Source organism: Cydia strobilella, chromosome 9 (assembly GCF_947568885.1).
Source record: "Cydia strobilella chromosome 9, ilCydStro3.1, whole genome shotgun sequence".
NCBI lineage: Eukaryota > Metazoa > Arthropoda > Insecta > Lepidoptera > Tortricidae > Cydia > Cydia strobilella.
The window spans coordinates 7,679,175-7,735,953 of NC_086049.1; the positions used below are offsets into that span (position 1 = coordinate 7,679,175).

Here is a 56,779-nt window from a genome sequence, read left to right on the forward strand (position 1 = left end):
GATATATTGAAATTGGATTAACATGGTACATAAAAGGAGATTATTTATGTTGGGAATCACCCCTATGGGGAATAAAGGCTGGTACGGATTTAGTAGCGCAGGGAAGGGCCGATTTAATAACATTTAACTTAATTTAAGAAGAGGATAAAATATATAAAGTATCGGGATTCTCGGGCAGAGCAAAGTACCTACCTAAAAAAAAAAATTCAGCTAAGGTCATCCTTCTTTTGACACAATACTTGATTTGTGTGAAAGGTTACACAATGTTATCGCACAGTAAATTGTCCAGCAAGATAAACACAACTTAACTTACATTATGATGATACTTACATCATTCTACCTACTGCTTTTATTCACTTGTGACTTGTCCGAACAGCCTGTTAATATTTTATTTTCGAGTGATGGATACATTTAAGGAAAAGAGGATTCTTGTGACTGGAGGTTCTCAAGGTAGAGTTCTGTACTTTAGAATGTTGCTGTTAGAACTAAGTATAACTGATGCTGATTAATTTGTAACAAGCAGACACGTCTGTGAACGATGCGATTAAGCTTAGAATAGATTTAAAAGTGGAAAAATCCTTGTGTGAGACTTGCCTCTGGATCAATACTCCAGCGCTCTGCCAACTAAGCCACCAAGACCTCATCCATAGTCAACAAATCTTCCCACTATATGGGTCTAGGGGACCCTAGCGTCATCTACCGTAAGAGCGTTACACTTCTTAAACGGCCACCCCGAGGCAATAATTTTTCCACTTTTAAACTTATTCTAAGCAGTGGTTTTATAAAATTTTATTGGGTTCTATAGACTATACATAGAAAGAAAAAAAAGTGTTAAGAAAGTGAGTGATAGGGAAAGTGTACTTTATTTCTTGCGCAGCAGGTTCGGTTTCTGCAATGTACAAGATAGAAGGGATTTCTGCCATCTACTCCTTATAACTTATATTTACCAACATGTTTTGTTTAGATACGAGACTGTCTTGGCAATCGTGTACCTTTTCGTATATCTAGATGGCAATCGTAGTATGGTTTGACCTCTAGTACGAGTACATACCTAAAATCCTATCCCACGCAGGACTTCCAGCATAAACATTTAAAGTTCTGGATTTACTCCCCATATTTTCTAGGAATTGGAAAAGGCATTGTCATTGAACTATGGAGACTTGGCGCCAACGTAGTGACAATTTCAAATCAGCCCGACGAACTACAAAAGCTCAAGTCATTATACCCCACAATTGAAACGGCATGCGTCGATCTATGCGACTGGGTCGCGACAAGGAAAGCCGTGGAGTCGCTCGGCGTGTTCGACGGCTTGGTCAATAATGCTGGTGTCGCTATTATAGAGCCATTTCTCGAATGCACAGCAACTAGCTTCGATAGGTATACCTCATTATATTTTTTATCAATGCGTAAAAGAAAGTCAATAATAAACCGTCACTTCTTCCATTAATTTTCAGAACGATGTCAATAAACGTTCGGGCCATTCTAAACGTTAGTCAAGTTGTAGCACAGAAAATGATACAACACAAAATAAAGGGCTCAATTGTTAACATATCATCGAAGGCTTCAATGGTATGTATATACCTACCTAATATTTAATTCAAGTTTATTAGTTGTTAAAGTTATTAAAATAAGGATTCTCTGACAATACTTTTGTTGGTAGCCGTGTTAGAAAACCTTACTTACTAGTAAAGCCTGACCAGTAATATATGATCATTGTCAAGGGGGCGCTGTTCATTCTCATGTATAGGGTGACAGTCAGGTGACATTTCATATAGTATGAAAAATTTAGTTCCAGTGAAATTCCGCAACATGGCGCGTGATCATATATTCCTGGTCAGGCTTTAACTGCATGGTAGGCAAAAGGTTGCTCTTGAGGGGCGATTGCGATGGAAAGGTATTGCCAAGGGCCCCCAAAATAGTGTTGTGGATTTAAGCTTTGAGGCGTAAACTACAAGACTTGAGTCGCGACTGCTGAGCCTTGAAGCCTCGAACCTTAACGACTCGAACTAAGAGTACGTGTTGCTGCTTACGAGCAAAGAATCCTCGAGTCTTTTGGCCTCAAGCTTTAAAGCCTTCTAAGCTTTACAGGTTTTAAGTCTGTAAGGTTTTTAGCAGTAAAGGTTTGGAGCAAAAAGTAAAACCTTTTAACAAATAAGATCAACCTATGCTATAGGGTAGGGTGAAATTTAATACGTTGTTGTGAAATAGGGAAAAACAGAAAAAGATAATTATGACATCGCGTTTTTAGAGTTCCGTATAGTCAACTAGGAACCCTTATAGTTTCGCCATGTCTGTCCGTTCGTCTGTCTGTCAGTCCATAAATGTATGCCGCGGCATTTTTACAGTTCTGCAGAAACCGTTTTGTTTTTTTGTCTCTTAGTTGTTTAGTTTGCATTCATGAATTAGTCAATAGCGGAGGCGGTTAAAAGTTAAAACGTTTAAGCGGTTCAAGTAATCACCCAGTCTTAATTAAGTAATAAATATTTTTTTAAATACTTTTATTTTTATTTCTTATGACTCACTCATATAGGACGGAACGGAACGGGAAAATTTTAAAATATAGTTTCATAGAAAATGTATCTGTATGTACATACGCAACCGAGTCACGGTTCTAAATGGTCCAACCTGTATACGTTGCAGGCAGTAAATGCGTTAACTGATGTTAAGTTACTCCTCAGATATAGATAGGTATATTATAATATTCGTAAATTCTCTACACAAAAATAATTTCTGCAAAGAGAGCTCAACGTATGAGCTCTAAGCTTGACACAAGCTTTTAAGGTTCGGGGGCTTGAGCTTAAGCTAAAAAGCTAGTTCCCTATGAGGCCCGAGTCTTAGACTTCATTTTGACAAGTCATAAAAAGTTTGAGTCGTTAAGGTTCTAAACCGCTTTGTGAGCAAACCTTTAACGCTCTAGCTTTCAAAGGTTGAGCCTTAAAGGATCGCGAGTCGTTAAGGTTCAAAAGTCTTAAAGACTAGTCTTTTAACAACACTACCCCGAAATAATAATATAAGATACCTACTTACTAATTTATTATTTATTTATTTAAACTTTATTGCACATAAAATTATAAGTACAAATGGCGGACTTAATGCCATAAGGCATTCTCTACCAGTCAACCACTAAACTAATTGTTGTTTCATTATAAATAATTTATTTGTAAAACACAGGCAGCCCTACCAAATCACGTCGCCTACTGCGCTTCAAAGAGCGCCGTCGACTCAATGACGCGTGTGATGTCCCTGGAACTGGGTCAGCACGGGATCCGCGTGAGCACCGTCAACCCTACCGCGGTGATGTCGGAGCTGGGGCGCCGCGTGTGGGCCGACCCCGTCAAGGCGGGCAACTTGCTCGCTAAAATACCATTGGGAAGGTAATTTATAGTGTGTAAAACTGCTAGCATAAGATACCTATATTTTGACTAATTTATGAAAAAGATTTTGTAGTATCGTGCTAACTTTTTTAACGAGAATAAAGAATCTAATGCCGTTATTAACAAAGGTATGCTGTTTCATCACAAAAAAAGTAGTGCAAAATATTGTAGACGCCAATTAAACAGCTAAACTAGATGGCGTTATACCGCGCCATGTGGTAAATGAATATTCAAACGCACTTGTACTGCTATTTACTACATAATTAACGAGACCGTACAGTGCCACCTACTTCAGCGGACATCTTTGCGACTACAATAATTTGCACTAGTTAAGGGCCGGTACGGTAGCTGGGACGAGGACATCATAAAAATAGCTGGACCAAACTGGCATCAAACGCACTAGACCGATCAAAATGGCAAACTTTGGAAGAGGCCTTCACCTGAGAGGGGTTCCTGTTACATACAAATTATTTAGTAAATATTTATAAATAACTAACAACCCAAAAATTAGTATTTAGGCAAAAAACAATTATTTTTTTACTAAGCATCATAAAGAAAGAAATCGTTAATTATGTATCTGTAATAATTTAGCGGGAATTAGAAGGCTTTTTATTTTATTTATTAAGGGCCGGTATAGACGGGCTGCAACCTGCAACTTGTATGGGAGCTGCGCATCGACGTTGCAGTTCCCATACAAGTTGCAGTCCGTCTGTACCGGCCCTTAGGCACGTCGTAAATTGTAGTTGCAATGACAAAGTGTGGGAGTTGTAGCTATGAACGTCACATTTCTATGAAAACGACGTTTCTTATATGGTACAAAGTTAGCTTGGTCCAACTATGTAGTAGCTTTACTGTATATTCAGAATGGTTTTATGAATATGATGGGAGTTAGTTTTTGTTCTATCCATAGGTTTGGCGAGGTGGAGGAGGTGGTGAATACAGTGCTATTCCTGCTCAGCAGCCGAGCCACTATGATCACCGGCGTTCAGTTGCCGGTGGATGGAGGATTCTTAGCGACATAAACTCATTTGCATTTTAAATCCAATTTAATTGTAGGAGCCTATAGATAGCTACCTTGTTTTCGTAACGTAGTGGCACCAATGACCGACAGGGAACCAGTAACACACTTCTGTTCTTTATCTATGAAAATAATAAATGGACACCGATCTCCCAATACGGCAACACTGTGCAGCTATTGCAGTGTTGCCACATTAAGAAATCGGATTCCTATCCTTATTTTGTCGGTTACTGGTTCCCCAGTTCAGTGGTTAATAAAATAAGCAGTTTGTTTTGATTACAGTCCAAGTCACTATTGAACGAGGTTTAATGATATGGCTACCATTATTTCTAATTGTACCTACTATAAATAAATGGATACATGTATGATGTTGCTAAATAAAAGAGTATTATTATTTACTGTTTATTGTGCCAAAGGAATTAAATACATACTGGACATTGGAAACAATGCAAGCATAACAATTTATATAGGTATATGTAATGCATATGCTAAGCTATACAGGCTAGCATAATTTATGTATTTATAAAGAACAAAATACACGACATCATACATATCATATATAAATTAAAGAAACACTCTGGTATACTCGAAGAAATATAATTGTTGTTACTAGTTTTAGATAGTGAATATTCAGTTCGAATAATTTGTTAGGAAGTTTGTGTTTATATTTTGTTATCTAAATGCGTCAGTACTAGATAAATCGAGCCGTATCAAGTCGTCGTTACATAATGTAGGTAATATGATTGCACAGTACTTCACATGTCGTTCAATCGTCACCCATGCGAAGGTTTACATGAGTACATGAGACACATATAAACAGTTAAGCCATTATATATAAACGTATTGCATGTACGTTGCAAGAAGACTTGTTTTCTCAGTTGGGCCATTCTCAAAAAATATGTCTGCGGTCTAATTGCCGCGATCCATACAAAATGTATGGAAAGAGTCGTGACAATTAGAGGCAACCGCAGACATATTCTCAGAGAATGACCCTGTTACAATTATATTGATTTAGCGGCGGTTTATTTTGTCTGAGCGCAGCAATTCGCGGGCGTAAAAAATCGACAGATCATTACCATAACGAATATAAATCAATAATATTTACACGCAGCACGCAACAGGCTACTACACAGAATTAGACGCAATCAAAGGTATGTGTACAATAACAGCAAAATAATTTGGAAGGCATTAATTATCGCTACAACAGTTATGTATTTACCACTATTACCTAAGATATTGTAAAAAACAGTGTGTCAGCTTATCTAAGTTTCTTATATTATTATATACAAAATTAAGTCCAAATCTTTCGTCTGTTGGAACGCACTCTTACATAATGCGGGTGCAGCGGCGCCGTGATGTCACTGGAAATATACTTCTCTTATCTCACCAAAGACGTCACGCTTTAACAAAATAACAGTTTAGCGTCATAAATGTCATAATAATAAACGTTAGGGTCAACGTCTTGGTGAAATACAAGAACTACGAGTTTTCGGCATTGCCCTTGTTATAAATGTTATAATAAAATGGACAACAGATATCATGAACTACTATATTAACATAAGAATTAGTAACACAATATCATAAAACTTATTTGGATATTTTATTCACGCACTTCTCGACTACAAAATATCTACGAAAAACATTGAGTTATGTTAAACTTTGATACCGTCCGAAAACAGTGAGAGATGGGTACCAAAGAATTAGCGCCAGGAATACATTCAATTTATATGATTACACAATGGCTGACAAAAATATTTCATCAGCCCCGACAATAATTACGAGTACTGGAGTTTTTATTTGGCAGTGACAGATAGGTACCTCGTCAATGTGTCTCCCATTCACCGACTGTTTACCTAAATCAAAAATGCCAATACATACCCTGTTGTGTCAACTAAAATATACATGCAGCCAAAACGTGCCAGACTACTGTTCAAACTAAAACCATTGGAGGGGTTAGGACCCGAAGTGCTCGTCATTACGATATCCACTATATATAATGATTTAAAAACTAAACGCTTAATATCTTGAAACTTTTTTTTAACCCAACACAAGTCTAATTATAATATTTACACAAAATTGAACCTAATTCTCAGTCACATAAAAAAGTGTGGTCCATTCCGGTTTACTCGTCTTTTCAGTATGATTAAATGATACATCCATCGCATGAACATACTGAGAGCGCACAATATCGTTTACACGCGGTTCTTATGATATATTTACAAATTTCGTTCTATATATTGGTGGTGAGCGGAATCTCTTGCTTGATGAAAATCTACCAAAAACCGTATTAATATTGCACAACTTACTTTATATTAAAATTCTGCATATAAATTCTGTTCAAACTGCCTTCCAGTAGTTAATTGAAGAAGATTATCGTAAAGAAAGGAAGTTTTGGATTATGAAAGTAAGATGCAGTGAGACGAATGTTGACTAAAGTAACTATTTGCTCGCCAGCGACGCCAAGAGACCAGGCCAGTTGTACCTATCCCAATAACAACCATGACATTGCGTTAAAAATGTACAAGATCAAAGCTATACTCTGTCAAGCAATTTCCGTCAATAAAAAAGAGGGGCATATTTAAAAAATGTAGGCGCGAAGGGTTATCGTCCCATAAAAAATTTGAATTTCGCACCTTTTTCTACTGACTAACTTGTTTGACCGGCTATATCATTTTAATTGATTTATCTTGTCCTATACAATTCTTCAATTCTTGGCATTTACAATTTTTGGCGAGTGTCATTAAATGTCAAAGATAAAAACCGCGCAAGATTGTAAGGGAATTAGAATTAAAAAAACTAATTAGTGTAACCACTTTTAAGGACCAATTATTTATACGTAAATACAACGCGTTTAAGCATATTGTACGTTCATTAATTGTCTAGTTTAAAGATAGATTTGGTAACCAGTTCACGAGTCAGAACAAATCGTCAATTTGGTAATCAAGATGAGATCATGAAGTTTTTGTTCAGTAACTAGAAACACTGTGGTTACTTAAATTCATCATGTTGTAGGTAAGTGTAGTACACATACTACGGAATACAAAACATAAATCCAACCCACATTTAATTTAGAAAAACATGTTGTTTGAAAGAAAATAGATTTGCACTTTATTAGCACAACTTTGGGAACAAATCAAATTATTTTATTAAATATTTTTGATTTGTGTTTTAAGTATGTAGTCACACTACTATATATAAAGTATAAACTGAAATAGATGTCATATATTAAAGAAAAAGTGACGAAGCCCTGCAGTTTATTCTTTGTTAGATGTTTTTTTTTTCAAATACCTCAAAGCATTTTTTTATAGTTGGCCAGAAAAACGGTACAATAGAATGTTAAGTTCATGCGAAGATTTTAGCAAAGGACACGAATAAATAAACATGGAAGACTGTTTCTTAACAGCAAAATAAATTTCAACCGCTTCAAATCATTCTCAAGATAACCACATAACTCTCGGCCAGTTCTCGGGCGTGCTACAAGTAATTTCAATCGAAACTTTCGGTTCACATTTGCCCTCGGATCATTAAATAAAATAAAATGAAATTGTCATTCGGGGGCGCGACAGACCTATCATATTGCAATATAACACTTTAAACTCTCGCGTTTTGTACACATAATTAATGTCATTAACGGGTCCAACGCGACGGTAAAATAATGAAATTTAATCGCGTTAGACCCGTTAATGACATTAATTATATCTATTATATTGCACTTTAATACTTTCGGGACGCGGTCCTTCTACAGGGGATATTCAATCTGGCGGGAGATGATCCACATCCTCGGGCGGCGCAAGAGGAGCAGGTGTCGCAACACACGCACACTCGCGCTTCGCCACCCGCCATCCCGCGAAGCGATCCGACCGCCTCTACTACATTACATTACAACTGAGCATAAAATAACGTCTAAAAGTATGAAATTGTCGTTTCAGAAAACTGTGTCTCCGTACAATTTAATCAAATTGAGATCGTTTTCAATTTAAAAACGCCGGACAATCACGCATAATTTAAAATTCTTAAATAAGGAAAAAACGTAAAACAACACTTTTCCCTTCATCTTCACTCTGATCCGATAACCAAATTAAGATATTTTATACTCTTCATTATATACAAAAAGCAAATCCACTCCACTTATCAAACAATAAGCATTTTCGAACGTAACGTAATCCGCAGTCCGCAGCCGAAGGACAAAAAGAAAAAAATCGTCAATTTCATACTCAAAGACCCGGGAGGTCCCGCGATTGAAAAAATGAACATTACAACGTGAACGCATAGAAAATGTTAGTCTAACACGTGATCCACTATGTGCACGTGTACGTACTGGGCGCCGGGCGCCGGACGCCGGGCCGCCACCCCTCACCGCCACTCCGAGATGGCCGCCACCGTCGTGCTCGGCTGCCCCGCTGCGCCCGCCGCTGCCGACAAACACAGACACACAACACGTTAAAGCGCAAGGTTATTTTACGTGATAAACGCAGCGTTAAACGCAATGCGTTTGCCGCACACCTATTTTACACCAGACAATTTAATGACAGTACATTGTTTTACGCGGTAAACGCAGCGGTAAGCGCATTCTCGTTTTTCCTACGTTCCGTTGACGCATGCGTTTAACGCTGCGTCTATCGCATAAAACCACCGCGCGCTTAACTTTACTCTGCAATCGGTTACATAGAATTTTAGCTTCGGAGGAATTCGAAGTTCAAAGGGCGACCCGAGATGTAAAGAAATCTTTCTTCGTTTCCATTATTGTTCAGATCCAAAACCCCTCACCGACTTTTAAGATGTTTGGCGAGTACTGGTATCCCAAAACTGTCGAGACCCAACAACACTCTAAGTTGGTACAGGTTAAGGAATCTAACTATTCCCAACGAAATATGAATATTTATGAATAAACCTAAAAGCAAATGAGGGCTAAATTCTATATCCAAATGAACCCTTTGAGTCAAAATTGACTTACTTGTTTCTTGTTCTTGATTTGGTTCATGACGACGAAGCGTGCGGTCATTGGCTGCAGCCTGGTAGTTGCCGCGTTGGCCTCCTATAGTCAAAATAAGTTAAATACAAGTTCGTATTGGTAATCAAACAGCTATACAGATAATATGGTTGCGCTTTATCGTCTATCGTATCCTACGTCACTTTTGTACTTATGAGGAAAAAAGCGCAACCATGTTAGGTCATCTGGAAGTATTGTAGAAGTATGTAAATACTTAGTCAGGTCATAACTTCTGTCACAAAGGTTTTGACTGATAAAATGTAATACAAAGCTTTTAATAAAAAAGTTAGCCATGATTTGAAAGCTTGTTTTATACTGACTGATCAAAACGTATTATAATAAGTAATTTAAAATTTTGATCACGCCTTTATTTACTACTTGTTTAGTTTGGGATTGTCGTTAAGACGCGAATACGCGGCTGGATTGTGAAAAATAATGGTTTACAAAAGGGAGTAAAAATCAGTGTCACATTAATAAACAACACAATTGTTTATTTGTATGAATCTACTATATTAGAACCAATTAGAACGTGATTTTATCACCAGCATTTAGTTCTCCGGCAAGTCTGTACTTCAGCTAGTACCCTTCAAACTTAGGGTACTTTTCAGCAACACGATGATTTTTAACTGCCATCCAACGAGTAGGTTTGGTCAAACATGTACATTTGCAATTTTGGCAGTTTAATACACATCAATTATACATATATATATATCTAAAGAAAAAAAAATACGGATCAAAATCACCTTGAAGAGGCCGCGTATTTTGGCATGTTTTTGCTTTTTTCGAATATTACATAGAATTATGCAAAACTGAGACAGCAAATTACGTTAAATTATATTGTAAGTAATTCAGCATGAAATAAGCTTAAAACCCATATATATGAAAAATAAGGGATCTGTACCTATAACTTTTTAACCAGTAAAAATCTTTTGTGACAGAACTTATTACCCAACTACGTATGTAGATAAAAATCCTGTAGCATTACCGTTCCCGCAGTAACGTGGACCCTAGTGAAGGTATACACAATTACACATATACATAGTTTCAAATTCAATTATTCATGAACTACAGTTTTTAAAAGGCAAGATTCCTTTAAAAGTGATTGCTTTATGTTATGGTTGCTTTGCTTCGTACAAAATAAATATAATCAGCAACCGTTTTTTGGCATCTTGATTTTTGAGTCAGTAAAACCTCTCATAAAGAATGACTGATGATTACAAGTTGTGGAGCCATAGTTTAGGTACGTTTTGCTACCTTAGTAAACAATAGCTATCAACGAACTGTTCTTTAGGTATACATTAGGCTTCCAGTCAAACACATAGTCGTAGGTGAAGCCCTGCCGGTGGAACAGCGTGCGGGACAGCTGCCGCAGGTGGCTGTAGTCGGGCCGCTCCTCGAAGCGCAGCCGTCGGCTGTACTTTATGTATAGTCGGTACTTACCGAACTTGAGCATATTCCAGTCGAACACATAGTCGTAGGTGAAGCCCTGCCGGTGGAACAGCGTGCGGGACAGCTGCCGCAGGTGGCTGTAGTCGGGCCGCTCCTCGAAGCGCAGCCGTCGGCTGTACTTTATGTATAGTCGGTACTTACCGAACTTGAGCATATTCCAGTCGAACACATAGTCGTAGGTAAAGCCCTGCCGGTGGAACAGCGTGCGGAACAGCTGCCGCAGGTGACTGTAGTCGGGCCGCTCTTCGAAGCGCAGCCGTCGGCAGTACTTCAGGTATAGTTGGAACTCGATCGGGTGGTTCTGAAAATAGATGTTATAAGGTCAAATTGGATGCCTTTTTTATTTAATTAATCGATTGTTTGTATTGAACAACAAAGACCAATAAATAACAAAACATTATATGCCTTCCAAAGCATGAGGCCGCCCGTAATCATTAGTAACCACACCTAGCGGTGACACGCTACCCTGTGCCTGACCATAACTTTCCTGTCTTAACCTGTTACTGCATGACGTATAGAATTTTGTTTAAATTTGAACTTGAATAACTGTCAATAGAGTAAATTTAAAAGGTAAAACAAAACTAGTGGGGATCAGTTTAATTAAGGGTATGTTTCGGTATCGTGTTCTGACTAGGAAAGGGTAGAAGAAAAAAAAAACCTTCCACACAAAGGCCAAAAATTTTGTTCTACGCTTTCCTAATGAGAAAACGATAGCGAATATGCCCTTAAACGGATCCCCACTAGTTTTTTTACACCCGTATATGGAACAACATGCGGTAAGGGGTTCAAGCCAATTCACTTCTTCATTACTACACTTACTTTACATAGCTCGTCAAAGGGCGTGGACAGTTTCTTCTCGGATATTCTCTCATACTTCTGGCGCTTAGTGGCGGCCTTAAGCCCCTGCCAGGGCAGACTGCCGCGGTTGAAGTACATGAGCACATAGCCCAGCGACTCCAGGTCGTCGCGGCGCGACTGCTCGATGCCCAGGTGAGTGTTGATGGATGCATACCTTGCGGTACCTGGCAGGCGGGAGAATGATATATTAGCAGACACTAGTTAAGGATCAAGTGAATGTGTTACCCTTCAGGAGTTTAAATATAGGTATTTATCTATAAAAACACCCAAACTGAATTAGATTGCATTGTTTCCTTAATGATTTGATTACCTTAACATTGAATAGTCAATAAAATATGTAAGTGTATGCGTTATTAGAAACTGGGAATAAATAAATAAATATTAAAGAACATTCTTACACAGATTGACTAAGTCCCACGGTAAGCCCAAGGAGGCTTGTGTTATAGGTACTCAGACAATGATATATGTCTTATTGTGTATGTACTTATAAAAACATGCTACATAGGGGTTAATTACCACATCTATACATACCTGTTAAGTTCTTGTTTTCTCTGTATGGAATATGCTGCAGAGTGCGTGGGTCTTTGTACTTCTTTGCTAAGCCGAAATCTATTATATACACTAAATTCCCTTTTTTACCTAATCCCATCAAAAAGTTATCTGGTTTGATATCTCTGTAAAGAAAAAAATAAATACCTATGTAATTATTGTTTTGAATCAACATACAAAGCGCATTTTCTAAAACTTTTTTTTAAAGATTACTATGGCAGGCTCATCTTCAAATTAAGACCTTAACCAGTGCCTATGTTCCCTTTAAGTTTATTACCTAAAATGTCCATTAGCCATTACTGCTGCATAGGTATGTCAAGTCATTATCATATGAAATGAGACCCGTAAATTCATAAATAATAATTTGATTAGTATCTATATATGTATTACCATGTAGCTATTGTACCTATACAAGAAATGCAGTGATACCACTAATGTGTCATGACTTATTATTGTGCGTAAGAAAACCAAGTTATCAATAACCCTAGTTGACCTGCAATGCAGACAAATGTATTGCCATTACCAGAGATAACATAAAGTGTACCTTTAGGTAGTCTATTTTTTGTAACAGTGTTTTACCAGCGATAAACACTATATTTTTTTACTAATAACCTACTATTGAAGTAATCTAAACCATTTTTTATTAGAACAGAGTTGCATATCTTATGTTTTGTTCTATTTCAAAACCAAAGAATATTAACCATAATTTCAACACTGTTGTGTTTAAATTTAACTGCCAGTTTTCTTGTATGTTGGACCTTATTATACACTAAGGTGTATTCCATTAACCAACATGGCATATTACAAAATAGAAAATATTTTTATAATACAAACCTATGAATGAAATTCCTGTAATGTATGTCTTCAATACGAGTAATCAGCTGATCAGCTAGGAGGAGAACAGTCTTGAGGGAGAAGCGGCGAGAGCAGAAGTTAAACAAGTCTTCTAAGGATGGGCCTAACAGCTCCATTACCATAACGTTGTAGTCACCTTCTGATCCACACCATTTGATAGCAGGTATACCAACTGAGAAAAAATAATTATTAAAAGGTGCCATCATATGTATGTTGTTAAAAAAATACTACATACTGGTATTACATATTGGTATTGGTGGTATAATATAATACATACTATTAAGGGATTTATATTTTGGCAGATTGTTAATACTTGTACCTATAAGCTGTTACACTGTTTTCGTATTTGTAAGACTAGTTAAATGATTTGCCAATTAACAATAATAACTTAGGTGATCACATTAAACACGCTCACTGTGGTACCGGGCTAAATGACCTGATACAAAGTATGGTTAAATGCGAGTTACACTAATTGCCACAACGAACATGTAAAAAAAACACTTAGTTTTTAAATCATAATCAAAGCAATATTGGATGCATACAAGCATAGTAGGCATTTGGTCCCGCAATTTGATAATACGAAAAAATATGTTAATGTATTTTATGTATTGCAGGGGTTGGTAATATGCAGCCAGTGGCTTGTTTTTTAGGGTTTATATTATATTTAACAAAAATTAACAGAAGTGTGAAGTTATCTATTTAGTCATTTTAATACACCTAAACTACAGTACTATTAAGACTGGTCATATTATATGGTCTGATGCAGAATAAATAAATCATGGCAAGCAATTACATTCTATGAAATTAAGTATTTATGAATATAAATAGTATCTAAGTTAGCACATAATAAAGTACACCAATCAGTTTTACTCACTTCCTCCTTGCATTAGTTTGTAAAATTTGCTTTCTATGTGTAGTTGTGGATGCCTTGTCTTGATGCATTCTAATTTGATAGCTACCTCTTCTCTAGTTACAATATTGGTGCCTGTAAGTAGAAATGTGTATGCTTAGTAGCCGTAAACCTGCATTGAAGTTTAAGTTTCATCTCAAAGTTAATGTAAATTTGAAGCTGAATGAGTAGATTAGATTAAGCTGGGAAAAGATTTGCATTATCAAGCTCATCATGGTTAAACAGATACCCATTTGAATTCTAATATTCTTAAGCAAGGAATTAAGATGACCTCAAGATTACACAGTATCTAACACAAAATGAAATAACTAGTTAATTCGAAACAAAAAAATCGCAGCTGGCCCACTATCATCAGTTTTTCTTTGTTTACAATAATCTCAGCTCACACTTACCAAGGTATATATCTCCAAAAGACCCCGAACCGATCTTACGACCCAGTCGGTATTTGTTACCGACTCGCAGTTCCATGTTGATTGTTCGTAGGAGATGAAATCACAATAATATCACTGACCACCGAATCATTACAGGACGGCCATATTGCGATAGACGCAGATCTGTATTTAGGTGAACTCAGTAATCTTGGGTGGAATTTGTTGCAGACTGTATTTCTTCGCAATCCTTAGATACCAAAAAATATATAGAATAACGCATCAACAAAGTTAAATCTTTCTTTATAATACAAATTACTTATAAAATTTAGATTGAACCTATTCTACCTACACACGCACATGAGGAATTTAATTTTTATCTACGCTCTCTCTCTCAGATGGCCAGCTGTGGCAACATTGAAAGTAATAAATAATCCAAGATAACTTTAGCGTCTTTAAGCGTAAAATAAGTGATAACTATTCTAGTAATTATATTTTACGAATTCAAATATTAAGTAGCAAATTATATAATAATATGAGATATTGATATAAACATGAAAAAAAGTTTATGGTTTATGGCTGTTTGGGCTACTTCCCTTGTTGAGAACAATTATGAACTAAAAGAAATATCTCTGGCTTAACTAGGCGCGAAATTTGGAATAAGTCTGTACAGGGCCCTCCACACTCATGCGCGAATCACGGCGCGAAGCCGCGAACGCGAATGTGGAGTCGATTTCGCTGAATAGCGAACTAGACTCCACACTCGCGTTCGCGGCTTCGCGCCGTGATTCGTGCATGAGTGTGGAGGGCCCATATATTGGTCTGTACTCAGTGGTTATATACTATTAAATCACTTTACGGTTTAGACTCACTTGTTTTAGTCACTCGCGCGACATGTTGCGATTGGACGCCTATTACGCCGGAGGTTTAGCATTAGGACAATTTTCCGTCCTCATGTAAAGATTAGAAATGTGCTGCGTTCTCCAAGATCCGCTGGGTCACAGACCTAAAATTTATGCATATGTCATCCTAGTTCTGTGCTTTTCGTTTATAGTATGGAGACTATATAAAGGAGCCAAATACACATAACATAGAGATGTATGAAAAGTGTCCATAAAAAAACAGTAATTAGGCGGCGCCACCATACACCGAAATACTACCAAAAACAACCTACGTAATTTGGTCGGGTTATTTGTTGCCTTATATGGTTCATGTTATACTCATGTCCCAGAGCCTAACTAGTGCCATCAAGAGATTAGGAACTATTATTTAAAGCTGAAAGCGGTCACTTTTGCAACAATTCTGCCATAAGAGATTGGCATCCTTTCTATACCATCCATAGTTTATAGATTTCTAAGTTGTCTAATTAATATAAATTCTCGTGACAAATCCGGTGAGTCGGTTAAGCATCTAAAAATTTAGATCTCGAACATATCTCGAAAGACTCGAAACTTTGTTTAGGATGGTATTCCAGTATTCCATCTGTCCAATATCTTGCTCCAATGTGTATTTGCGTCTCACATTTTGCTTAATGAGAGAGTGAGACGCAATGCACATTGGACAGATGGAATAGCACCCCTCAGAATAATAACTATTATTCTGAGTAGCAGCCTTACTTCTTTAGTCTCCTAGTCTGTCAAGCCATTTCCGTCAGTAGAAATAAGCGGCAAATTTAAAAAAAAATGTAGGTGCGACGCGGGTTATCGTGCCATAGAAAATTTGAATTTCGCGCCTTTTTTACTGCCAAAGTTGTTTGACAGACTATAAGACAATTTTATTCGCAATTTCGCTTTCGCGAACCCAATTGCGCTCCGCATTCGCACACTTAGGTACATCTTAAGGCCCACGGCCGCCACCGCTATCATCGAACATCGTTATCTGACTTTCAATCGCTCTTGCCGAGACAGGCAGATAACGATTATCGTTGGCGGTAGGCCCTTTGACTCCTCATATGCACGCAATCTTTACCTCAATGTACAAAATATCTGTACTTAGAGTCTACAAATGTTTACGGTCTTGGCAATAACAACACATTTGGCGACTCGGATTTTGAATTTAATATCATCTAAATATTGTGTATCATCCACTCCTTCGGCCTGAGAACCCATAGATATTTCGGAACGGCTTGACTCCTTGGCGCTGCGTAGAGAGAGATGTAGCCTCGCTTTGCATTTTCTATCGCATGTATAACGGGGAGTGCTCCGAGGAATTGTTCGGATTACTGCCACAGCGCGCCATTTCTTTTCGCCATCGTCCTACGTGACAACATTACCATCCTCAATTCCTCACCACTTAGATGGTTGGCAGTCTTCAACTGTGCGTTTCTCCAGAAACTTCCTGCCTCGCACAGCTAAACTGTGGAATGAACTGTCGCCTGCGGTATTTTTTTTTATACCACGTCGGTGGCAATCAACAATCAAGCATACGGCCCGCCTGATGGTAAGCAGTTACCGTAGCCTATGGACGCCTGCAACACCGGAGATATTACACGCGCGTTGCCGACCCTTTAAAAACCTGTACACTCCTTTTTTCCGGACCGATACGACCTTCAAACCTTCAAGAAAAGAGCGTACTCCCATCTTAAAGGCCAGCAACGCACTTACAACCCCTCTGGTGTTGCGGGTGTCCATGGGCGGCGCTTATCATCAGGTGATCCGTCTGCTCGTTTGCCTCCTATATCATAAAAAAAAAGTTATTATTATCCATTAACTTCAAGACTAGCTACAACCAGCCAAATTGGTTAACCTTCATGGAAGGAGAAAAAGAAATTAAACAAGGGTAAGTGCACGTTTGCATTTCATCTGAAATATGTATATTTTCCTTTATATATTATTTTTTTTAAATTTTGCCTCATCACATAATAAAAATAAATATAAAATTTAATACATAGCATTCTTAGTATGTAGGTAACATTTATGTTTTTAAAATTAAAAGTAAATATATATTAGGTGTAGATTCCGAAAATAACATTTTTATTTTTTAGCACTTTTAAAGAGGAATTTTGTTTTTAAAACTATATATAAACGTTCATAATAATAAACATTAGAAAATATTTAGTCCTCTACCTTTGTAAATAGGCTTCATAGAGGTATCGTAGTTTCTACTAGAACTCCACAATTAATAATTTTGTATGTCTGGCAAAAAAGAGTAGAAATGAAAACGTGGCAACACTGTAGTGTCGTCCCTTTCAAATCAATCTAAGAAAAACGGGACGACACTACAGTATTGCCACTTTTTAATTTCTACTCTTTTTTGTCAGGCAGGTAGATACCGTCTTATTTGAATACGGCAACACCATTGTCATAAACATATATTCACAAAAAACTTTCAACGTAAAATTCAATTATTAAAAATGACTAAAAATGCAGTAACTCTTATCCTAAATCAATTAAATAACTTAGGTACCTACTAAAGTTAACGAAGTGGTAACTATCAAATGAGATTGAACAACATTACGAATTTAATAATCACAAAATTTACATAAACTTAAGGCGCTAATCTCTACCTAGATTTAATTCAGAGCCCGTGAGACTAAAATTGTTGCCATTACATGTATCAAATATAGTCTGAAATGTTTTTAAACCAATCTATACTCGTCTTCTAAAATACAGATGAAATTAAATATTATGCAATTGACTGTTTTTTTTTTGATACCTACCTATTTCTACTTGAGAAAAGTTCCGTAGAGGCCTCTCCATACGTTACCAGTAATTTGCAACACATTGCGGCATTTGGTCGAACGATTGAATTCGTTGCTCCTACATTAGGTTGACTCCATCTGTCCAATATCTTGGTCCAATTTGCGTGCGTTGCGTCTCACTCTCTCACTAAGCAAAATGTGAGATGCAAATACACATTGGACGGGTTGTAATACCACCCTTAGTCAGAAATTATGTAAAATCGCATGCCACTTTTTGCAACATCTGTAGAAGCCTAAGTTAATATTCTACGTTTGTTGGCACTGTCAGGGAGAATTATAAGTATACTTATAGGTGTCCAATAAATGCTTAATTAAGTCTAGATTCAGAATGAATCTTCAGAGTAGGTTAGATAGACAATAGAGATGACCTAGGTACATATATACTTACTGAATACTCTGAACAGGAATATAAATATATATGTCTTTGAGAATTTGATTTTTATATTTTATTGGTATGATTAATATGTAAATAATACCTACTCGAAACGGGAAAGAACCGATTTTCTGGAATAGTAGAAATAATTACCTATATATATTACCTGTAATAAATTTTACTATTTGCACATATGTATCACTTTGTTCCGAATAGTTGTAGAACTTCGCGTTTCTTCCTTTGCGTGGTTATGCTACTTGCTACCTTGAATTAGCATTTACCGAGTTAATTTGTTCAAATCCGCTTTTCCGTTTAGTCTAACTCTAAGCATTGTTCGTAAAATTGAATTTTTAAATTACGGCCAAGCAATAAAGGATAAGCAATTGCAATTGCATCTCTTGCATTTTTCTACATACTTAAGAAGGCAACGAATATAGATAGATTAATTAACTAAAATTAAATCGAGAGTATAGTAGCAACGTTTGACTGAGCGGTGAGGATTAGTGGGCTGGTCAGGCCGCGGGGTCAGAGAGGCCGGACGCTCGACGCCGTCTCTTGGGCTTCGTCCGTTGGCTCGTTGTTGTTGTGCTCGTCGCGGCTCAACACGAATACTGGCTCCACGTTTTCATCTGCACTGTCGAAACTGGAATTTTAAAAAGTTCACATTAATCCTGTATTCAATGATCAAGTTGGAGCTGGAAAGTGGCCATAGAAATTCGGTAAATAAATAACAACACAATCCCTCTCAGTGTAATCCAGTTAAAATTATATCTTTAATACAAAATGATTTGAACTTACTTGTACCGAGGCACCTCGCCTCTCATAGAGCAAATGGCGTTTGTGAGAGCCTTAACGTAATTTTTGGCAAGAGTCAAGGTTTCTATTTTGGATAGGCTTCTGTTGTCTTTCTTCACGTGCGGAATTACCCGCCGCAGGTCCTGAAAAAAAAAACTGATTTGATTATGACGTCCATTTTTATTATCACGCAAATACAAAACTTACTAGCTGAGCTACCTTGCTGTGACACTCATCATTATCATCATATCAGCATTTTATCCCACACTGCTGAGCATTGTTGGCCTATTGTGACAGCGGTTTTTGACGTTTTAGCTAGTCGTAATGAATGCCCAAGGTACAAACTTTGCATTAGTCTCAGCTCGTTACTACATAATTATCTAAACGAAATAACCATCCGCACTCTTCTAATCATATGCCTTTATCTACTTGCCTCGAAAGCTCGGTTGAGTGAATGCATGCGCATGCGTTCCCGTTCATTGCTCTCCAACCGGCGTAGATTCCGTTCCCGGGCGGAGATGCCGCATCGCCGGCGGCGGCCGGTGCCGGAGCCAGCAGAAGTGCCTGATGAGGAGGAGCCGGCCGCCGCCCGCCGCGTGCGGCAGCCCCGACGGACCACCACCTCGTCACTGCCGCTCCCGCTGTCATAAAACTCTGAAATGAAAAACGTATTTGTCACCCACCCAAGATACCATATATAAAGTAAGCTGCATGTGCATACAAATTTTTTTTCACCTCAGAAGCTCAAACAAGCCAAGTGCGAATTTCCTCACTCCAGGGAGTGAAACAAAGTATAGCTTTTTAATTTGATGTGAACGCCATGAACTGCCACTTCATACTTCTATTACAAATTCGTTTTTTCCAAATAAACACTCGCAAGAAAAACCAACTTTCCTCTCTTGTTGCACAAATAACTATTGTGCTACAACGCTAAATATACTTAAAGGAATTTTAGGGGTGTTTTAGGGCACTCTATTTTTGGTTAACAACAGTAGTCCAATTCACAATTTCCGTCTTCATTTGAATCTCGAAAGGTCTTATAATTATAACCTACCGAATAATGCAAGAGTTAATCAAGCACATTTACCTATATAATCCTCCTTCTATTAGTGACAAAAATGCGGGTGATTTACTGATTTAAAATGCAATACATATGTAATGTAGGTACTCAGTGTAGGAGTTTTACTTAGTGTTTACCTTTACATACCAACTAAGAAGTGAAGCGATAAGTTCGCTTTTGTACACATTTAAATAAATAAAAATAATAGGAGATAGGAGTTTTACTTAGTGTTTACCTTTACATACCAACTAACGTGAAGAGATAGGTTCTCTTTTATACACATGTATTGTAACCTTTATTGTAACCTTCTATGTTTTAGCTCAGGTGGTATGTACTTTGTTTGCAACTACTTTGTTTACAACTGACCAAAACGTATATATTGTATTGGCAATACCTTATCTTGTTAATATGTTATTTTTAGTTAGGAAACTGGGCCGGCCGTTACAGAGGATCTGAATTACTTTTTTCATGCCAAACTTTTTGGTTCGTATTCTAAGTGACAAATAAAAAAAAACAGTAAATCCAGTAAAATGCCATAATAACTCTCACTAAACCTTCGTTATCGCTTTATGAGAAGTGTGATGAAGTTGATATAATTTTCGTCGTAACGAATCGATAAAATATCTGCCTCTACATAGTATATCAGTGTTTAATTGTTCGAACGCACGCCACCGTACAAAAAAACGGAACGTACTTAATCGTTGCATACAAATATGTAATGACTTAATTAGCAACAAACGTGGTAATGCATTTGACCTAAAATAATGTACACAGACAGTTCAGATACAGTAGAGAGAGTTCAGTTATACAGTTCAGATTATGATAAGAGCCCACGGTATTTTTTACTACCGATGTACTTAGGTGCACTCTGTGCCTACTCTTTTGTTGCAATGCAATGTAAGCACCAAGGCATATATATAAAATATCGCATTTTTTAATCGGCTTCTACCTACTGAGAATACTGGAACGTATTAATACTCACCAACCTACACCTTTACAACATTTTATTTAAAAGCATCATTGTGTGTTTCCTACACACATATTATGTATCTTATCTATCAGCCTATCTTTTTCACATTTTTTTTTTAATTCTGCAAGCTCAGAGCAAGTGTAACTTAACCGCGGGATATTTAACAGCTCTATGTAACCGCAGACCAGAATTATACTGGTTCTACTCTGACCAAATGGCAGATAAGTGATGCGTAAACTAATCGGGCTGTCGTCATAAAACCCTTTTCTAAGTCACGACGTCCTCACTAGATACAAAAATGACGTCTTTATATTAATGACGTCATTTTTGTATCTAGTGAGGACGTCAACATACTATGTTGATAATAAGAAGTACCTAGATTAATTGATAGGATAGTGTTTATTAGTAGTACTTTATTCCGACACCATAGCGAAACAGTAATAACATATTCACTAATCTATGGCGAAAACACTATCTCTATTTATTACTACCAATAATGCCTTCTGAAATGCCTTCCAATGTAAAACCTTTATAAAAATGTTGGCCACTACAGGTGCTACAGGAGATTCCACTGCTGTGAACCCTAAATATGAAGATAACACCAAAAGAATTGACCACTAGTTAATAAGAACAACAGCTATAAACAGGGTAGACCGAGGCGAATCGGGTCAGACTAAAAAAAAATTTGATATTGAAAATATTGCTTATGACTGGCGCCGCAGACTAACAGAAGACATGTACAGTACAGTGCAATTTTTATTTTATTTTATTGGGAAACAAACAGCTTACAATAATACAGGATATAGATATTATGACTAATACATGAGCCAAAATAGTTTCCACTAATGGGATGAAACATAATTGCTCAAAGGGAACTTTGAAGAGTGAAAATACATTATCACTTATCATTTCAATCATTCTAGGAAACGGAGAGAAAAAAAAAGAAAGAGTACATTTTAGTGCATTAATGTCAATGAAATATTTCAAATTTCATCATGATCCGCTTCACCCTGTGATCCGATTCTCCTCGGTCTACCTAGGTATCCTCAACTCAGTAGAGGTACATTAACAAGTATTAATAATATTGTGCTGTATTGTTGCTCAACGGTGTAAAGTCCTACACCTTATATTAATCTCAGTCTCAGGTTAGTTAGAATCAATTTTAATAACTTCCTCTATAACTATCGCGTTTCGTATAGGTATCGGTGACGTCAGGGGCAATTATTTTTGCTCTACATTAGGCTTTAAAAGATCTAAGCACGCCAAGAAGTGTTCATCCGTGTTCAAGGAAGCACGAAGCAGTCTGGCAATCACGGCATTCAGCAGAACACTTTCTTAAGCAACTCGTGCAACGAGCAAGATGTTCTACAAAACTTTGCATTACGTGACACGACTGCACGCTTGATAAACCTTTTGCGTAAGAGCACGAGTGCAGACTAATCGATTTAGTACGCACTGCTATGGGTGGTTTTCGTAATATCCTTATCTACTTCGTGCCGTTCGATTCCTATAGAGATATTAAAATGTTGATTTTAAACATTTATTAACTTTACTGGCAACTATTTATATACGAATTGCTCAAGTGCGCGAAACTCGAGTCTTACGTAAGTATATAGAGTGAGCTACGAAAAAATCACAAACTGGATGTAAAATAAAATTCCACTGACTTTGCCAGTTTACAATTTTGTTATCTACCTACCTATTTAAAACAAACACTGTGTTTGACAAAAAAGTAAAGAAGCAGAACATGATGAATTTGATGATTTAAATGACAAATGTCTGTTACTGTTACCCTTCTGAAAAACAAGAATGATATTTAATACCCGTTGAAAACTAAATAATAGTTATTTGTTATACAAGGGTGCAAAGTTGTATTTTACCCGCGAGTGTTTTAACACACGAGTAAAATACATTTGCACCCGTGTGTAACACAAAACTTTTCCCCTCACTATTATAGCGAGGAAAGTGCAACATCCGCAGGCGTTAGATCATCTTCATCAACTGGAATCACTCATTTTTTTACGATATTATAACAAAAAACTCTGGAAATTCTGTACTTTTACGTGAGAAGTTTTTAAGTAAAATTTTTGTTGACAATGTTGACATTTCAGACGTATGAAATGTCAATGATGAGTTTTGAAATGAGGGCTATCGTTTTGTTGCTCACCAGTTGGCGCCTCTGTTGATGGTGGTCCAAGAGACTAAAGAACAGCTGCCAGTCATTGAAGTGACAAGTGACATTTGACATTTCGAACTATGGAAAAGACCACCAGATCTACACTAGCGCCCCTAGCGGCGAATTCATACGCGTTAGCCCTCATTGCATCGACTTAACTTGTGCGTTCAGAATTATATTTAACATATAGGTAATTATTAAAAAACAAACGTTTATTATTGAATTTTAAGGTTTATGACTTAAAATCATTAAATAAAGCTAAATCTGGTATTTTTAACCGACTTCAATTTCATAGAAGGAGGAGGTTCTGTATTCGGTTGTGGCTATGTTTTTTTTTTTATTTTTTTTTTTATGTATGTTCACCGATTATTCCGAGACCCGTGGTCCGATTTGAGTAATTCTTTTTTTGTTCGAAAGGAGCTACTTCCAAGTTGGTCCCATATTAATCTGGTTCTGATCTGATGATGGGATCCCTGAGGAATTGAGGGAACTCCTCAATTTTTAAAGGCACATGTATGGTGATTTGGGTGTTGTCATAAGCAACTTTAGCATTTTCTCTCGAAAACGACCAATTTGATGAATTGCACCTGATGATGATGATTGTTTTGAAGATAGTGATGATGATTTTTTTATTGTAGGATGTTCAGCGAATACTCCGAGACCCGTGGTCCGACTTGAACAATTCTTTTTTTGTTTGAAAGGAACTACCTCCAAGGTGGTCCCACATTAATCTGGTGCTGTTCTGATGATGGGATCCATGAGGAATTGAGGGAACTCCTCAATTTTTAAAGGCACATGTATGGTGATTTGGTCGTTTTCTTAAGCAAATTGAGCATTTTTTCTCGAAAACCACCAATTTGATGAAGTGGAGCTGATGATGATGATTGTTTTGATGATAATGATTTCAGCGATTACTCCGGCACCCATGATCCGATTTGAGTTATTCTTTTTCTGTTTGAAAGAAGTTACCTCTCCAAGGTGTTTTCGTAATATTTTTGGTTTTGATCTGATGATGGAATCCGTGAGGAATTGAGGGAACTCCTCAATTTTTAAAGGCACGTGTGTGGTAATTTCGGTGTTTTCTAAAGTAACTCAAGAATTTCCTCCCCAAAACCACCAATTTGATGTAGTGCAACTGTAGCCTAACCACGAGTTTGACACTAAATATTCTTCGTAACTTACTTTGTACACTAATATGCTAGTACGAGCGAGATGCATAAACAGTAAGTTACGCACACTATAGCGAATATATCAATGTCAAACTCGTGGTAAGGCTACTGATAACTTGCCTCGTATGTGTATTATGATTTTTGATGTAGGTAGTGTTGGAAACAACCAAAGAGACTGAGAGGTGAAGGTAGAGGGTATTAGTGTTTGGGGGGTTTGAGGTTGGGGGTTGAGGGGAGGTGAGTTGATGGGTCGGGGACTGTGGGGTTGGGAGTTAAGGGATCGGGGGTTAGGGTTAGAAGTTAAGGGGTCTGGGGTTAGGGGTCGGGGAATGGCGGTTGAAGGGATGGTGGTTTAGGGTCGAGGGGTTCAGTGATCAGGGGTTGATGTGCTGTGAGGTTGAGTGATCACCGGGTTTGAGGGATTGGGTCAGTGGCGGGGCGGAGAATGGATTTAGTGACAGGAATGATTTCCCAGACGGACTCGAGGAAAATTCTGATTATTTAATAAAGTTTACGAATTTACAGTTAAACATCATTATGTTTTTCATTCATGCGTCACGCTCTTAACAATGTTTTAAAACTAAAAATTGAAAAATAAAAACTTTTATAAAAAAAAAGATAAACCGACTTCAAAAAGGATGAAATAAAATATTATCCTTTTTAGGGTTCCGTGTTTAAGTATATGCGTTACCAACTGATATTTTTGAAGTCGGTGCCAAGCCAAGTACTCCAAGTAGTAACAATACCAGTCAAAAATAATCAGCTTTATGTCTATAAATCCCATTACAACTGTACAAATATTATAAACGTGAAAGCAATTATGTCTGCCTCTTTGTTACCTTTTCATGGCTAAACAACTGAACCGCTTTAGCTGAAATTTTGCATGAAGGTTCCTTGAATTGTTTTATATTTTGAAATGTAGTCCTCTGGATAAGCGACAGTCCCAATCCCACACTTGCGTGCTATGACTGTTCAAGAATTAGTAAGAAATGCTCTTTAAAAAAATACGACGACAAAACGTATTAGATTTACACTAACGTGCCGACAAGCATGGTACGAACTGCGCCAAGAAGGTTCAACCGTGTGTTCTGTTCTGAGGTGTACAGAAAGTTCGTTTATTGTCGTCGTGTACGCTGCGTCTTACATAGGCGAACACTCGCGAACGCGAAGCGAAGCGACGCGGCACGGCGCGGCCGGCCCAAGGCGTTCGCGTTCGCAACGAGATCGCCCTCGTAGGACACTTCTATATCTATGTATCTTTATCGAATTGCACCAAAATCATTATGAATATATGATTTAAAATTTGGCTTGGCACCGACTTCAAAAATATCAGTTGGTAACGCATATACTTAAACACGGAACCCTAAAAAGGATAATATTTTATTTCATCCTTTTTGAAGTCGGTTTATCTTTTTTTTTATAAAAGTTTTTATTTATTAAATTCTCAAACCATTTATTTAATGATAATTAATATCGAATGAACCATTATTATGAGCGTTTTACGTTTTGTTATCTGTCAAGCTACTTAAACACGCTCCATCCAAGGTCAAATTACTTTCCCCACTAGTGGATAAAATGCGTTTTTCCCCGCTTGTTTTAAAGGATAAAAGACGGCTTTCCGAGCTAGTGAGGGGAAAAATATATATATATTGACATATCTTTTTATATATAAGTACAATTAATTTAAGCCAATCGAATTTATTTGTTAATTATTGGTAATGTATTATTTCTAGATTTCTTTTTATTTGTTTTTTGTTATCTACTGTTTTTTATGCTGTTTTTATTGTTGAATGTGGAATTCGGTATTAATGTGATATTTTATTATTGTATTTGCATGGATTTTGTCTGTATTATTAGCAAATAAAGAACTGAATACTGAAAACTCTAAATGTAACAATTACCTAGAAAAAGTATACAACATTTTTATTACAGTGTTGCTAAGCTGTCAGTTGACGAGGTGCATATTAGGCACCCTATGGGCAAAGGGTCCATACAGTTATTGAAAGAATTTACACTGAATACCTACGTACTCACCACCAGCTTGTTCTATCTTCATGTCAGCTATGTCGGGTTTGTTCTCATCATACTCGGAGGTTTCGTCTTCATAACACGTCATCTGCACCGGCGACTCGGCCTCGGAACCGCCGCCCTCCGCGCTAGCCCATTGGGGCATTTTGAGATCTGGAAAGATAATATGAAACTAATTAGTTAAGATTCGTAATGTAAATATGACAGTACTGACCACTTCGATAAGATACAGTTTATAGATCATACTCAAATCTTGTGCTTTCATTTGTCTTATGCTAAAAGTAATGAACGTAATTTAAGGGGATGATACAAATGCAGACAAATTTTACACACACGAATACTAGCGATGTAAGTTATAAGTTATAACCATAACCAGAAATAAGGATTCAATATCCTTAAACGTCGGGCATAAATAGAAGAGACAGTTTTTTTATGCTTGTATAATTGTGTACCTATGTCCTATATAAACAGAGATTAACAGCCTCAAAGCTACTTAAATCAAATAATATAAATATAGTGCAACGAAATTCACATTAAACATAAGTACCTAATTGAAAAACTTTGTTTCACCATTATTGTTTCAAGATTATATTATATATACCTACAAACAGTTAAATGAACAATTCGATAACCATTTGCGTGACCAATCCAATACATACTCGTAAATAAATAACTAGCGCATTTAATCAACTTTAATTTTGTGATTTATTCCATAGCAACTAAAATGCAGGTTTTACTTTTATTACGAATTTAATATACTTTTATTATATTTTACGTTAAGTTACCAAGGTGCAATATTACTCGTATTTAATTGATTATCGTTTCGCGCGTTCACATGCCACTTTAAAGAGTTAGAGGAGAGAGACATTGTTACACAATAGTTATTTTCACCTCAGCAGCTCGAAGAAGCCTTCTTCCGTTACTCCAGGGAGTGCAGAAAGTTCGACTTTCCTCACTCCAGGGAGTGAAACAAAGTAGCTTTTTAATTTAGTAAAGGCCACGAATTGCCACTTCTTACTTTTATTCAATTTTTTTTGTTTCTCTGTATTATTCTGTGTAATTCGAACAACATTTTAACCTTTAATATGTTCTCACTACTGAGGTGAAAAATTATGTGTGCAACACGAGAGCAGTTATTTTACGTCTCGTGTTTTTGAGTCCCTCGCTACGCTCAAGATTCTAACTTAGAATCTTTCGCTTTCTCGGGACACAAAATAAACACTCGCAAGAAAAACCAACTTTCCTCTCTTGTTGCACAAATAACTATTGTTTTACAAGGGGGTAAAGTTGTTGTTTAACCCCTCGTGCTAATACTTTACACGAGGGTTAAATAAACTTTGCTCCCGAGTGAAACACGAAATTTTTCACCACACCAACGCGATAAAAATACTACCAAACTGTAAAACATTACAAATCAAATTCAAATGAACGTTATTAAATATTTATTATTCAAAATCATCACTTTAAAGTCAACTCTAAGAGCACAAAATTCAAAAGTTGCATCAGATTATACTTGACCACACACATGGACAAAATGCAACTTTCTTATCAGTTTTTAAAGTACAAAGAGAGCTTTTACGAGCTGGTGTGGTGAAAAAATAGTTACTACTTATACTTATGTACGGCATAAAAAGCTAACTTCGATAGGTACACCTAAAACCTGTGGATCTACTTTTGTAAGAAATGCCCTTGGACTAAAGTAAGTATGTTGAAAACTGGCAAGAACCACCTGTGTAAAACCTGCTCAACATGACAATAAAATAAAATTGGCACGAGCCAAAAAGTTTACATTTTCTTGGATGTAAGAACGCAGACAGTCAGAGTTCTAAGTTCTACGAAATATTTATAAGTAGTTTTTTTACAACCACATATTGATTTGTAATTCGAGGTATTCCTTCAAGGAGCTAATACCTACTAACTAAGTTGGTATAGACCGGGGATCAAAAATATTATTTCCTAGATTCTTATTTTCAGTTTTTCAGAGCTTTCAGATTTCTATCATCCTTTAAAGAGAAACATGCTGTACCTATATGTTTTTTCTTTTTACATTTTTTTAACTAAAACTAACGGAAATTTTCAAACCCTAAAAATAATACAATTTAAGAATTGCCTTTGCATTCCGTCTAGATAGAAAATTTCAATGAATATAGTATCCCAGTCGGTAAGGTAAGGTGCTGGTACTGATAGTAACAGAGGCTGCGCGGGGAGGGTGTCTGGCGCCAGGCGAATGACGGCGCCGCGGCGGCGCTGTCCGCCGTGCCCGTGCCACTAATGACACGCTTCGGGACTCCCATACCTACCATGTATCAAACGGCTGCGTATACTTTATTGGACACCATTAAAATTTAGAAAAATATATTATTACTTTCGAAGCTAACCGCTACTGGTGAGTAGTGTAAAGTGGTGACTTTCTTGAGACCCATGCCTATAAATAGTATAAATATATAATTATAGTTGCTATAGTTAAACGTCTGGGGCCCATTTCTCAAAAGGTACTTACTTACCTTTTGAGAAATGTTAAATTATTAGTCCACGAACTGTCAAATCGTATGAGTTTCCATAGCAACACACTAATAATATTAGTCTAATATCGTTCGAGGAATGGGCCCCTGGTAATGCACCGTCTCGTCCAAATAATAGTGATGCGTGTGTAGGTAGATACGCGAGTACCTGCTATTCATTCCAATCTAATAAAAAAAAAACTTAAATTATATTCAACAATTTAGGTCCTTAAAAACTGTTATAATTGTACCTAGATATAAAAGTGTTCTCTCGAAAAACTTAAAACACGATTAACACGATTACACGCAATCTGGGTGATTCTTAGTGAGCAGTGTAAACGCTAGCTCTGTATGTTATTAATAAGTATAGTAATTTCAATTGATATCGAATTATGTTCCATGAATTATAGGTAACGTACTAGTACCCTTTTACATTTCTTTTGCTGTATTCTTACATTTTCGTCATTCCCTCTCATTTTATTTTGATGTGCCAGTGCGACCGGAATCTTTAAAGGGGCCCACTGACTATCAGTTCGCCGGACGATATTGGCCTGTCAGTTGTTCGGAACTGTCAAATTTTTGTTCTAACCGACAGGCCGATATCGTCCGGCGGACTGATAGTCAGTGGCCCCCTTAACACTCGACTGTAGAACGTTGTCGGCACGAGTGCCACGTCACGCGTGCTACGAAACATGCTACGGTGCTACGAAAATGCTACGATTCCAGATTCTAATTCCAGGAGGCCGATACGGATTTAATAATTTGTTACGGTTTTCATACCATCTAATCTATAGAAATGCCAGGCCAAAGAGTATAATAATACTATATGTATAGTAAGCCAGGCATCGATATATTGACATGACATAAATATTGAGTTTTAAATGTGTTATATTTGTTTGTATTGCTCATATTGTCTATTTTGGGTTAATATTTTAGATTTGTATAAGTCACATTTATTATAATTTTACAAATGAAACTTACATTATAATGTCACAATAAAAAAACAGTAAATATAAAGTCCATGCATAGATCGTGATCGGCAACGCAGGCTTCGTCAAGTGGACACAAAAGCAAACCAGCAACAGGCTTCGTCATTTAAGTTGATATCCAACTTCATAAAAATGTTTTGTGCATAATAATGGAATTAGTCTTTTCAAATCTGTATTATTTTGTGGCGCTACTTGCTTTCGGTACACGGTGCTCAAAACCTTATCGAAAAAATGTTAGCCCCTTCCCTCGGGGTCCTGGAGGCTTCGCACTGTACCGAGACCAAGAACGTATGGTCTTTAGCATGTCCTAACACAGACCCGCCTGTCAACCCATGTTCGCAGAGGCAGTGGGACGAACCTCTCTGTCGTCTAACTAGGAACCGTCTCCTAGATACGGCACATAGTCCGACAGATCGAGCCCGTTTTCTTGCCACTGCGGAATGGGAGTCGGGTCTGTAACTGCAGTGCAGACACTACCATCCACAACGGTGGGCACATTGTTGGATAATACAACATTCCGATTGGCCACATGTCTCAGAATAGGGGTGTCGCGGATCATCGCGAACCTGTGGTAAGTCGTGTGAACTAATCCTTATTAATTTGTAGCTAGTAACATTTAGATGACAGAATTGACAGATACATTTGGCGCCATTGGTTAGACGAGAAAAAAGAAAATGGTGGTTGAGAGGACAAGTTTGTGCAAGTGGACAAAGTGTGTAGAACCTGATTCCTGGATCCTGAAAAGCTGATGAACTTGAGCTAAGTATTAGACTAGGTTAAGATATAACAGTCATAGTAAAAGTTCTGATCGTAGTAATTACGAATACAGGAAAATCGGATCCCAAGTGCTATGTATAGTATATCATATGTATTAATTGTAGTATACTGAAGCTAAAATCTTGAGTTAACCTGGTCTATGCTTAGTGCTTATATTTCAGTCTATCAACAGGCGGTGGAAATACCTACATTTTATCGTATTTTTATAAATCTTCATTTTTGCCTTGGAGAGGCCTATGCTCAGCAGTGGGCGCTAAAGGGCTGATATGATGATGATGATGATGAAGGTACCGGCGGTCCTCGAGCCCAACGGTCTGGCCAGGGTCGATGGCATGAGGCCTGACGGAATGACGCTGGTGCTTTGGAGTATGAGCCGGCCACTTGTCTGGGACGCTAACTGCGTAGATACCCTGGCGCCGTCCCATATTCCAGGCACCAAAGTTGGCGCTGGTGCGGCTGCATCCTCGGCCGAAAGCCTCAAACGTCGCAAATATGCCACACTACGTAGTGCCACACTAGGTAGTGCCACACGGCGTTTGGGGTGGAAACCCTGGGGCCGATGCGGACCTAGCGCGCGTCGCTTCTGGTGACCAGAGGGCTGGCTGATATTTTGCCCAGCGCATCAACATTGCCACCCACCGGGGCAATGCGGCCAGCCTTCTGGGCACCCTACCGAGCGACTACGACTTAGGCCAAACGTTTTATTTATAAGTGTTATTGTAAAATTATGTAATAAAATTAAAAAAAGAAAATGTGAATAAAAAAAAATTGGTAAGTATATAAAACATTTTAACCGTACGTATGTACCTCAACTTACAGATTTGCCCGTAAGATCTGTTTTATTAGGCAGATGTGCCTGCGGACAAATCTTTCAAGGTATGGCGAGAATTAGGCACAGAATATGCCTGTCAGATAGGTATCTAAAAACAGCATACAAATAGCGCAAAATTTAAGCCATGGACAGAGTGTCTTAAACTTGGTACTTTTAACCCTATACCCTATCTCCCAATTTCGCGTATGTATTGAACAATTAATTGGCAGTTTTAACGACCTACATTGAGTCTGAAAAATTTTTGGATACCTATCGTGACTGATCTTGTTATGGACCTTGAAGTTATGCCTATTAATAGGTTGTAACTGTTCCTTTGAGTTGTAACGTTAAAACTATAAAATGTTGAGAAGACAGACTGCTCATTATAACTATTGTTAAACGTTAACTATTTACACGAGTCTTCGGCAACCATCATTGTTTAAAATCAAACATAAAATGCTTGCGTCACTCGATCCGATCGAGCACCTGATTTAATAAGAACAAAATGTATTTACTTACTTTAATATGTATGTGTATGTTTTTACTATAAAGGTAATGGCTACCAAGTAAAAAGTTTATAATTTTTTGATGATTCTAAATTATTTTCTTGATAAAGTAATCTAAGTGAGCTCAACGTTATTAATGCAAACAAGACGTTCGCATATCACTTTAATCTTAAAGATGCAAGGATCATACGTTTGGCATTTGGTTGACATTTAACGGTAACGATGACGTTTGGTAGGTATAGGTAAGCACGTCATCAAGGCAGCGCACGCAGGCGCGGTCCGCGGCGGACGCTGGGTCTGTGTTCTCGAGCGCCACGAGCATTTGACTCAAAGCAACCAGTATAAAATATGACTTGGGGATCCGTAACAACTAAGTGTAATCGGATCATTCATATGCTCGCCAGCGGTCGGCAAGCCAAGGAAATAACAGTACTGGTCTCTCGAAGTCGACCTTCAAGAACTGGCCCAGACACTTTCACCTTGCTTACCATTCGTAGCCCACTTACGGTAATCACTTCCATTGTTGCACTAACTCCGCTAGTGCATTGCATAAGAAATAAAACCGAATTATAATTTGCTACAATGCATATCTCGAGTTTCTTATCAGACGCTTTGAATGTGATGACCCGATACCTGTTCGCTGAATGAACTTCAACCGATAATGATCTACAAAGTTGAATTTATTTTGTAGTTTGCGCTCATCTTATCAATATTGCTAGTAAACATTACACTTTAAAAAACAATGCTATTTAGCAGTTTTTGCATCAACATAAACTTTGATGCAGCAGAATAGCATGTAAAAGTAGATTTTTTGTTTTTCATAATAACAATCGCGTTATCGCACGTCTATTTACAGCATCTAAGTCTTTCATCGACATTTTCTTTTCAAAAGAAACACTTTTATTTTTCCTATACAGTTAAAACTGATTAAGGTTAAACATCGGCATTTAGCATGAAGAGAGCTTGAAATGAATTACACTTTATTAGGTATCCAAAGATTTTATAGGAGTGTAATCAAAATCAGTATTACAAACTAAGCAAATAATCCGATAATTAAAAACCAGCAAGGGCGAGTCGGACTCGCGCACGAAGGGTTCCGTACCATTACGCAGAAAACGGCAAAAAAATCACGTTTGTTGTATGGGAGCCCCACTTGAATATTTATTTTATTCTGTTTTTAGTATTTGTTGTTATAGCGGCAACAGAAATAAACTTTACATACATCATCTGTGAAAATTTCAACTGTCCAGCTATCACGGTTCATGAGATACAGCCTGGTGACACGGACAGACGGAGGGACGGACGGACAGCGGAGTCTTAGTAATGGCCCCGTTTTTACCTTCTGGGTACGGAAGTACGGAACCCTAAAAAGAAACCCGAAGAAGTAGCCACCCGTTACTAAGTTGAGGTAACACTAATGTACGTAACGTACGCGTCGATATGCAAGAACGTGTATGAGTTGTGTTTTAATTTAAGTCCACGCAAGCTGTTTTGAATGTGGCATTTATTAAACGAAATGTATCAGCTGGCTAAACATTAAACAATTCAAGTAATATTAATGCTAGTGATACGAGTATATATTGTTTTGCTGTCATTTGTTTCAAGGTTGCTACGCTTGTGTTAAATTAAACATAATAAATAAATAGTAATAATAATGAGAACGGTTTTCTATCATATTAGCGAAAAGACGTCCGTTGGTCTGCGTTAAAGTTCCCCAATTAGGCGATCCCCGGTCACCCTCATCCAGCGCACTCTTTAACCCTTAAACATACATAGGTCTACCTTGTAGTTCCAAGGCTGCGTCCTCAGGAACCACTCTGCGTTTTCAGATCCTATTATTTATAGGTAGCTAACGAAGGGAAATGTCACTGTGATTACTGTGATATTGCGATCATTATTTCATAACCGCTTCGTTTGTTTACGTTAATAATCGACGCCGATGCCGTAACAAAAACAAAATGACGTCGACGAAAATACAAGTCGACTCATTTGAAAATAAATGCACCTCACATTAGTGTGCATGAAATGATTAAATCTGAGTTAGAAAACGTAACGAAACTGAGCAACATATCAAATGAATTAACACACTCAACGTGAAAGGTAATGTAACAATCTAAGTAAAAGATGTCGTTTGCAAAGATGACGTGAAAGACGTAATGATAATAAAACGTAAGTGTGAGAACCGAACGTCGATAAGGCAGCCCGGCTGCCTGAGGCAGTTGATCTGAGGCTACAACAACACCGAAAGTGAAGGTACTTTCGTTATTAGAGGCAGAGCTATTAGCTACCATTTCGAAACAGTTTATAACTGTCTTTAGGTTCCTCTTTAAATAATTTATTATAGACTTTATTGCTTACTATAATCTCACCGTGCGATGAAAACTCCGATGCCTACTATACTTGTATCTTAGTGATGACTGATTCTATATTAAGCTTATATAGCGACCAATACCGAGTCGCTGCAAACTTGACTGCGTAAACGTACACGCTAGACCGGGCCGGGGCCGAGCCGGAGCATCCGGCGCTTCGTTTTATATGGAAAGCACCACATGATCACCGATCAGCCGTCATAGAAAATGACATGTCGGACGCCTCGGCCCGGCCTAGCGTGAGTCATCCTTAACCTTTTCGACGCCGTGTCAAACACAAAAGCTGTCACTCGGACGCCACGTGACCGAAGTGTCAAAACTGAAATTGAACTTTATGCACATGCACGTAGGTCTATGTTGCTCTGTGTTCTGTGACGGATTAATCGGTCTTTGGCGTTGGACCTGCGGTGCCGATATATCCGTCATTGGCGTCCAAAAGGTTAAGTCAGAGTTTGTTTGTATTTACATTTACTTCTACCACCGGCAGCTTTTTAAAATATTTATGAGTCACATATATCTATGCACCCTTAAAGGGCTGGTCAGAGCTCTCAAATCAGTGTTCATCTTCATCCTACATACACTTACATGTATAGGTAAGATGTATATACGTACGTGTTGTTAACATTATTATTTTGGGTTTGTAGATACAGTAGGCAGTAGGTAGGTATTTCTAAAACTCTCCTCATGGAGCTATTTCCTCTTTCGATTGAAAAGTTCCCAGCAAATCTTAAACACTATTTGTTTTTCGGTTCTGACACGGTTTTGATGTGTTCTTTATTACCAAAAGCTGCTCGGTAAGGTTCTTTCAAGTTTCAAGTAGTTCTCCCTATCATATATTATATTGAACAGTGTATTGATATGAAGAAAGCATTTTCTTGAACGGGTTAATAATGCATAGTTCTTTTTTTTTTCAGTAGATAAATCAAAGGCATATTTATGAAGACACTGTATATAAACAAAAACAAATATTGCAATCCTATTTTCCGTGATACCTATGATTAAGGAAAAGAGTAGCTAATATACTTTTGATAGCAATTTTATTGGTTCAGTGATATGAATGATTAAGTCAAAAAATACATTTATGACGAGATATGCCCATGTCCAGATTAGGATATATATTTTTTAATACAGGTTCTCAAAAAGTGCTACTTTACGTAGCTGTTTAGCGTGCGAAAAGTTGGTATTCGCGAACTAGTGCTTTTTACTTTTCCAATTTTTTTAAATTTATACTTGTTCCAATTCATGACTATACTTATTGATGAGTGTTAATATTAGTTTCCTTTAAATGTCGTAACTAACATAAAAACCTACTGTTAATGTAAGAATACGAAAAATGTACATATTTCATATTTTATTATTTACCTCTTCATCATTATAACACGTTTATTTTTTTAATATTGAAGATTGAAAAACCGTTCTTAATAAGTTGTTTGAATGGAACGGAATAGCTATGGATGGTACAGATAGGAATAGCTGCCGAAACGCCTGTCAAAGAAGAGGCGTTTTTTCTTACGCAAGCTAAGTTTCTAAAGGCAACATTCGATATTGTTTTTATTCCTTACTTGTTGTTTTTCTTATTATTTCGCAACTGTATTAAAAAAACTTCGTTCGATACACGTGCGGAAATGTCATTCTTGTATACTTTCCGCACTAGCATCGAAATGTACTATTGTGCAGTTAGGTAGGACAAATGGATAGTAAAAAATATTAAAATACGTGCTATTAATTTAATTATCAATCACGACTTTGATAAGTGGTTCACGACGTTTTCATAAATCGTTGATGGCATTGGCATCTGTAGGTATCCGATTGAAAAAGGATTTTAATTTTAAGTGAGCTTGCTCTATTAAATTTGTGTCGAATGTTTTGGAAAACTCATAGGTACCTTAATCACTACAAACTTATCTGAAGTGTTGTACGAAAACTATAAGCATTTGTATTTCCTACAAGTAATCTACATGAAGCGGGCACCTAATATTTTCATATCTTAAACCGTCCACGTAGTCCCCATTCCCCAATAACTGCTGCATTTCCCTAATTTTAGTACATAAAAAAATATTTACCGTTCTGACTAAACATGAACCAGTAGTAGTACTACTACTATGTAATTTACAACGAAAGTGGTTTTATAATGAACGGTTGTTAAGTAAAAACAAAGTTAAGAAAATATAAACATAATTATGCATCATAAAGCTGCCTTTGTTTAGTAATAATCGGGTAAATCTAACATTTACGACCCAAGGATAAAAGAATAATTTTGAAATTGGAAACTTTTTGAGTGTGCTAAATCTGACGGGTTAGTCACGTAATTTAACAACAAAGAGTGTACCTTTCACTTAGTGCTCCAAACTGACACGTATTAATTTTGAGTCTGATTACGAGTAAAACTTACCTCGGGATGTAGCTGTGATCAGCTTAAGGGCGCACTTCACTGGTTAGAATCACAATGTTATCATAATTGGGACCGGTCGGGGATCTGGAGCGAAAGTGACAGTTTCGCGCGGGCACGGTTCGCGAATTTAAATCGAGTAAAAGTGTTGATATGGAGCTAGCGGCTGAGGCGTTGCGCGACCGCCACGCGCCTCGGAGTGGAGTGGAGTGGAGACTGGCGAGTGGCGCGAGGCTTGGGCGGCGGCGGCTGCGGCCGCGGGCGCGCGTACTGCAGCGGTAGAGGCGCTTGCGCTCGACACGGGCACTCTCTTTACTTACGCCAGTTATGCCTGTCAAGTCCGTTCTTCTGAGTTCAGCCGTTTATTCTCGAGCTCTTTAAGAAAATCGAGAGCCTTACAGTATTATTAAGGGAATCGTCGGCAGCAATGTAGATCTCATTCTAGACCTCTTAAAAACATATATTAGTCTACTCAGATAAACTGAGCTTAAAAATCTTGAAATCCAAATCAACTATAAGTACGTGCGAACAAATAAATGACAATAATTTTTATTTTAGTCAAAACTAAAGCCAAAAGAGGTAACCAATAAGTATATAAAAGTTAGCAAAAAAAAATACTCAACGATTTATTGACTATTGAACCTATGTTCCGGCTAAATCCCAATGGTGTTCATGAAGGAAACATTTCCGTACAACCATTCATTAATTTCCATTCAGTCGTATAGATGTGACTTAGGACCAAAAAATTATACCAAAAGCCAATTTTTTTCGAAATTCTTTGTATGGCCCATGGCCCAACGAGACGGCTGCAAAATCCTGAACAGCCGTAATGTGACTGGCCGCGAACAATCTAAGAAAATAGTTATTTGTTATACAAGGGTGCAAAGTTGTATTTTACCCGCGAGTGTGGAATTGAAACACGAGAAGTAAAATACATTTGCACCCGTGTGTAACACAAAACTTTTCCCCTCACTATAGCGAGGAAAGTGCAACATCCACAGGCGTTAGATCATCTTCATCACTGGAATCACTCATTTTTTTTACAATAATACGATATTATAACAGAAAACTCTGGAAGTTGTGTATTTTTACGTGTCGGAATCGGTGAGAAATTTTTTGTTGATAATGTTGACATTTCTGACGATGCGTTTTGAAATTGCATCGACTCAACTTGTGCGTTCAGAATTACATTCAACATAATTAAAAAAAAAAGTTTCTTATGGAATTTAAGGTTTATGACTATAAAGTTAAATTAAGTTTATCATTAAATAAAGCTAAATTTGGTATTTTTTATTAAATTCTCAAACCATTTATTTAATGATAATTAATATCGAACGAACCATTATTATGAGCGTTTTAGGTTTTGTTATCCGTCAAAAGCTACTTAAACACGCTCCATCCAAGGTCAAATTACTTTCCCCACTAGTGAATAAAATGCGTTTTTCCCCGCTTGTTTTAAAGGATCCTGTACGCCTGTGCCTCTACCACCAGTTTGACATTGACATAAACGCTAGCGTGTAGCGTTCTATATATCTCGCTCGTACATTTATTTGACAGCGCTAGCGGTATATCCAGCCAAATTTTACACTCAGGTTATCGGCTTAAAGATATGAGATACATATTTATTTAGGTCCCTTATCTTGAAATTGAACGTGTTGCACGAGTGCCGATAGGTATTAGGGCGCGCGAAGAGCAACAAGTGAAGTCTCGCTCGCGACTCCCCCGCCCTACCCGTAGGGCGGCCGCGGCCACCCACTGCGCGACCCACGCGATAAATTAACTTATCGCGCTATAAACGGGGAGTGTGACTGAGCCGAGCCTTCATTCGTTAAATCCATGGCGCAAATCTCACAAATATTACTAAATTGTAAATAATGTTATACCTCATTATTATTTACAACGACGGGACTTAATCGCGTAAAATAGTTTTAAATTTACCTCCGACGTTTCGAGGACGGCGTTGTCCCCGTGGTCTCGGAGAAGACTGGCTAAAGTTGACATCAACATCTTCTAGGAGCGCGAGGTTTTCGGTCGTTGTAAATAATAATGAGTAAAAATCGTGAAAGTTTAAATCAGTGTAATGTTATACCTATTAAGTTCTTTTACACTTAGTTAAACCTTAACAACAGGTAAATTAATAAAAAAGGCGAGCTTCTCACTAATAGACAGCTTATGTTATGTAGTTTTAGAAACTACCAATAACTCCGTATCGGCAACATATATTAACGTATACGTCTTATAAACATATATTTTATATTTTTTCAGTTTGTAAATATAATTTTAACAGTAAGAAAATTCGCCTCTATATTTGCTTAAGGGAGGTGAGGAGATAAGACTACGGAAAATTTAAGTTTTAACTGGGGTTAATCCATATTAATGATTTAGATATTTATTTAAGTTTGCACCTAGGACCTGACAGGTAGGTAAACAAGTTAAGGGACCCACTGACTATCAGTCCGCCAGACGATATCGACCTGTCAGTTAGAACAAAAATTTCACAGTTGCGAACAACTGACAGGCCGATACCGCCCGGCGGACTGATAGTCCGTGGGCCCCTTTACTTACATCCTCTGTCGTCCATAGCTTCCCGCGTTAAAAGGAATTCCTGGATGTAAAGGAAATCCGGGATATCTTAATATCCTGTCACCATGCAGCATCATAAATCCATTGTTACAGCTTATATAAGCATTTTAACATTTTTAACCTTCTGTACAGGTCTGTATATGGTTGGTATATGCGTAGTCTGGAAATATATATATTTTAAATTTGTAACAATGGCTTCTCTGCTACCAGGGACTTCAACAACGTCAATTGTAATTAGATATATTATATAACAGTATGTCGTCGATATTCAGTCATCCGTCGAGACCTTCACGATACACTGGAGGATAGCTGGAGCTGGAGCAAAACATATTGGCGGCCTAAAGCCCTTTTTCAGTGTTTGACTTTGTCGAGATTTTGTTAATGTTGTATTAAATAAAAAGTCAATCCGAGGGTTGTCATTGTAATAAAACAACAAAACTTCATTGAAAATGCGGAAATCATAATTTATCCTTTTTGGTCAGGATTATTTTTTTCACAAGTGCGACTTACCAGCTACAGGCACCAAAGAACAAGAAAACAGTATGTGTCAGTTGTAATTTAACAAATTAAGGTATTATATAGAGTAAATATATTGTGTAGAAAAGTCGCCACGCATTATTGTTGTCGCGTTAAGTGTTACCTTAACCTTAAACTAATCTTGTCATTGTAGTTTAGCCGACATTAGTGGAGACCGAGGTTGAAATAAATTTGACACAGTCTACTACTAGCATGTATGTATGTATGGCTTGGTGAGATTGGTAACTGATGGATTGTATTATTATTATATCTAGCGCCTATGAACATGGACTATGTTTCAACTTAACCTATAATGATTGTCATTAACTGAGCTTGTTGGATTCATCCTGCGTAGCCTATAAAAACGCGGTATTTTTTACAGTGTCTCCACATATTATTTTCGATTTACTTGCGTCAATGTGTCGTTCGTCGTTTACAAGTATTTGTCATACAAGCAGACGGCGGCGCCGCCGAGCCCAACGCCTGACGTTTTGTTAATAGCAACCATTTTACACACATCGATACTCGACTTTTATTGTTTCAACAGTGTATTTCAGTAGCTAAAAATTAAATATGTATTTTTACCCTAATTTTTGTTAGGGTATAAATGTGTAGGTGTGAGTGACCCGTTATTAATATATTTAATAAGCCTGTAATCTTCCTTTAAATCACAGTCAATTTTAGCGAAATCATTACTCTGGTAACAAAATGAGGGTACATAGTGTAAAATTATACATTATTTTTATTTATTTCATTAATATGTATGTATATGTATCAACTCTTTATTGTACAAAACACAAATATGGCACATGATAGGCAGTACAAAGGCGAACTTAAAGTCATGGAGGATACATAATGTACCTATGATTAAACATTTATATCTTTCATTAAAATATATTTACTTTAATGTAGGTACGTACAGAATACAGATAGAGCCAAGTTGGTAATATTTTCTCTTTATTCCACATTTCAGATGCGTTTATGTATGTATGTACAGAGTCTCGACGTGGTATCTATGATTATTTATTTCTTCAATCTTATTAAAACAAGGTGATGTGAATTATAATATTAGGACGTTATCGTAATTGTAATCAAACGATAACAAGAGTTAAGCGTGAGTTAGATGTAGTAGCAGAGTGTTCAATGAAGTCAGATGAACACCCGGAATTTTGGGTACCTGGTATGCTGAGGTAAGACTGGACTATGGTTCGCTTTATTATTTGGTTTACTTTACGTTTCAAGCTCGTTAAGATTTTTGAGAACATAAAGTGTAATTTTTTCCAAAATATGTACCCATGTACATATTTCCGATTTTTTCATTATACTAGTGATTAGAGATGGCCGATTAATCGGTATTATTCGGTATTCGGCATATTCGGCAGTTTTCTAATGTTCGTAGTCGTCCAAATTATTCGGTTAAAGCGAATATTCTTTTCCCCTCTTTTCTGTTCGTTTACTAGGGAATCTTTAGCTGCTAATGTAATTAAACGTGTCCAATAATTTACTAGAATGATACTGATGAACCAAATAATTCGGACGAATATTCGGTTCGGTAAGATCTAGATAGATATTCGTATTCCGCAAACTCTACCTACGTCTAATATAATATGGCATGCATGACGGGATGCTCTGACCGTGCTCTGACCACCCAAAAAAATATATAAAGTATATTGTGCAGATAAATAATTTCCAAATGGATAATGATCGACATAACATGTTATTTCCTACGCAACTCCAATTAGAAATCCATGGTATCAGAACGAGTAACGCCCACTTACGTGATCAAACGACGTTTTCATTCGACTGATGAAGCAAATTATTTATTATGTGTTTTCTTTTCATATCGTACTTCGAATATAACTCAATTGTGGGAAGTTAAGCATGTATCAAGCGGTGTTTATATCATTGGTCAGCGTAATTTTTGTAATAAAACTAGTGTTCATGACTGCGTCGATATTGTTTACAATGTGGAATAAAAATCAGGTACTTATAAAAAACCCTAAACATTTTATAATTGCTTTATTACTGAGGATATTGTAATACTTCTCAGTCAGGCAATGGTATCCCTGCCGAATGTCAATAAAGCAGTAACCGATAAAGTGGTACGTTTGACGGAAAATGATCCATAGTATCCATACATGCAAGAATTTATATAAATGTTGTGCTGTTGTATATTTATCTAGATGTATCTCTAAATCAGTTTATTTTTGCGTCATTATTGCATTACAAACTATAAGCTCCTAATCATGCAGGTAGGTAGTTAAAGAAACTGTATTTAAAGATTGTTTTTTTTCTTAAACGGGACTTAAAAGGTGGAGGTAGAAGGACTATACGAGTATAATAAGCTTGAAAACTGCTTTGACGTTTGGAGCGCAACATTGCATTCGTGGTCCCGGTAAAATACTCCAGGGATCAGAGGGTCTACCGCGAAAAACGTAATTACCGTTATCTGCCTCTATCGTTCTTACATATTTAGGTAACGCAATTTTATTTTCGTTTTTCGCGGAAGGCTCTCAAAGACTCAGTTTTCCTCTGAGAGCCAACCGCCAACTGCCAATACCGAAAATCGTTATCTGCCTCTCTCTCTTGCGTATTCGAGCGATACAATAGGTGCCCGGTGCTTAACGATTTTCAACAGTGAAAGATTATTATATTTAAAGATGTTTGACAGGACCTACAGCATAAAAACCTGGAAAGTGGCAAAGTGTAAACAAAAATGAGCAAAACGCTTTTAGTCTTTCAAGATTACTGTTGGGTACCTAAGGCACCTAATTAGAATTAGGTACTTAGGTAAGTACCTATCAATATAGTTAGTATCCATAAAATAAATCCTAAGGTATGCATATGTACCTATATCGTCGCCTAGTACCTATAGTACCAACTTTGCTTTGTTTGGGGCTAGGTTGATCTGAGTAAGATTGTCTCCAATTATTTATTTATTTGTTTATAATTGTAAGTTTAAATGGAAGGATCCATTTAAATAAAAAATAAATGATGAAGATTTTTACGTGTGTCCGTTTAATTTCGTTAAAAGGAGGGTTTGGTTATAAAGGAGCCTTTTAAAAAAATTATAGCAATATAATGTACCTATGACAATTCATTTAATCAACAAAGCATGCAAAGAAACCTAGTCGGACCAAGCATGGCATTTGAATTGACAAAGTGTAGTAAAGTGTCCGTAAAGCGGCATACTGCATTCGTTTCAAGCTGGATACCTATAATTTGTTTGTCTTCCCCATACATCAGAACATAAGTTGACCAAATCATCTGTTATTATGATTCAGAAATTGATTTCTATAAATATCGACCACATTATGGCCACGTTTTTTTTTCCAAAAAAGCGGGCTATTGAGTCGTCACGTGATAAATGCACAAATGTCACCACGGTGGCAGCATGGTTCCATTTTTATCGCCTGTCACTATATGCCTGTCACTTTCGCACTTACATACATACATACAGTAATAACACATACTTGCACATACTAATCTATGCTTACATACCTACTTGTAAGAACGTGACAGGCATGGTGACAAGCGATAAAAATGGAACCATGCTGCCACCGTGGTGACATTTATCACGTGACGACTCAATAGCCCGGTTTTACGGAAAAAACGTGCCAGTTCCATAGGCATAGCATAGTCGTCGACTAAGGGGTCAATTAAAATTTCATTATTTTCCACAGGAGAGCAGAAGAAGCTCGATAGACTCCGAGACAACCACTACCGTTTCAGCCGAGGACTTTGACCAGCAAAACGATGCAAACATCGAAGGGATCGAAGGTCGTGATGTAAGGTTCGGAGAGCCTAGCCGTGGCCGTGGCGGTATCGGAGACGCAGACCATCTAGGACACATTCACATGTCGCATGTTTACATCGAAAAACAAATATGAGGTATGTTACCCAGTTACCTATACCTACTTATTATATTCAAACTACCGTAAAATGATCCTACTTTGCTCCACTTTAAGGAAATTTTGAATATTTTTTAAACAGTTCATTATTAAATATTCAGACGAAATGAATATTATAAAGAACATCTTATGTAACGTATTTTATCGTTAAACCAACTTTATGAAATGTTCACTTTAGGAACAAATTAAATTATTTAATTAAATATTTTGATTTGTGTTTTTCAAGTAGTCCACCACTCCGGCCTTCACCACTGAGGGCTTCGTCACTTTTTCTTTAATATATGACATCTATTTCAGTTTATAATTTATGAAATGTTGGTTTATATAAAACGAAGTTATGAATAAGGAGCACAAGATACCCATTGTCTGGGGTATTTTTGCTCCTACCTATGGTGCAAGGTTACCCCATTGTGCGCCAAATTAATAGGCCCCGCCAAAAAAGATAGATTAATTTTATGACTAACGTAGCAATTCAAAATATATATACAATTTCGTTTATCTGAATAAATAAATAAAATGATTTATTTATCTCACAATATACAATTGCACTTAAAATTACACATGGTAAAATCTTAGGAATTTATATTGTGATTGTCAGTTTTAGAATGATAATATAGAAATATTATGTTTGAATATAATAAAAGGCCGTTAAGGCCTTTTTTATTTATTGGACTACTACCCACTAAGGAGCAAAGTAGGACCATTTTACATTATATATTCTAATAATAATCGTGCGAGCGAGACGAACTACTAATCGAACTACGAACTGATATGAAATTTGGGTCAATCACTTAGAACGGAAAGATAGATTAATTCAAAATGAATTGCTTAGCTTGCACCGTTGGGCGTTGGCACAATCGCAATTATAATTGCTTAAAGACAAAGGTAAAAAATAGGGCCGTAAACCGAAACCGCTTCCTCAGGGAAAACAGCGTGAGGAAACCGAACCAATTCCAAAATGCCTCAGTTCTCCCTCTGGGTTGAAAGGTCAGATAGCAGTCGCTTTCGTAAAAACTAGTGCCTACGCCAATTCTCGGGGCTAGTTGCCATAACGGTTCCCAGGCTCTCATGAGCCGTGGCAAAAAGCAGGACAACGCTAGAAAGATAATGACTTTGTATGAAAGTGATGTTTTATAGAATAGAATATAGTATTATTATAGGGAGATTAGGGAGCGTAGTTTGGGCGCAGCTACCAGCTACAGTAGAGTTACTAAGATAACTATAATAATTACGACAATAACGAAGCGGCAATGAAGCAGTTGACATCAAATGATAGTATGACTAGCATGGTCTAGAAAATGTAATTAATATATGTATATGTCATTGCCCTTGTGTACCCTACCATGAACACTGTTTTATCTTCCTTATCACTACTCAATATAAACAAATACTCGACAATAGACCTTCGAGACATGTGACATGCACGGCGCATACAAATTTCCGGCGAGGATGCTCATTGCTTGCATTCATTGTCGCGGATCGATATGTTCAATAGAGGCAATAGACTACATATTTTGTTTACAAACTACAAGTTATGATTGATTGAAGAAATCCGAATGGATACTTATTTGGGTTCTTAAATGTTTATTAGATATCCTTGTAAAAGTTACAGTTCCCATAAAATATATAGTTTATTAAAATAACCCAATTCACTAAATGCCTAGGTATAGGTACTCGTCGTTCTGATTCACGAATTTCGGGGGCAATTAAACAAGTTACAGTAAAAAATATTAAATATATTAATAACGGGTCACTCACGTATTTTAAGTCGAAAAACGCTCGACATGTTTCACTCCGTACCGAGGAGTGTCATCAGGAGCTTGCGGATTGGATATACGTTTCGATAAGGTAACCGTGCTGGCGAAAGAAAAGTTCTTTATTCAGCGTAAAGTACAGGAGGCTATCGAAATTAGTCGTCATCCGAATTTTAACCGTGATTGTAGTTGGTGTACGTCGGTGGACAGTGTTGTGTGTGATCATTTGACAATAATGCCGTAAACGAGGGTAGTTTCTCGCCCCCTTTGCCGCCACCGCAGTCTGCGCCGGTCCGTCACCGTCAACGCAAGCTTCTGATGACACTCTTTAGTACGGACTTACGGAGTGAAACATGTCGAGCGTTTTTGGACTTAAAATACATGAGTGACCCGTTATTAATATATTTAATATGTCTGTGTCTCACGGAAGTTTTGTTATTAAAATTACCCTAAAAAATATTATCTAAATAACTATAAGTAGGTGTGTCTACTAGCAAAGAGATATAACTCCGTAATAGATGGATACAGTCTAAGGAAAAAACGTGCCTCGAAAATCAAGAAAATTTTATTCTCGATTAGATGGCGCCACTACCTTTGGCCTACTCGTATAGATGGCGTTGACGGTTTCGTTTGTTATTTAACAATTTTAACGCATATCAGTGAAAGAATATGGGTCAAAATAATATAAAAATAATTAATGCAAATATTGCAAATAAAAAAAACATTCATCCATATATAAATACATTTTTTGATATTTTTATTTTTAATTTTAATCGTGTGTCGATAGATGGCAGTGAATTTACTGTGGCTTCAAAATTTACTATGACAGTACCGCTCTATCCTATTATATCATCTTTGCTACTAATAAGTATAATATTTGAAGAGATCCCTCTATTTCTCCAAGTTTCCATCATCATGTTCTGACCACGGATTTAGATTTTAATAAACCGGATGAAGTACACGGGCCAAAAAGTGTGTCCACATGAGAAGTCAAAGTGGGCGGTTGCATCTCTTTCTAATTAGGGTGACCATAAGTCATATGTATGTGGGATATTAGGATAAGTTGGAATGTATAGTTTGGCCAAGATCTTTTTTCATTCATGCATAGGAAGTCAGAGAGAATGGATATAGTTTTTTTCTCCTCTGTAAAACGCTTCACAAAACCTTACTTAATTTAGTTTAGTCGTTATAAAAGCTGTTACTGATGACAGACAGACTGACAGACGGACAGCGGAGTCCTATTGATAGGGTCCCGTTTTTACCCTTTGGGTACGGAACCCTAAAAATGGTCACGTTTTTTTCATTTGTAGTCTGCCTCTTTCGCACTCATGGTATGTTCATATTCACAGCTATTCTTTAAGCGTCATCGTAGTTAATTGCACCATTTTTTTTTATTTGCCGCCTTTGTGTACTGACGGAAATGTGTGTTCAACCTATATAGAATATTGTGTATAAATGTGTCTGTAATATTTAAGGATTTTGGATTTAAATTTTGGCAATTATATAGCTCTCATTACGTGCCCAAATAAATCATTTATCTATCTATCTATCCATCAAACAAATAATTAAGCATGCCGAAATAAAGATATACTTATTTAGGTAAACTTATTTTTACATTAAGTAAGTACGAGGTAATAAGAACTCTGTAAGGCCGATTCACATCGTGCCGACATCATAGTCACACTAATGAGTTTGACAATGTTTTCTTGTATTTTTATCGTAAACTTTAATAGTTGAGGCTTACCTGTGAAAAGATATACCACAATCATCAAAACTTTAACTTCTGCAACCTTTCACACAACATCTTTTACCCATTTTATACTTTATTTCGCAAATAAATCTTGAGCGCCGCCATTCATGTATTTTGAAAATTTCATTATCAAGTTGGGGATACCAATTAATGTCTACCATATTAAAATTAATGTATTTTTTGTTGTGCACATGCTTGGTTAAATCAGTTAATAATATTGACATTATAACTATTTACAAATTACGTAAAAGATATCAGAACCGCACTCTGAATATAGCACTTAAATAATATAAGAAGGTATTTAATTTTAGTAGTTATTGATATAAATACTACCAAAATGGTATTTTTTTAACATTGGCAACATGTGCGAGTGGGACACCGCGACCAACTTTTGCTATCTCATGTGGACCGTTTTCTCTAGTCTGGTACGAACACCTTTCTGGCTCGGTGATAAGGTTCAATTTAGTATGGCAAAAAAAGTGACAGCTCGCTCCTGTTTAGGGTATAACTTCATGGTTCTGACACGATAGCAATGAGAGCAATGGAGCAACTGCATGTGAAGTTCATCAATTTTCAACTTGTAAACAAAAAATTGATTGATTCCCATTCATATCTTTATCTCACGTGCTTTAGTATCTATAGTTATTACATATAGGTAGGTATAAAAGTAATAATAATGTAGCTATTGTGTTCATTGTTTACAAAATATTATAACTCTATAATACAGACAAAGTGGACACTGAACTGAACTAAAATTGCAATTGCTTTCGAGTACGATAAATACGAAGTTATTTGTGATCAAACAGGTATATAAATAAATATTATAGGGCATTATTACACAAATTGACTAAGTCCCACAGTAAGTTCAATAAGGCTTTTGTCGTGGGTACTCAGACAACGATTATGTTATACCGGGTGGGGCCAGTAACGGGAGCAAAAATATAAATCATAAAATCACAAATCATCTATGTTTTAATACTTTGCTCGTGTTACATGTCCCACCCAGTATATATACCTGACATATTTATAAATACTTACTTTACTTAGGTATGGTTGAGATTATCTGCGATAACCGAATTGTGGCCGTAAATCGTTTAAACATCGACTTTACTAGTCTGGCAAGAAGACTCAAAAGTCGATGACAGTTTTGGTAAATGTGTTCGTTTGTAATAAATTAAAAGATATAACTTTTGCCGCAAGCGTCTGCGGTAAACCGTTACGAATTTCCTTAATTGATTCGAATTGCAGTCAACAGCTGTGTAAATTTTAAAGGCATTGGTAGTAATATGACTAATATGCATCACGTAAACTGCCACACGTTTTAGTAGCCTTTGATATTTCTTTATATTTAACAGTGATGTTTTTAAAACAACAACTTACAGTTTATGGTATTTATTCGTTTGACGAAATTTGGGCTGTATGGGTAATAAACGTTCCACGTATACCTAATAGTCGCATATGTCGCATACAATACCGGACAATGTAATTACGCGGGGCAGGGGCCTCGTATGGCGGCTTCATATGTACGTTTAACAACAATCGTCAACCAGTACAGAGTTAATGATCTAGTAAAAGAGCCAAGTACATGTAAACTCCACAAGTTTTATTTTACAGTATTACAGATACGACTAAAACCATTTTATCAGATTGACTTATGTGGAATACTTTTTTGTCTAATTTTACTTTTCTGAACAAACCTCATACTATTTCTTGGTCCACTTACATATTCTACATATGTATTACCTAACTACCTATATCGAGGAGAAATGAGCATAATATCTTATCTTTAACACCTGAGAATGTCTCTTGAAGTATCAATACGAGATATTTTTCGCAGATTTGTTTCTTATCGTTTGAAGCAGGGATCGGATATCGGTATTTTTTGTATGGGAACAAAACCGGTATTTTTTCCTTCTTTGTAATTTTTTTCATTTCTATTTAATTGAGCAATCTAATAATACGAAGTCGTTACCTAAAAACACATCGAAATATATGGTTATTTCGATTTTTTTGAAACTGGTTCCGATCCCTGATTTGAAGACTTTGAAGTAGTGCCCTTTTTATTTAATGTGTAAGAACAAGATCAATAAAAAGCGATAAGTCTTATTAACTTACCCATTACTAAGTATATGACATGTTTGTTGCAACCTAATATTTATTTGTATCTCCTTCTGGATTTCACGGGCCTATAAATCCCGGTCTTTTGATAGGCTTGCGTGGGGATATAGATCCAACACGTAGTGGCCCCTTGGAGAGCTTTAATGTCATGTAAAATGCCTGCTGGAACCCGTTCACAGGTGCAACAATAGACACCCATGAACCGGTCGCAGCAGGCATTGGGACTATTGTAGAAAAAGTGAACAGTATACCGGTTTATGGATTGAAGTTTGGCTGGTCAAAAGATTGGGCTATTGCTGAGAGGTCCGGACACCTGCCATAACAATGTCTGTACACGTTATCGAGGCAGGCGGTGACTCGCCGCCGACTAGATGGGCCCCTGAAACTGCCGTCGTAAAGACGACCGAGCAACACCGGTGTGAGCGGCTCAGGGGTGTCGAGAGGTGTGCGCCGCTTTCTACCCAGTGGCTGTTACCAGCCACTGTGCCAACTCGCGTCTTATGCATCTTTCACTTCCACCCCTGGAGCATATAGCTCTTACGACTCCCCTCTGGACGGCCAATGAAGGCAAGCCAGAGCTGAGAGTCCTGCGGGTCCCCTTGGGGTCCACTCCGACCGACGTATTAATATTATTATTATTATTATTTAATATATTTTTTACGAAAAAATATTTACTTAAATATATTGAGAATTGACGAAGTTTAAAAGCTCTTAGTGACATTTGACTTTGTTTTTCGATTACTTGTGAAATCGCAGATCTTTAGACATGATTTTTACTTGTAATATCAAGTTTGTAGAATCATCATCATCTTAGCCGAAAGACGTCCCTGCTGGACAAAGGTCTCCCCCAAGGATCTTCACAACGAACGTCATTCGCTGCCCTAGAATAACGGACCTAATTTATGAGATACCTATATACCTACTAATAATGAATCAGACTAATAATGAATCAGACATCTATAATAGGAAACTTCACTTATCTATTCAATATCAGACGAACAACTGTCAAGTATATATCTTGTGATAACAATTACTCGTACTAACCTGAGTAGGTAAAGTTGGATTTCATTACTTCAAGCACGTGGTGGTCAATAATAAAAACTAGTGCCTTATTATAATATGTTCATAATCATCACAAACCATTTTTTACCCTAATAATTGTTAGAAAGAGTAAAATAACAGAAAACTAAAAATGGTGAGGAAAATAACAGATTGACATCATATTTCTGACATGACGCCTTGAAAGTATTCGCGGAAGAGGGAATCTTCTATTGCATATACAGACAATAAACTTAATTCTTTTCATATTACCTATTACTCGTATGTGCCAGACTGTCTGATGGACTTACTTAATATTATGGTAGGTAAATTACATCACAGGACTTCAGGGTGGAGAAAGGTACAGCTTTGTATGTAAATCCTAGGGCTTCATGCCAAATTACAGCACAGCCTATTAGGTATTCATAAAATCTAAAGTAGGTATTAAAGATAGATTGATGAAAATTAATGTATTTCATATGTTCCCTATCTTATCCTCTCTGCTGTTAACTGGGACGAAGCTAAGATGAGGGTTTGAAAATGAGACGAAACGGTTCGAGAAAAGGTAGGTCCCGCGTCCCCTGATAATCTACAACTATCTCTATAATTTGCGTTAGCCAGGATTTCCCAGAATTAGAATAGCATGTTAATTATTTTCAGGAAACGTTTAAAACGTTCTGAGATTCCCCAATTTCCCCGTAACTGTATTCCGTAAGAAATGATTGAGTAGAATTGTGCAGCTGCAAAAGTGCATGGCCATTATGAATGAATTCAATACATATATAATACGTAATAATACGTAATACCATAGAGTAACTTATACTAGAGCGGTACTGTCATAGTAAATTTTGTAACCCCAGTAAATTCACTGCCATCTGTCGACACACTTTAAAACTAAAAATGAAAATTTATAAAAATACGATAGAATGTATTTAAATATAGATAAATGTTTTTTTTATTTGCATTAATTATTTTTATGATTTTGACCCATGTTCTTTCACTGATATGCGTTAAAATTGTTAAATAACAAACGAAACTGTCAACGCCATCTATTCGACTGTAGGCCAAAACTAGTAGCGCCCTCTGAACGAGAATCAAATTTTCTTGATTTTCGAGGCACGTTTTTTCCTTAGACTGTATCTATCTATTACGGAGTTATATCTATCTTTGGTAATACGTAATAATACGTAATATGTTCATGGATATCACGTCACGCTACTATTAAGTAAGGATATATTATTCTCTTTTAAGAATATGCGTATCGCGATAATAGATATATCACTAAAATTCATTTCAGATATACCAGCAACAATAATTATGATGATACCTATCTCTCATGTATCATGATAACAAAGTCAATCATTACATTAAAAATAAATGATATTATAAATTAAATCATGAAGCCAGTTCTAATACTTCTAAGGGAGCAGCATTAGTTGCCATTGAAGTCAACTTCGATAAAAAATCAACATTGCGACTTTCGGCCGATGCTGTGTTGTAACAACTCGCAGTGTTATTCGCGCAACAGACAAGCCACGTCCTATGGTGTGTTAAACCGATATCTATTGAAATAATAACAATGACTTACGCGTTTATAATAGTGGCGGCCGTGGCGTTGACGTTGAAAGTTTGTTTCATGAGTTTCTCACTTTATTTCACCTTGAAAAACGGAGAAAAACAACAGACACAGGTGAGTTTCTGATTGCATTAAATATTTGACATGAAGAGTATGAAGACACTTTTTAGGGTTGTTTAAAAAGGGACATTGATTTACAAGAGCAGGTTTATGAAAATGTTGACTTCAGATGATACTTGTAAGAACATACAAATTAATTGGTACGCGTCTCATGTTCGAAACATCGAATAAAAATATACCCTGTACCTACTAACACAAAACATTTTCTGTTAACTTATACGTTCAAAATACTTACACTTATACGGGATTCAGTGTCGACATAATATAATTAGAGAGGAAAATCATTAGGTATTGCAATATTTTAATATTGCGATAATTACTTTACCGTGGACGTTTATGGCAAGGGCACGTTCTAACGACACGATAAAGAAGAGGAAATTCACGGTGAAGTAAAAACAGGTCAAGAGCATGTCGGGCCATGCTCAGCGTAGGGTTCCGTATATCAGCATCAGAATAGGCAGACTTGAACGGGGATTCGCTATATTAAATATTATATAATGTATAATAAATAAGGGAAAACACCCCGTTATTTTCCTTTCTGTACGATAATCTGTATCAAAAAATATTTTTTAAAGATTTCCTTAAGAGAAACCTTTTTAATCTTTGGCGTAGACAGACATTAGTTTTACATTACATCTGTACATTATATCATGTATCTCGATCTCTTCGACCTTGTTAGGTTTTACCAACCGCAAATATGGCTCAAATAAATTAGCCATAACTTCATTTAACTATGTATCTTCGAAAAATTCACTTGTATTTTTTTTGGAATATATCATTACTCCGGGTCTAAGTTGTAAATGTATATCAAGTATGTATATATGTGTGTGTGTTTAAAAAGTTTAATATAAAAAGCGCTGGTGGCCTAGCGGTAAGAGCGTGCGACTATCAATCCGGAGGTCGCGGGTTCAAACCCCGGCTCGTACCGATGAGTTTTTCGGAACTTATGTACGAAATATCATTTGATATTTACCAGTCGCTTTTCGGTGAAGGAAAACATCGTGAGGAAACCGGACTGATCCTAACAAGGCCTAGTTCCCCTCTGGGTTGAAAGGTCAGATGGCAGTCGCTTTCGTAAAAACTAGTGCCTACGTCGATTCACTTCCGCTTACCTGGCAACCCTTATGTGGGGCAGGAATAACTAAACAGGTTAATCGACCTACGCTTGAGCTTGACTCATGGTTGAGATAACAAGATTAGCTTAGATTAGATAAAAAAAATTGTAGAATGTATTGATTTATGAAAACACGTGTACGAGTTACGACGCGATAGGGATGGGAGATTTTTAGGGTTCCGTACCCAAAGGGTTAAAACAGGACCCTATTATTCAGACACTACTGTCCGTCTGTCTGTCTGTCATCAGGCTGTGTCTCATACCGAACCGTGATAGCTAGACAGTTGAAATTTTCACAGATGATGTATTTTTGGTGCCGCACCTGCCGCTATAACAACAAATACTAAAAAGTACTTACGGAATCCTCGGTGGGCGAGTCCGACTCGCAATGTCCGGTTTTTAATGTATTTAAGTGCAAAAGTAAGCTTTCTGAAAACGAGCCCATAGTATTAATTAGGTGCAGCTTTTAAAACATCGGCATAATGACTAATTTCGTCTTGTCACGTCGTTACAAATATAACTTAACACGCCCCTTATAGTCTACATTTAAGAAATATTGTGTCAGACATTTTAGCTCGCTTTGCTGTGCAAGGTATTAGGTTAGGTATTGCATCAGGTGACTGTCGATTTTGGTTTCTAATAATAGCTCGTTGCGCATCGGGGCCCACTGACTATCAGTCCGCCGGACGATATCGGCCTGTCAGTTAGAACAAAAATTTGACAGTTCCGAACAACTGACAGGCCGATATCGTCCGGCGGACTGATAGTCAGTTGGCCTCTGTAGGTATAGGTATAACCACTTTTTGGAACTTTTTCTAAGTATTTCTATTTTCATAAAATATGATTAAAATGGCATTTATGTTATATAAAGTATAAGTGGTCATAATACCCAACCCCGTTTTTAACCACGTGGCAAAATAATGACATAATTATATCGACATGGATAAAAAAGTTGAATGCTGTTTCTTGTACAGATCATTCAAAGCTACTGACTGTAGGTACAGTCAGCGTGAGACAACACGAGATTACATGAAAGGTACTCGTGCAATTTGATCTTAAATCAATGCATTGTTAGCAACAATCACACCAACACGAACATCTAGGATTCCAATCTTCTACCGAGCACTGGTGGGTCAAAAGAGTTCGTATAAATAGATATGTATATTAGTTGTATGGATCACGAGGTCAAATTACACTGGTTGCACGTAAATTTACCCAACCTGATCGTAGACTCGAACTACAGACAGGAAGCATTGCCATGCGTGACAATTTTAGCTGACAATTCTAATTATGATGCGGTTTTTGTTGTTAATAATAAGATAATAACAGGAAGCTAAGATTCTGTACACACTCGCGTCCCATCCATATATAGTGGGATTACTAGTTATGATACTTTGTGTTTCTGGGATAACATCGATATGTTATTAGGTAAATAAAACTTTTCTTTCGACACAAATCGACACAAAAGTATTTAACATATTTTTTTTTAAATAATTGACTACGAATTGAAAAGTTGTAATACTAAGAAAACTTGAAAATAAAATGCAGAAAAGTAACTGGGATCAAGATTGCTTAGCTCAATACCTATACTTTAAGCAAAAGCTCAAGTATACTTTATTGGGTTATTCCCACTAATAGTTGCCACCAAGTTGTTACCAGTGGTAACTACTGGGAATGTTTTTCTTATCTGTTCCTAGCTCTGTTAGCAACTCGATTTGGTTTAAAGGTCCCTATTTATAGTTTTTCGTAAATAACTCGTAAACGGTGGCCCGTAGCAAAAAATGTTCTGTTACATACATAATATATAAAGATAACCAATTTTCGCGGTAAGCTATCTAATAATTAATAACAACCGATTTGTACTCGCTTGTCGAAGAAGGGTTATGTTTTACGTGCGTAGCGTGTATGTAGGTTATGTACAGTCAAATAATTTAATTTCCGACCCATTGTCACTGTGACAATCAATCAATCAGTCGCTAGATACCTCCATACTATTATCAGAATCAGAATCAGAATCAGAATGCATTTATTCGTTATAACATAGGTACATTGTATTGGTCTTATAGTTAGAGCATATTGCGAACGCTATGTTTTGCCGCTAGGCGTACGAATTTGTTTACCTATATAAACTAAGTTAAACATGCGCTAGTCTAAGGTATTCATGCTTCAATAATCAAATCAATTACAAAAATAATAAATAAGAACAGAAAGATAATTCACAATAATAATAAAATTTAAAACAATAAATATTAAAAAATGTCAACAATGAAAATTTCAAAGAAAACTACAAAAGAATTACAAAAATAGAAAAACGAGCTATAAATTATTATCATTCAAGAACTGCTGTACGCTATAGTAACATTTCTTGATTAGCAGTGATTTTAAAGTCTTCTTAAAATGTATAATATTTAATTCTTTTATAGTGTTCGGAATTTTATTATATATTTGAGGTGCCATTCCTAGCACACTTTTGCGCATCATGGCTGTTTTACATACTTTGTGGCATAAATCATTTTTATATTGAGATCGTACAGGGAGCTTTCGTGTGTCAGAAATTCTATCAAAAAGGTTTGGATTACATTTTACAAAGACAGAAATTTCCAGGATATATAGGCAGGGCAGAGTTAGGATATTTAGTGATTTAAAGTACGGAATAACACTATCCATCATTCTTAAACCACACATAGATCGTATACACCTTTTTTGGGCTTTAAGTACTGCGTCTTTATCAGCTGCATTGCCCCAAAAGATGACTCCATATCGTAGTACCGATGCAACAAGTCCATGATAAGCAACAAGTAAAGCTTCATTATTTACCACCTTGGAAAGCTTATGAAGAGCGAATGCTGACTTACTTAATTTTTTACACACATCATTTATATGGTATTTCCAAGTAAGTTGGCTGTCAATGAATAATCCTAGAAATTTGGTCACTCCTATAGTATCTATTATATTTCCATTATAATTAATATTAATATCCTCTGGTTCTATTCGCTGGTAAAAATGCATAATATTCGTTTTTGTCAAATTAATTACTAAATTATTATTACTAAGCCAAATTATTATGTCAGTTATTACATTATTAATGTCATTTTCATAGTTAGTCTGGTTACTGCATTTAATAATAGAGGTACTATCATCGGCAAACAAGATCATAGGATAGGGAATGGCCTTGGGCATGTCATTTATATAAATTAAAAAAAGCAAGGGGCCAAGAACACTTCCCTGAGGCACGCCATGTCCCATACATCTTGCATCCGATATGTACACTACGTCCGTTTTCCTTTTAATACACTTTCTAGTAATTTCAGTATA

General features: G+C 36.8%; 3 protein-coding genes across 3 annotated transcripts; 1 reads left to right on the forward strand and 2 right to left on the reverse strand.

The window, feature by feature from the left end:
• Positions 1 to 369: 369 nt before the first annotated feature.
• LOC134744164 (L-xylulose reductase-like) lies at positions 370 to 4,665 on the forward strand. The gene is made up of 5 exons (XM_063677869.1): positions 370 to 450; positions 1,125 to 1,377; positions 1,455 to 1,569; positions 3,172 to 3,374; positions 4,285 to 4,665. Exons 1-5 carry the CDS (start codon positions 402 to 404, stop codon positions 4,394 to 4,396), a joined length of 732 nt encoding a protein of 243 aa, XP_063533939.1. The 5' UTR covers positions 370 to 401; the 3' UTR covers positions 4,397 to 4,665.
• Positions 4,666 to 4,780: 115 nt separating this feature from the next.
• Positions 4,781 to 14,758, reverse strand: LOC134744163 (casein kinase I). Its single transcript, XM_063677868.1, has 8 exons — positions 14,396 to 14,758; positions 13,968 to 14,078; positions 13,073 to 13,265; positions 12,221 to 12,363; positions 11,651 to 11,853; positions 10,973 to 11,132; positions 9,347 to 9,427; positions 4,781 to 8,804 (listed from the first exon to the last, which is right to left on the reverse strand). Exons 1-8 carry the CDS (start codon positions 14,469 to 14,471, stop codon positions 8,746 to 8,748), a joined length of 1,026 nt encoding a protein of 341 aa, XP_063533938.1. The 5' UTR covers positions 14,472 to 14,758; the 3' UTR covers positions 4,781 to 8,745.
• A 4,109-nt stretch (positions 14,759 to 18,867) lies between these two features.
• Positions 18,868 to 37,227, reverse strand: LOC134744192 (protein dimmed). The gene is made up of 5 exons (XM_063677911.1): positions 36,988 to 37,227; positions 26,649 to 26,795; positions 19,673 to 19,893; positions 19,243 to 19,382; positions 18,868 to 19,087 (listed from the first exon to the last, which is right to left on the reverse strand). Exons 2-5 carry the CDS (start codon positions 26,785 to 26,787, stop codon positions 18,970 to 18,972), a joined length of 618 nt encoding a protein of 205 aa, XP_063533981.1. The 5' UTR covers positions 26,788 to 26,795; positions 36,988 to 37,227; the 3' UTR covers positions 18,868 to 18,969.
• Positions 37,228 to 56,779: the final 19,552 nt, after the last annotated feature.

What these genes read in the sequence shown, in the direction of transcription:
- LOC134744164 (XM_063677869.1), top strand. Translation starts at nt 402, where the DNA reads ATGGATACATTTAAGGAAAAGAGGATTCTTGTGACTGGAGGTTCTCAA. An exon ending in TATCATCGAAGGCTTCAATG is followed by an intron (nt 1,570 to 3,171) that starts GTATGTATATAC and finishes TGTAAAACACAG; the next exon opens with GCAGCCCTACCAAATCACGT. An exon ending in GCTAAAATACCATTGGGAAG is followed by an intron (nt 3,375 to 4,284) that starts GTAATTTATAGT and finishes TTCTATCCATAG; the next exon opens with GTTTGGCGAGGTGGAGGAGG.
- LOC134744163 (XM_063677868.1), bottom strand. Translation starts at nt 14,471, where the DNA reads ATGGAACTGCGAGTCGGTAACAAATACCGACTGGGTCGTAAGATCGGT. An exon ending in CCTTTGACGAGCTATGTAAA is followed by an intron (nt 11,133 to 11,650) that starts GTAAGTGTAGTA and finishes ATCTATTTTCAG; the next exon opens with AACCACCCGATCGAGTTCCA. An exon ending in AAATCAAGAACAAGAAACAA is followed by an intron (nt 8,805 to 9,346) that starts GTAAGTCAATTT and finishes GTTTGTCGGCAG; the next exon opens with CGGCGGGCGCAGCGGGGCAG.
- LOC134744192 (XM_063677911.1), bottom strand. Translation starts at nt 26,787, where the DNA reads ATGCCCCAATGGGCTAGCGCGGAGGGCGGCGGTTCCGAGGCCGAGTCG. An exon ending in GAAGATAGAACAAGCTGGTG is followed by an intron (nt 19,894 to 26,648) that starts GTGAGTACGTAG and finishes TTTTCATTTCAG; the next exon opens with AGTTTTATGACAGCGGGAGC. An exon ending in GGCGAGGTGCCTCGGTACAA is followed by an intron (nt 19,088 to 19,242) that starts GTAAGTTCAAAT and finishes TTAAAATTCCAG; the next exon opens with TTTCGACAGTGCAGATGAAA.